This window comes from Onychostruthus taczanowskii, unplaced genomic scaffold, assembly GCF_017590055.1.
Source record: "Onychostruthus taczanowskii isolate IOZ18803 unplaced genomic scaffold, ASM1759005v1 scaffold127, whole genome shotgun sequence".
Taxonomy (NCBI): domain Eukaryota; kingdom Metazoa; phylum Chordata; class Aves; order Passeriformes; family Passeridae; genus Onychostruthus; species Onychostruthus taczanowskii.
Window position 1 is genome coordinate 870,119 of NW_024498429.1, and position 65,000 is coordinate 935,118.

Genomic DNA, 65,000 nt, shown 5'->3' on the forward strand with positions numbered 1-65,000 from the left:
CGCGGGGCCGCCCGCCGGCAGCGGCGCGCTGGGCCGCGGAGCGGCCCCGCTCCCTCCGCCAAACTTCCGTGGGGACCAGCGCGGAGCGGGGGCGCGTCCCCCGCGGCGGCGCGCAGAAACACGCAGGCACTGGCAGACCCGCGCCTCTGGCTGGAAGTTGAGGGAGGGATTTGCCTTTTTAAAATTTTTTTCCCTCATTCACGGGCGGGGGGGCTTCCCTGCCGGTCCCCCCCGGTACGTGGGCCGGGCGCGCTGCGCGCCCGCGGAGCCGCCCGCGGAGCCCCGCGCCATCGCGCCGCGCGCTCTAATTGAAATGGCGCTTTTGGCCGGGGGCGGGCTGCCAGGGCGCTCCGCAATAGCACAATGCATGTCGATAGACGTCATTTGGTTTTAATGGCCTACAGGAAATTTGGCGTTTACAATGCGAGACATTAGCAAAGGGTGAAAGGGAGGGGGAGGCAGGCAGGATGGATGGCTGGGAATAATTGCAGCCCCCCCCGCCCCCGAGGCCCCCCGTCCGCACCTCGGCGGCGCTGGGTGCTGCAGGGAAGGGGGGGTCGGCGCTATTTTTTTATTATTTATTTTTTAACTTCATCTAGTTTATCAACAAGTGCAGAGTGGGTGCTACCCTAATTGTAACAGAGGAGTCAAGAGATGTGAGAAACGTGCCCTGTGTTACTTATTTGGGAGCTGAAAATTTATGCCTAGTTGAAAATGCCTGGGGAAATATTACATCAGACCAAATGACAATGATTAAAATCAGCTTTTTTCCCCCCTTCCCCCCCCCCCTCTTTTCCTCCTTCTTCTTTTCAGTAAGTCTGTTGAAGGACGTGACAGTGGCCTGATCCTCCCCAACACCGAACCGTTATCCCCCGGCAGGGCCGGGCCGGGCCGGGCCGCGCGGAACTCCGCGGGGCAGCCCTTCACCAAAAGGAGGGAAAAATATCCAATTTTCATCGCAAAATTAGCTAGGGCGAGAGCAAAGGGCTGAGCTAATTGTAGCCTAATCCTCTGCCCTGCAGGCGTTTGCAAAGCCCTGAGCAAGAATTCGCTTTTTTTCCTCCTCTTCTCCCTTCCCTCTGTTATTTAGAGACGGGATTATTGCCTTTCTTCTCATAACAGCCTCGGCAGTTTCATTTAAAGGCTTTTTTCCCCCCCTCTCACACACACACATACACACACACGCACAAAATAAATAGAAAAAGAAGCAGCAAAAACAGGGGAAGAGCGAGGAGACAGAGAAGCTTTAAAAATAATAATAATCACAGCAGGATCTGCGGAGCAAAGATAGTAATAAAAGCAAAAAGCTGAGCCCATCCACACACAGCCCCGGCAGAGCCCAAAGCCAAAGGGGGGCTCGCAGATCTCTTCTGTGCTCAAGGTAAGGACCTCGGCAGCGGCTCCCGCAGCTGCCCGTGCGCCCGCCCGTGCGGGGCCGGAGCGCGCCGTGCCGTGCGCGCCGTGCCTCGCATCGCGCCGCACCGCGCGGTTCGCGCCTGCTCGCGCTCCTTTTTTTTTTTTTTTTTTTTTTTTTCTTTTTTTTTGGAAAGTGCCTCTTCAAACTCACTCGGCTGCCGGCTCCGGGGAGCAGCGGCGGAGGGGTGTTTTTTTAAAGCTACAGGACCCGTTTGCAGCCGCCCCGCTTTGGTAGCGCCGCGCGTGTGTGTGTGTCTGTGTGTGTGTGTGTGCGTGTGTGTGTGTATGTTTTGTTTTGCTCCGCTCCAGCATGGGCAGCGCCGGCGGAGCCCCGCGGCCCGGGGTGCCCGCGCTCCCGCTGCCCCCCCGGCCCCGGCTCTGAAGACGGCCAAGCCCCAGCGCGGCGGAGGCAGCGCGGCTCGCTCTGCGCTTTCGCATGGTACACGCGGAGCGCGGCCGCGGGCTCGGGCGGGCGGGAGCGCGGGGGTGCGCGGGCCGGGGCGCGGGGGCTGGCGGCGGGGCGGCTCGGCACAAAGGGAAGGCGGGCGACAATGGGGAGCGCCGCGTATGGAAAACACGGGCGGGCTGTGAATGAAACTCTGGCGCCAGTGAGAGTGGAAGGCTTGGTTTGGGGTAGACTTCAAACCACTCTAGGCTATAGTTTGCATTCCTGCTCCTGCATGCGATGTGGCACACTTCTGCAAAATTAATACATTAGCCTGGCTAATGCTCACCACCATTGGCTGCGCGGAAAATGTGCAGGATCGGGGATTCGGGCTTGACTTTTTTTTCTTGCATTCATCTAAGACATCTCCTTTCTTGTTATGTGGGAATAAGTAAAGGACGCCATGTTGTGCCTTCTTTTTTTTTTTTTTTTTTTTTTTTTTTTTTTTTTTTTTTGGGTTGAATTTTTCCTTCGGGTATACAGTGTGTTCAAAAGAAAAAGGCAGAAGTTGAGTGACCGGGTGCGTTGCTCGCTGGTGATTTCCCTGACCATCAGTAGGGAAAAGCATTTGGGTGACGTGAAACTTGCACTAAATAGACTGGAGTCTGCCAGAGAGGCGGGTTGCTGGGTGGGGGGGGAAGAGGGGGAGGAAGGAGAAAGCCTTCCTTTTTTTTTTTTTTTTTTTTTTTCCTTTTTTTTTTTTTTTTTTTTTTTTTTTTTTTTTTTTTTTTTTTTGGTGGGGAGCTCCAGAGGGAGTTCCCCTTTGCTTCCCCCCCGCCTCCCCCCCCAAAAGTTTTGGGCACGATCTCCTCTGTGTCTCGGTGCAGTGTTCAGTAAAGCAACGTGGAGATGTGTGCAAATGTTTATGGAGTTTTAATTTTGGAGCCACCGAGCCCAAGGCTTGTAGCCCCCCGCCCCGCTTTGTCTTTGGGCTGGGAGCACGGCGGAGGCAAGTTGTCTCGGGGTGGCTCCGGAGGCAGAGGCGGTCGCCGTCCCTGCGCAGCCAGACAAAGGTAATTGCCCGGTCTGGCTGTGCCCCTCCGGCAGCGCCGGGCGCAGCCCGGGCACGCAGACTGCCCCGCAGCCACGGCAGCGCCCGGGGAACTTGTGGCCCGCAGTGCCGAGGATGGGGCGGTCGGGGGGATGCAGTGGGTGGGTTTACCCTCGGTGGGTCTGCCGGTACAGAAATGAAGGTCCCCGGGGAGGAGGAGCGGCTTCCCCGAGGCTCCGGCAGCCCGGGAGCAGCGGCGCTGCCGGGGGTGCAGCCGGGCCCGGGTGCTGCGGCCCGCGCCGCCCCCAGCCCGGCTCCCCGGGAGAGCAGCTCCATGGCAGGTCCGTAAACCTGCCGTTTTCATTTCACGTCTTAAATGTGCATGAAGGAATTAAACTGCACGAGTGAATAACAGCATTAGTTTCAATTAATTTTTATCCTGGCAACAATAAACTTTAGAAACAAAGCGCTTTTACATCCTTAATTAGTCTTGCTTCCCATCTGTAGTCTTTTAAGTGCCTGCTCCTTGATTTAACTTTGTCCCTCCTTCAGAGCCGCCTCCTTTTTTATTATTTTCCTTTTTTTTTTTTCGTTCCCCCTTCCAGACTGCTGCCTGTTTCTTTCCTGCAACCTTTCACCTCCCTTGTCCCTATCTGTCTGCTCTGCTCTGTGCAGTTTATTTCTCCTGTATTTTCCCAACATCAACAGCAGTATTGGTTACCATGGCCCCAAGCTATGTGCAGAGGTGGGAAAGCTTCATCCGCCCAAAACTTCTTACACTTTTGAAGTCTTTCTTTTAGTAGGATCTGAAATGTATCATCTAGAGTGTGTATTAAATGAACAGTATTCCTGAAGGCTTTAGAGCAAGAAAGGCAACACCCTGGAAAATTCTGCAGTCTTTCAGCATTCTCTGCCCTAGGGTTATAGCCCTGGGCACGGAGCTGAATGGAGCTCTTACAACTGCCTTCTGTTTACCTTTTATGGTTAAAATAACAGCTTAGCAAAGAAGCAACTTCATGGAGAAACGATTCAGTGAAATCATCTCAAGCTGTAGCAGCATAGCTAGTTTAATCACCCCTAGAGAGCTGAACAACTGTGAGCACAATGGGACACAAAATCATTTTGTGTGTAAATGAGCATGGCATTGTGATTATTTCACTTTGCATGGGCAAATAGTTTTTACAAGCAGTTAGCTTAGGAAGGCAGAAAAAGATAAGCTGGCTCTGAAAGATCTTGGTGTGTAATGTTTGAAAAACTAAATATTCACATAATTTGGGAATCAGGCTCTATTGATTTTGCCTTCAGCAGGTTCCTGTGCTACTTATTAGAGCAGGGTTATTGCCTGTGCCACTAGTTGGGATGCTGTATCCTGTTGTAGGCAACTAAAGAGCAAGGATTATTTTACATGGTTTAATAAATGAAGTTTGTTAGTGTTTCTGCGATATTTACCCTTAAGGTTTTAATTTTCTCATCCATATTAGAAAATATGTGCATAAAGACTTCCACTGGATAAATACATTTAGGATTTTGCTTTGTGCATAAAATAAGTACATTACTCAGTGTGATGAATTTTTGCTGTGTGTTACATTGAGAAGAGGAAGGAGTCATTAGAAATAGGGTTATGGTACCTTAAGAAACGGGGTATTTTTTTTTGGAGCAGTAGTGCTTAGCCATCGTGCCTCTTGATAATTAGCTCATACAAAAAGGATTGAATTCCACAATTTTAATAAAAATCTGGGATTCCTTTTTTAATATGAATCCTCTTCAGCCAGTGTTTTAATTCCCCTTCTCCTCCTCTCCCCCCAAAAGCCAGTGGCACCCTCAATAAGTATGAAAAGCCATAAAAGTTTGAGAACTATTTTAGCTTTCCAGTGATTTTCTATAATTAAGTGTTTTTTCAACACATGCTCTAGCTGAGAAATGCCAAAAGCAGAGGATTGTTCAAAAGGTCCCTCCAGTGAATAGTATAAATTAAATATCTACTGTGTGAGTATGGCCTCACTGAGAATCTCAGTCTTTACAGATCAAGGAATTTACTGGTATACTAACATTAAACAAAATCCTAAGATAGCAGCAGTGCTTAAATATGCACAAATAGATTCATATCACTTGATCTTTAGCTATCTGTGCATATTTTAAAATTGATGTCTGTATTTCAAGACAAATGGTTAAATGTAAGACACATTTACAGAAGACTGGAAGTCCTTTGATTTCATTTGGAAATTGTAACAAGGGGTGCAGATGAGCCCTAATTAGACTCTTGTTTTGTGAAACTGCATGAGATTTATTTCTGAGGCAGCCCTGTACCGTGCAAGGTCTGTACCTTTATCATTAGTGAACATGGTTGGGGTCTGAACAAAGACAGGGTTGACATTCAGCCTGGATCTTCTGACCCTTTCATTTAAGTGAAAGAGTAGAGACTGAACATGAGTTTACAGTGCTCTTTGGTAAGGAAAAAGCCAGCAACCTTTGTCTGTGTTGGCAGACAGATTAGTAAACACGTTGCTAAAATACTGCAGGTACTTACATACTAAGTTGTTTTTTAAGTTAGTTGTTTTATTTATGCTGTATGACATATTTACTGAAGGTTGGCCACAACCAGCTCTTGTGGGAAACAAGAAAGCAACATCTTCAGTCATGAAAGGATTCAGTCACTTTCCTTGAAGGTGGTGCTGTAGTGAAAATGTTAATGCCCAATTTTGCATCGGCTGACACAGGAGTCCTAGGACAGAGTTGGCATTTGCTGCTTGCTCAGTGCAGCTGTCCATCCAGCCTCTGAAGAGACGAGGATGTGGATTCATAATGGGGTGATGTATTCCTGTGCTGTAGATGCAAGAAATTCTTAGGAGCTAACCGAGATGAAATACAGTAAATGGAGATGTTGTGATGACTTTGTGAAGCTGTTCAGATATGTTAAGATTTTCAGTCACTTTCTCTATAGCTTGGGAATTATTTTACAAAGAATGTTGCTGATTTATGTTCATCAAGTGGTGTGGTCGGGCATCTTGAGCAAAATACTGCTAAGGGAAAGGCAAGACATGCTTTAGATTTTTCAGAAACATTGTCAAAGTAATGTGGGAGAAATAGAAATTCACTTTGCAATGCTGCATGTGAAGTGCTTGTCAGATGTAAGGAAGAGTCTGGGTGCTTGGTAGCATGCTTGAATTACAGAATACCAGGAAAATTAGATTATATTCAGAAATGTCTTCAGCTATAATGTTTTGCATATGTTGCTTTCCTCATAAGGGGGGGAATGGATGTACATTTTCTTAAACTTTTCTAGAAGGGTTTTTTTTCTGTTTGACCTGTGTGCCGTCTGCACCGACTGAACTGAAATCAGCTTTGAGACACGTTTCGTGGAGAATAAACTGCTTTTCTTAAGAAAAGAATTGAGGAATTTGCTTTTGCTAGGTTGTCCTGTTCCTTTTTAAGACATTTCAGTATTTTTAGCTTTGATTTTGCTGAAAATCTTTTGATTCAATTCAGTAATTTCACTAATTTTCCAATATTTTTAGGGCAGGAGACATTAGGTGGATTGTGGCATTTATAATTTCATGTGCTAGATTATTCGGTACTTTCTTGTCCTAAAAGCATGAGTCAGTTTATTTATCTTTCTGTTTTCACTGCTTCCAGGTATTAATTGCTTTCAGTTTGAAATCTTATTAGTTGTTTAGGTCTAATATTAAGGCTTAACTGAAAATTATCCATTTATTTCACAATTATTGAAAATAAGCCAGAAAACTGATCTTAGTTGGGAGTGAAATTTACTAGAGGTATAAACTAAATGCCTTAGGTACTGAGGAAGTCACTAATTTAGAGGTGTCTTGTTACTGAGACAAACTTGCAAAAACCCCCTGAATCCCAATTCACAAATTGGTTATTCGTTTGTCAGGGGATATTTCACATCTAACACATAAGCCCACGACCTTTAATTAGAATTTTGCAGTTTGTTTTATGCCCCTTGAGGCTGACACCTTGAAAATTTTTTTTCTTGATTTCTTATTGCTAATAAGCATCTTTCTCTTCCCCTCTGGTACTCAGAAGAAAATGATGCAAATACACTTAATTACAGTGGTGGCAATAATTTGTTAGCTGAATATGCGATCAGGCAGATGCAAAAGCGATCTGATTAGATCTGTGATCACGCTGGAAAGAAAGGTAACACACTGCTACATTTAAGAGAAACTGTTCTTTTTGCCTCCCCGCTGCAGGAGGGAAGAAGCATGTCCCGTCTGTCTCTGACACGCTCCCCGGTTTCTCCTCTGGCTGCTCAAGGAATTCCTCTCCCAGCTCAACTCACCAAGTCCAACGCTCCCGTGCACATCGATGTAGGAGGACACATGTACACCAGCAGCCTGGCTACCCTGACCAAGTACCCAGACTCCAGGTGAGACCTTGGCGTTGGCAGCTCGCTGCCTGCCGCTGCTCCCCGCGTGCACCTGTGAGGAGCATTGCAGTGCCAAGTACCATTTGTTATATATTCACTGCTTATGAATAATTCACTTTCTGATTTATACAGTAACTTCACTGGGGTTCTGCAGAAAAAAAGGCCTGTACAATTTATATATTATTTAGAGAGTCTATTCATTTTCTCTCTCAACATCTTCCGTGCTCTGCTGATACGTTTGAAGCACCTGTTGGTGTGCTGCCCTAGATTATTTCCAGCTGTACCAGGAAACTTGTTTCTTTCAGGTTTGGGGGGAAAATTGGTTTTTTCTTCCTCGAGGAGGAAGAATGGTTCTGCTACTGTGGGACTAACAGATGCTTCTGTTGGCCAGCCAGAATCCTGACCTCAGTGGTAGCTGTGTGCCCCAGCAGTCGGGTCCTCTGGGCAGTGCCTGGCTGACCCACTCCGGCTGCTGCAGCCACAGGCTGGACAAAATTCCTGTGAGTTTCAATGTAGTGCCTTGTGCTGGATAGGTTGGTGACATGTCTGGCAAGATTTATGTAGATCTGGCCAGCATTATCTCAGGATAGACTCCAGATATGCCTAATTAGGAATAGCTGTGGCATGAGGTTATTGGTGTGTGACATGGGGTCTCTGTTGTCTGCCTGGCCGCCAGTCCTGCAGGGTTCTGGGAGGGTGGGGGATCCTGGGCAGCGTGCAAGGCACTGCTCCGTGAGGGGTGAAACCCACACTGAGAGGTGCCTGATGTGGATTTAGAGTCATGGCCACTCAACCAGTGCTGCTTTTTACCCCTGAGGCTGCTCAGGGTGAGCTCCAGAGGCTGAGTGCAGGGCCAGCGTGCCCGCTGCACTCTTGGCTCCAAAGCAAGCCAAAGCCCAGATTCTGTTGCCACAGGTTTTGCTACCTGCATGGCCAGTATTCCATGAGAGATATTTTTTTTCTTTTTTGGTATGACAACCGGTGTGAAGTGCTAGTTTCATCTGAACATTTTTCTTTTAAAAGAACTAAGGGGTTTTGCAGGTTTGGCAGGTTCCCAAGCAATAAATGACATTTATGGAGACACCTTGAAATGCCTCTAATATCATAAAGCATATGGCTGGGATTTCATTCCAAGGAAAGGGAGCTGCTGAAATTCTCTATGGAAAAAAGCCCAATTATTAAAATACCTATATTTTGTGGTCGGACCAAAGCAATATGATTTTTTTGGACAGTGTCTGTTTAATAATGTTTTTGTAGTACTACTTTAATCATAGAGAAGAAATCTGTTTAGTGAAGAGAGATTTATAACGGAGAAGCATACAAATGCTTCATGGTATTAAAAAATACAGTGAAGATTCAGCAGTTGTAATAGAGTGACACATCTGTTTCCACCTTTTAAAATATTGCTGCTATTTTTAAAATATGCCCCACATCAAGCTTACTTAATAAAAGCTTCAGTTAGAGAAGCTTTGGGAGAATATACATAAATTCAGATTTTATTTCAAGAGAATACTGTACTGAACCAAAATTCTCTTTTTTTTCTGGATGATAAGTAACAAAAGCATATTTCTTCAGATTTTGAAAGCACAAAACTGACCAGAGCTTTCTTGCTGCTTGATGTTTTGCTGTGTACTGTCTTTTGTTTATATTGCTGTGTTAATTCATAAGGTTTGAATGCTTTTTCAGCTGCTCAAACTTCAGTTCTCACTGAAGTGAGAGCTTCCAGCATGAAACCTATAGATGACATCATTTTTGTAGCAAAAGATAAACCTTCACCAGCAGCCCAAGTAAGACATACTGCTTGATACATTATGAAACTGGGTGAAGGCTGTATCTTAATTTATTATCTTTCTTTTTTCCAATATTGTTGGTTTTTTCTGAAGTGCTGTGTAGTAGACTTGGTTGTAAGCCCCTCAATGAGTCTGGCCTGCTGGCATTCCTGGCTGAGGCAAAATACTTGCAGTTATTCCCATGGGGATGGTTGGAGCTCCTGGTGCTGCTTCCCTGCCCTGGTGTGGATCTTGCATATGGCACAGGCTGGCTTTGCTGTGCTGGGGCTGGGAGAGGATTCCCAGGTCTCTCAGGGGGCAGGAGGAGGGAGAAAGCTCTCCTGAGCAAAATATCCAGAAATGATGCCAGGGCGCTGCTGGCTTCTGCCGGAGGTGTAACACGTGTGGCCGCACGGAGAGGCACGGGCACACTGCTCCAGCAGAGCTTTCTGGGATGCTTTGGACAGCGTGTTAAACTCTTGGCTCGAGTGTGAGTTTAAAAGCTTCAAATCCAAGAAATCACACAAATCTGTAGATTGTATTTCAGCAAAAGATATAAGCATACGCTGAAATGCTTTGCTAAATCTTAGCTGCAGTCACGTAAAATAGTGCTTGCTGAAATTGAAAACTGTGAGAATAAACTTCCTTTTTGTTTGTTTTACAATTTCTGTTGCTTTCTCTGTGCTCCCAGATCCCAAAGAGCTTCCAGCTTGTAGGCTTTTTAGCATGTACAGTACTTGGGTTTTTAAGGACACGTGGATTGTGAGCGTGTGTATAAACGGGTGTGCGTACACAGAAACATCACATACTGCTGGGAAAAATAAATCACCCGGTCGCGTTTGAACTTCCTCAGTATTTTGAGGAGGTCCTGAGCAAACTCAGTCCGTGCTGCCTTCAGTGAGAGGGAGGAGCTGCCAGCAGCCGGCCGGGTCAGCAGCGCGGGGAGCTGTGCCCCGGTCCTGCCGGGCCACCTGTGCTGTGACAGCGGTGACAGCTGACAGCGAGCTGCGGCTCTGACGGCAGGGACTGGGCCCTGCCCGGCCCCGGGTGCTCGGCTCTGCTCGGGCAGGGAAGGACATGCTGGGGAAGTCTCACTCGGGTTAGTGAATGCTGTTAATGTGAAGCCAGAGGCCAAATCGTGCATTTCAGAGATCCCCGAGTTGTTCCAGAGCAACTTTGACCAAGTCTTTGATGTTGTTTGTATTAGTGCAGCCCTGTGATCAGGGCGTTTGTCCACTGATGAAATTTGCATAAGTAAAGGGTGCCAGATTAGGCATTAAAGGGGGTAGATGCTCTCTTTCCTGGAAATTTTTATGGCCCACATAAATTCTCTTAAGAGGAGAAGACTTGAGCAGGCACAAGTGGTGTGACAAAGGAGGAGAGGGCTCAACAGCCACTGTCAAAGGTGGTTCTGGACCACTCGCTCACCCACTGCTCTTGCACACCTTTCCAGTCGGCTTTTTGAATTAAACCACACGCAAGAGAAAAAAGCTGGCCTTTCAGAGGGTGAAAGGCAAGGGAAATGAGAAACATAAAAAGAAACTGTGATCAACAACAGCATAATGGTGGTGGTCTCAGAAATTAGCTCACAAATAATATTATTATTCCCACATCCGGTACCTACTTGGGGCCACTTGCCATGCATACCCAAAATTGTCATTAAAGTTGAAAAGCTTTGAAGGTACAAGGAGGTTGATGTTGTCTTACCTGGATCTGAGGCTCAATTTCAGTAGTTTGTTTTCAGCAAATTATCCTACTTAAACTGTCAATTCTTGTAGTACTGAATTGCAGGTAAAAAAAAATCCAAAACAAAAACAACCTAAAAAACTGTTGAATTCTAGTCACCCTTACCATCAGCATCTTTTTTCTGTAATAATTGGCTTGGTAAAGAAATTATTCATCTTTGTAGCATTTGCTCTGGAAATTTCATTCCTGTTTTCACCCAGAGGACCTCTAAAGCAGCCCCTTCACACGTTGACACTTGAATGTGGATTTATATGACAGATTGTAAAGGCTGCAAAATCTCTAGCACATCCATAAAGTGAGTTGCAAATTGTATTTATCCAGTGGAGTGAGACAGTTTTTCCATTTAGAAAACAAACCTGCACCAAAAGTCCAAGCTCCTTAGGTGCAGCCAGGAGCACCCAAAGGCATTGCCAGATCCCCCAGTCTCATTCCCACTGAGCTCTGGCAGACATCTCATTGACTTCCAGCAGAAAAGAGGTGGAAGCTCCAAATCCCTGCAGGCTTCTTGATTTCCCTGGAAATTTTGATACCACTTTGAATTTAGAAAGCAGAAGAATATTTTTTTTTGTCAGAAGCCTGTCCTTTTCACAGTCCTGAGCAGTGTTTTTATCTCAGGGAATTGCTGTGAGCTCTCTCTGAGCTGTGCTGCTGTACGAGGCAAATCTATTTACCTTCCATTCTTGGCTAGTTTGTGTATAACCCTCTGTTCAGGACACTTCCATGTGCTATAAAAGCTTATGTTTTCTGTGGCATTACTTATGGCAAAGGGGAGAGGAATGATTTCTGTGGCAGTGCCGCTGTCCAGGTGGGAGCAGTGAGGGTGCAGAGAGCCCAGAGAGCCTCCCCTGGGGGTTTGGGAGCTCTGCTCTGCTCCCAGCCTTTCCCCCTGCCAGGATGGAGCTCCTAAAACCAGAATACACTTTTTATACCCTTTCTAGTTTCTCAGTAAATTTACCATTTATTTATTTATTTATTTTATGGGCCACATAATTTATTTAAATTTAAACTTCATTTAAACTTTCTTTAAATTGAACTTAGATTAACATATTTAAACATCAAGGATATACTTGTTAAAATACATGTACAAATATAGAGTGTATATTATATATATTACCAAAATATGCTTAAGAAAACTTAAAGATAACATTACTGACACTGAATAAAAAATTTATCTTGACAAAAATGCAATAAAACACAAAATCTTAAAATGAATAAGAATTAGACCTGACCCTAAATAAACTTAAGAACAATCCAACTTAAGAGAAAATTGCTCTTAATTAACTCAGTGGAATAAGAAAACATAACATTACAATGAAAATAGCAACATGATAAATTTCAATGGCCAGGGCAGCTGAGCAGTGCAGCCCCTCCTGGTCTCAGCTCTGGGCACTGGGCTCTGCCACCCCATCTCTGGAGCTGTGCTCTCCAAGGACAGCCAGCACAGGTTTTATTATTTGGTTCAGGAGCTAATGACCTCTCTACAAGACAGTAGTTTTCCAGGCATATCCCTTCCTCACTTTCCTCTAAACCCATGGAATTTTTTGGTGATTTACAAAGGAGTCCCCTAAAGCATGTGTCTGCTCTGAATGTTTCTTGTCAAACACACTGTCATTCTTCTGATCCCCCTCAGAAAAGCTCTCCTACCAAGTGACCTGACTCCAGCTGCTCTCTAGGTGTCTTTGGGGTTTAATCCTTTTCCTCCAGCACCTCCATCTCTCTGCTTGCTGGAGCTCAGCACTGACACCTGGGAGCTGCTTCTCCCCCCTCCTCTGCAGCCTGGACTGAGTTCAGGGGAATTCTCTGCTCCAGGTTTGAGGACCCCTCTGTTTTCCCTGATGGAACACGGTTACTGACCCTGTTCAGCTGGATGCAGTGCTTTCACTGCTCAGACACACCTCCTGAGATCTGCTAGGCAGATTTCCCACATCATCCTTTACATGAAGGGCTCTGTACTGGGCCCCATTCTGCACTTCTTGGGAGGGAGCAGGGCAATTCTTAATTTGGATATATTTAGGATATATAATTCTCTGGATTTAGCAGAGCTGAGTGCATCTCATATATCTTGCTCATGTATTCACTGTCAGTCTTACAATAATTTATTTGCTAATTTTCCATCAAATCTGTGTATTATTGAGGTTATTGCCTGAAGACAACGTCCAATTAGCAAATTTTGTCACTTACCCCATGCTGGCAGTTAGGGTGTAAATCAGTGATTAAACAAGGCCTCTGCTCAAGACAGGTTAAGTGGGGTGAAGGCCAGATGTGTTCCTGAGCAGGGAGTGTTGGTGGCTGTGAGAGCACAGCACAGCTGGGGGAGGATCCCCACTGGAGCAGTGTTGGCTCTCTAGGACAGCCCCGTGCTGCTGCAGCCCTGCAGAACCTTCCATCCTCCCTCAGGTGTCCCCAGGTCTCTCTGTGCCCTGCAGTCCCTTCCATGCTCCCTCAGGTGTCCCCAGGTCTCTGTGCCACTGTCACTCTGTGCTGCTCACCCACGCGGCAGCTGTGTGTGTCCGGTCCCTCTCCAGTCCCTCCTCACCCCCACGGCCTTTCCGGGCACAGTGAAGGGCACAGGGGCACATTTCAGCCTCTGGGAGGCCCCCCTGTCCCCCCAGGCCAGCAGTGCAGTGTCCTGCTTTGTGGAGTGACCCTGGCAGTCCCAGCCTGGGAGGCAAAGGCAGCTCCAGAGGCAGCTCCAGCACTCCACGTTCAGCAGAGCTGCAGCACGTGCCTGCATGTCAGCTGCAGCACAGAGCTCATTAATTTTAATAGCTATTGTCAACTTAACCCATGCACAGACTTTTAGGCAAAGCACCTGAAGAGGCAGGAGCAAGTATTTGCCCTGCACTTTGGGGATGCTCTGAGGGGCAGGTTCTGCCGTGCCAGCCCAGCGTGGCAGCTCTGCAGCGAGGGGTGAGCCTGCCAGGCTCCCGGGGCTCTGCCCTCTGTCAGGCAGCTGTGTGGATGCTGCAGATGAGAACAAGCAAAGGAGCCAAAACCCAGAGGTTTTGGTTATGTGCAGTGCTTTTTCTGAATTAACATATGAATTCTTACAGAGATTAACATAGCTTTTGGATTCATATCATCCACTTGAGATTCAGAGATAAATCTTTGGAGTTTTTCTTATCTGGTCATCTCTGGTTTCAGCAGAACCCGTAAGATAAAAACCCAGAAGAGGGCCTTTCCCCCTTCTCATCCTCTGTTTCCCCCCACTCTGCCTGTGGATGTTGTACTTATTAAAGCAGGAGCTGGAGCAAGCAAAGGGTCTCCCTTTGCCAGTCTGCTTTATCAGGGGTGTAAGCTGAACCTGTGTGTCCCCATCTGCAGAGCCAGCTCATTACAGGCGCTACATGGCCAAGGTCACACAAGTCCTGGCAGCTCTGGGAAAGGTGTGAAGTGTTAGTTCCTGCAGGTGTTGTGTCCTACAGCACTGTGTGTTGCTGCCTGGACACATCCAGCACAGCTCCTGAGCAGAGGGAGCACTGACCAGAGCTGCTACAGCTTGAGCTGCACTGGTCCTAGGTGCCAGAGGAGGAGTACATGGCTTGGTCTCTATGGAAAATAAAAATACTCTGTAATAGGGATGTATTTACAGCTGGGAGTGGTGATGTTAAGGGCCCTGTCTGTGTCAGTCACTAGCTGGACAAAGCCCTGGATGCAGTGTCTGTCAGAGCCATGGAGGAAGCACACTGGCAGAAGATTTCCACACGTTCCCTCTGCTGTTGCACAGCTGGAGCAGTAGCTTTGGTGGTAAAGGAGAATAATCCCTGTAATCCTAATCCTGCATCCGTTGATTTAGGGAGGTGGGAAGGAAGGAATTGATATGAAAACTGATTCTTCAATCCTGTTTGTGTCCAGCTGTCCAGGATGTCCTACGAGCTGGCCTGTGGGGAGCCAGAGCAGAGCTGAGTTGCCTGCTGTCACAAAGGTGTTTGCTCCTTCCTGGCCTTGGTAGCCACTGCCCTGCCCAGCACAGCCACAGGCTGGGAGCTGCCCAGAGGCTCTGGAGAGGAACGCAGAGTTTAGCCTTTGGCAGTGCAAACCTCACTGCAGTTGGGTGCTGAGATTGGGTCCTGTTGGTGAACAAATTATTTGTGTGTTTACTTGGAAAAGTTGAAATGTTCAAGAAGACACTGCCTGGCTGGTCTCTGATGAACATTTTTCCAGGAATTATTTTTTCTCTCTACATTTGCAGCCTGGTTTGTGTGGAGGCATAAGTGGGTATTACAGTGACTTGGAAGGGGCAGACTGAGCTCCTTCTGTGGAGGAGCAGATAGCAAATCAACACTTGCATGACTTAGAGAAATACCATGTTGTGGTGCTGTGCCTGGCCCAGGTTGTTCAAAACCCCTGAATCTGAGAGAATTGCACAGTCCTACCCAGATAGCAGCTTCCTTGCCTCAGCCAGTGCAAAGGGAGGGCAGGCTGTCATGCAGCTGGTGCAGCCAGGCTGTGGGCAGGAGGGATGGCACTTGTGGCTGCTGAGGGCAGTCCAAAAGATGAACATGTAAATGTGTGTCCAGAGCCCTTGGTGCAAACCCCAGCTGACCTTGCCTTGTTTTCTGCTCTTCCCTCTCATGGTCTGCAATAACAACATGGCTGTAGCTGAGTTACACTTAGCCACATCAGTAATTTATACCCTTCCTGCTTACAACAGGTTGAAAGCTACTCTGGTTTACTAAAAAAAAAAAAAAAACAAAAACAAAAACAAAGAGAAGCCAGCAGACAAGGATACCAAAATTTCAACTTTTTTTTTTTTTTTCATTTAGCACTCTGTATTTATCTCAGTTTCTTGTTGGTCAACTTTGGTTTGTCATTTCTTTTGTTGCTACTTCTGCTTACCCTGACAGGGCACTTTGGTACCAGCAGCATAATTTAAGTATTCTTCAGCAGTCAGTTTCAGGATGGTAAGAGGGAAAGCACTAGCATTGCAGTGTATTTTGAGAGATCACTTCCACAGGATGCTGTGGAAGTAATTGTCTCTTCCTTTTGGTTGCTGCAAGTGGGGGCTCTTTCCTGCTCAGCAGCGTGGTGTTAAGTACGGTAAAGATGCTGTACCATGAAATGCAGCATCTTTACACTTAAAACAAAGGGGGATCTCCTTTATTGATTGCTGCTTGGTGTGCTGTGCGTGCAGCTCCCTCGTGGCAGCAGAGGAGCTGTGTGAAGAGGCAGGTTCAGCAGCTTTGCACTGGAAATCGTGTCCCCAGGTCAGAGCTCTCCACGGCACCGCTGGAGCTGCCAAGGCGTCACCCCTTCCCAGCTGGCTTTGAACACACTTCACTGCTGTTTGTCTTTTGATTCATAAACTTCTGATTTATAGAGACCCTGCAATGGCAAGTAGACCTAGTCTGCTTAGGGGGATATTTCATGAACTACTTAGGAAGTTTATAAAACAGACTCCCTAGATTATGAAGCAAGGGGGTATCTGTTTTGTAAGGAACATGTTACGAAATGAATTTGTCTCTAGGCCTAACTTAATTATTTTAATGATCCCACTGGTGGTTGTCGTAGGTGTCTTTCTGTGTGCATTTTGTGACCTACATGCTTGTGATCATTTGTGAAATCTAAAGATTTAAAAATATATTGGACCTTTTTACTTCCTTGCCTCCTTCCACTGAAGTAAGTGGAGGTGGTTTGGATATTGGTGTGTTGGGCCAGATCTCTTTTCCAGTGAAGTCAATGAGAGTTTTACTGTAAGCTTAAATGAAAACAAGCCCTATTGTTGTAGAAAATGAGCCTAATCATAGGCCTGGCCAGAATAATCCTTGTCCTCTGTGGAGTGACACCATGGCTGGAGCTGGTGTGCTGAGGAGTTCCCAGAACCTGAGCACTGCAGTGCTGCTTCTGCTGCTGCCCACAGTGCTCGGTCTCAAAGACTTGCGAGGGTGTAAAACTAAAAGTCAGGTGAGCACAAGGTGTCCTGCCCTTACAGGTGCATGCACAAACCTCTCCTGGCCTTCCTGAAGATGTGATTCTGCTGGTTTTGAAGGAGTTCCTTTATATTCTTATCTGTATAACTGAAATCCTAATTAATCTCTTCACGGGTTAATGAAATCCTGAAGAACAAAGTGCATATTTAAATAGAAGAAATATGCAGGCATGCAAACACAGGATTCAAATGTGAAAGCAGAAGGGAAGCTGGATCTCTGGAGCACAGAGTAACAAGCTGGAGTGGAGGATGCCAGGCAGGAGCTGATGTGGGCTGTGCCCTGTGCTGCTGTTTCCCCCATGAACTTTGTTAAGTTTTTGTTTTGTGAAATGTAATAAATTAATGAGCATAGCTAGGCCTTGCAGCCTCAGCTTGTTCTCTTGTGCTGTCCTGACATTGAATGCACGATCTGATGGCAGGGACAGGTATTGTCAGTCACTCTCATGGCTGCTGTAACTCCACTGATGCAAAATTACACCAGGTTGGTGGCTTTCCTAATCTGAACTAACAGCTGGGAGAAGCTGCAGAGCTGGAATTAAACTCCAGAGTTATAAACTCACTTCTCCATGCTCTGTCCACCAAACTGCCTACTCCTTCATCTCAGCTGCTGTGGTTGGCATCTACTTCATTCTTTTGGTGCTTGAAAATGAAATGACATCTGTAAAAACTTTACAGGGGTTTGTTTTTACCTGGCTTGCTCTCACTTGAAACTCAGCCAGGCAGGCCAGCTCTTAGCTTCACCATGGTGCTTGATTGTGTTCCTTCCTGGTGCAGGCATCACGACTGCCTGTCTGTCAGAGCTGGGCACCAGCACACAGAGGCACAGCAGAGGAATGTGCTGTTCATGTGTTCTGTGTTGAATTGGCTCTGCTGCAGTATGGTATGTGTTCAAAGGCCAAAATTGCTGCTTTTTACCTGCTGAGGGTCACATAAAGCAAAACCTGGGAGAGTTCTGCACGTGGCTGCTGGGAAGCTACTGTGCAGCATTTGCACCTTTCCTCATGGTCAGACTCCAAAGGGTCTCAGAAGGGTCTCAGAAGAGCTGGTGAGCTCTGGAAGCTGGGGTTTGCACCATGAGGCTGAAGCACTGAGGGAAGCCCAGAGCACAGCCCCTGTGTCCCCTCCCTCCTGATGGAGTGCAGCTGCTGCCACTGCTGCAGGTAATCCATTTAGGTCTGGAGACGCTTTGGCAGCAGCAAATCTCTCTTGAGAAAGTGGACAATGAAAACCAGGGACTCTCTTTAACCTCTTTGGTGTCATACTGTGTTAGGCCAGTGATTTATACCAGTGCAGTCTACACCAAAAGCTGCAGCTTTGGCATTTGGGGGACGCAGCCTGAGCTCTGCCCTTGCAAAACACACCTGCAGATCCATGGGCAGATTTGGGTAGTGGAGCTCAATGGGAACCAGTACATGCAGTGGAGAAACTGGGTCCTCTGCTTGTGCCAGGGCTGTCTTGGAGGGAATGAGGGCTGAATTTTGGCCAGTAGTACTTAAGATTGCTGCTGAATGAGGAAAAAAATTCAATTACTGCTTTTTAGTCTTATGGAGGGGGGATAATAGAGCTTAGAGTTAATACCAGTTTCAAACATATTTCTTCTTTGTTTCACATCCAGTTGTATTCTGTTTGCAGGCATGAGGGTTAAAATGGGGGCCTGCTTCTGCTTCCAATTAAATCAGGGGATGGTTTGGCCTTGACTTCACTGGAACCAGAGTCCAACCCATGACCAGAGTATTGTATTTAGGAATGAACCTCTTACAGTCACATAGGACAGTCAGGTTCAGCTTTCAGTAGCTCATCAGAACTCAACAGTGAACAGTTTACTTACTATTTTAAAGTTTTTGGTAAGCTTAATTTTGTAGGGGAGATGTCCTCTGTGCAGCAGGTGTCTCCTTCCTGGGTGGGGGTTCCTTCTCTAGAGCCCCTGACAGGGGCTCCTTTTTTTGGGAACGTGGCTGTAGGGGTGGGCTCTTCCCAGCAGACATGGTGGTGTGTTGCTTCCTGTCTGTCCCTGCTCTCCAGCTGCAGGAGTGAAAAACCTGCTGGAAATTCCTCTTTGTTTCTGCTCATCTGCCAATGGCTCAGGCTCACCAGCAAAAAACTACACAAATCTTCCTGGCTGGTGTGGCTCTGTGGGCCTTGGGGATTGTTTTCCCTTTAAAATAGCTTTTCAGCAAGTTGTTCTTGATGTCTTCAGTTTCTTTAAATGAACAGCCAGGAAAAATACATTGGTTACATCTCAATCAAAAGTTAGAATAAACAAGAAAATAAACATTATTTGAAGTGTGATAACAAAGTCTAGATAGAGAGAGCTGGATGCAACTTCCCAAGCACACACATGCCTGGAGAGAAAGGAGCAGTGCCAGTGTCCTGTGAGTTCCTGCAGTGTCTGCTCAGGGCAGGGCTGCTGTGAGCTGTGCTGGAGCTGAGCAGCACTGTACTGCAGCAGCTTTACATTCTGGGACTGGCCAAAATCGCCGTAGTTTTTTGTCCTCCGCTCAGTGGAGTTTACAAGGATGGGCTGCAGGAAAAGCAGATGGAGCAAGAATGTGAGACGGGCTGGGTTATGTCCAAATTATTGTCAACAGCAGGAGAGCTGTACCAGTTTGGTGGAACAAGGAAATGTCCGAGCACAGGGGCAGCTGCTTGTCAGCAGAAAGCTGATTTATCTATCAGTGCCCAGAGAGACTGGGGTGCTTGCTGTTCCCAGCACTGGGGATGTCCCAGTGCAGCACAGGCCAGTGTGGGCACCCACGGTCACTGGCTGTCCCTGCTCAGCCCAGGGGATGCAGAGCTGCAGGGTTCTGGGCATCCTGGCTCTCGGAGCTGTTTCCTGTGAATCTGGAAATAAAGGAGATAATCATAGAAAAACACTGCTCAGCTTTTTGTCTGGGATTAGAAGTGAAGGTCTGAGACTCCAGTGGATTGGACATGGCAGCTGTGCGTGTGAGCAGTGTGTGCCAAAGCCAGTGTGGTGGGTGTCCCCGTTTGTGCTCTCTCAGGGCTTGTGAAGCCCTTGAGTCAGTGGCATCCCTCTTTCTCCTGCTGAAACGTCCTGGTTTCACAGCACCCACACATGCAAAAGATGTGGAGGGCCAGACTCACACCCTGAAAGGGAAATGAGTTCCATTTGAAATTTTCCCTGCCTTCACTGAGTCTCAGTGGGAGTTTCACTCTTGACTTCAACAAGCAGGATTTAGCCCATTTATATTATAATATAACCAGTGTCTGCATGTCCTCAGCCTCCCAGCCTGCCCAGCTGTACTGGGCTGCTGGTAATGGAAGTAAGTCCAGATTTAGTCAGATTGAAAATCTGAGTGAAATACTGAGTTATCCTCCACTGGAAGTTACAGAAGGAAGGAGAGCAGTGAGAGAGTTGGTGTTTGATGTAGCCCTGCTCTCACCAGGGCACTGTGATAGGGGAAAGGGATGGGTAAAGGAATAGCAAGAGAAGACTGGTACAGGCAGGAATGTTTTATTTGAAATTTGTATCTTCTCATGTATTAACAACTTAATTTTCTTGAGTGCCTGCAACTCCCAGTGAGTTTGAGCTGCAATGCAGTTCTTGCAGAATTGGGGCCTTTGGAAAACCTTTGCAAAACTAAGATGCTAGTTTTGAATTTTGGTTTAAATCAAAGAATTTTTGTTCTGAGTCTATTTTCTTGACCAATATTTAGTGTAAATTATGCATTGAGAAAACATGAGAGGCCCAGAATCCTCACAGACTTCAAATCAGAGCAGCAGGAACAGTGGCATAAGAGAGGATACCATATAAATTTATATTAATGTTTTTAATATTCCCCAATTATTTAGGCAAAAGTTCAATTAGAATGAAGTAAAAGGCACAAGGAGAGAAAAAATAGCCAATATATAGCATGTAACAGAATGTTATACTGGAAAAAATCAGTAGCACCAGGAATCCAGTTTACATGCTTCTTTAACTTCAAGTGTAAGTACACCATTTAAAATAGAGAGGAATTCCCAGGTAGGTGAATATTACCTGCAGTGTAGCAGCTTCTGTGTAGGTGCTGGATCTCAGAGTATTTCATTGAAAGAATAACATTCATCTCCTACCCTGAACACATCCCGTGTTTCGAAGGCTCACATTATTTGGTGACTTTTATTAAAAATATGCACGTCAGCCAGGCTGCTATTGTCACTCTCCCCAGAGTCAGTGCTTGTTGGGAGCAGGGGTGGCAGAGCTGGCCTGTCCTGCACTGCAGTGGCAGCCCCTGCTGGGGCTGGGATGCCCTGGGTGCTCACACCTGACGTGCTCAGAGCCCTGTTCTGGGCATGGTTATCCAGCAGCTCAGCCAGACCAAACCATGGGAATTGGATGCTTAAACATCATAAATCATGGGAGGCTCTTTGTCCCTATCCCTGCTGCCAAAGATGAACAAGCCATGTCAGTGGCAGATAGGGAACTTGTAAGGAAGAAATGCACATTGTACCTGTATTTGAAAGTTAGGTTTTTTGCCTTGTTGAGCACATCAAATGCTTTTCATCACTGATGAGATAAACAGGTGTGGTGGGATGCTGATGTGTGTGTAGCAAAAGGTCTCTGTCCTCTGTGTGTCTGCTTCCCTTACCTGTGGATGGAGGCATGTGCCAAATTAAATTCAAGGATTCGTGTTGCAGCAATTAACGTACTAGAAATGTTTGTTTAGTGAAGTATTTTAATAGCTGTTAACACACTAAAATAGACAAACTCTTTAACAAGGCAAGTTGGAGTCCTCAGCCTGAGGAAGGGCTGTGTCCTGCCCCATTGCTCGTGCTGCAGCACTCTGCTCCTGCTGGTCACCCACAGGGCACGTGGGACACCGGGGATGAGTGACCAGTGCTGATGGGCCCAATCCCACCAGCAGGTGAAGGGCTTGGGGTAATACCCCTGTAAACCTGGTGAGAATGAAGAGTTTGTGGCAATCTCAATTCCCTTGTATTTGGTCTGCTCGTGGTGATTGTCTGAGCACTCCTCCTCCTCCTCCTCCTCCCTGTTGGGGTGTGTGGCTGAAGGCTCCAGGGCCAGAGTGGCTCTTCACTACCAAGAGAATTTTTCCATTCAGGAAAAGACACAAACCTCTCTGCCTGGGATTAATGTTTCCACTCCCTTGTCTCACCTGCTAATTTATGTTGAGTTGATACTGTTTCTACAAGTTATGAGATTAGTGTAGTGCATCAAACTATGAGTACACACACATTTCCAGGAAGTTATATATCAAAGTCATCTGCTAAAGTGTCTTAAATGTGTAGATAGGCTATAAACAAAAAGCATCTCTCACCCTTACCATGAATTCTTTGTGGTATTTCAAAAATAATAGGTAATTTCCACTTCAGTGGATTTTATTACCTGTTGCTCCAGCAGCCTTTAATTGATAGTAACAGTGAACAGAAAACAGAATTGTCCATGGCTTTGTTTTAACTACAAAATCCATTACATACCTAATTTTACTGTTTTAGTGGTGGCATAGAAAGAAGAAAGAAAATCCTTCCAGAGCTTCCTAAGAATGATTCTGCATGGTAGATTATAGTGTTCTTTATGGATTATTGACTTTTAAAAATACATGTTGATATTATATAGACTAGCTCTGATCTGTAACAAAAATAGATATTGTAGCCTGAACAGCAAAATATGAAGTATTAAATGCAGGTAATAGATCCTGCAGTTCCTTCAGGTGCTCAATAGTTAATGAGTGTAATATCCTTCTGAAGCATGGCAAAGTGAGCATATGGCTCAAAAACTCCTGTGGCATTCCAGGATCAGCACTGGGAGGCAGGAACTGGAAGTTACAGGAATTGGAGATGGATAAACATGTTACCTTGTGAGTTACCTCCTGGTAGTGAGTTGACCCTGGCTGGTCACCCAGGCACCACCAAAGCTGCTCTCTCCCCCCTCCGCAGCTGGACAGGGGACAGAAAATATAGTGAAGGTTCATGAGTTAAAGACCAGGAGAGATCACTCAGGAAATACCATCAAAGGCAAAACAGGCTGGAATTAGAGGTATTAATTTGATTTATTTCTAACAAAATCAGAGCAGGATAATGAGAAGTAAAATAAACCCTTCCCCCCCAGCCCCCCTCCTTCCTAGTTCTGTCCCCTCCCCTGGTGGCACAGGGAGACAGGGAATGGGGCTTTTGGTCAGTTCATCCCCCAGAGCTTCCCCTGCTGCCCAGGGAGAGGGGTTCTTCCCCTGCAGTACCGTGGGGTCCCTCCCACAGGGGAGTTCTGCAGGAACTTGTGACCTGCTGCAGCCTGAGTGTCTCCCGGGCACGCAGCCCTCCCAGACCTCCTGTGCTTGGGGCTCTCCTTCCAGGGGTGCAGTGCTCCAAGGACAGGCTGCTCCAGCTGGCAGCAGGGCCCTCTCTGTCCCCTGGGTCTCCCACTGGGTCACAGCCCCTCCAGGGATGCACTGCTCTGGGGTGGGCACCTCCCCAGGGGCTGGATCTCTGCATCCCCCATGGATATCCCCAGGGGCTGGGGCTGGATCTGTGCACCCCCCATGGCACTGCCTTGCTGAAGGGCAGGGGCTTCCCCAGCCGTGGGGGAGTGTGAGGAGGAGGAGGAGGAGCTGGGGTCAGGGTGGCTCGATGTGGAGTGCTGGGGGACCTGTGTGACACTGGGCTTGATGCCTGCGCTGCACTTGGGGCTGGAAGCTGGTACCTGATGTGGTACTGCCAGAAGCTCCTTTTGGGGCACCTCTCTGTGCCTTCAGGCCCACGTGGCTCCCTGCACGTGGAGCAAACTCCTCACAGTTTGCAGAGTGGCAGTTCATACCCAAAGTGTAAGACTCAAGCTCTCACACACACAGTTTTTCCTCATCACTGTCCAAACAAAAGATGCTTAAAATCCTCCCCAGCCAAAACACCCTGCAAGCCAAGCGCACCACCTGCAGCAGCCCAGGGGGTGAAGATGTCTGGGATTGAAGTGGAAGCTGCAGGGGTGAAGCCTCACAGGGTTTCTGCAGCACGGGGCAGCCAGGTTGGGTGGGCACTGACCGTGCTGTAGCCCCTGCCTCTCCTCAGTGCTTCTTCCATCAGCTGCAGAAGGGCTGAAAATCACTGCTGAGAGAGCAGGGAGGGAAGGTGTGCTACAACCATACAACTGGCACACTTAACTGTAGCTGAAGTTTTAAACTGAGGTGGATCAGAAGCCCTCCTGCAGCCAGATGTAACTTTCAGCCACGTTCTCACTGCACAAGGCATGAGGGAGCTTGTGTCCTGGCAGTGCCTTCCACCTCTCTCTTAACTAATGCCAGGCCAGAAGGCAGAAGACATCCATCTGCTGGGTTATCCCTGTCCTCCTCTGGCCAGCCCAGCCTGCTTTTCACACAGCCTGGCTGGTTTAAGGCGTTTCCTGGGGAAAGCAGCTGCAGGTGCTTTCCCCATTCTGGTTTGCTTTGCTGGGAAGTTGTGCACAAACCCAAACCGTTGTATAGAAATAATGGAAATAGGAAAAACGCTGCTGGGAAGGTCTGACAGCAGTGCCCACTGCCCACTCAGGCTGTGCTGCTTCAGCTGGGCTGTGCAGTGCCAGCAGAGAGCTGGCACAGCCCTTGGGAGGCTTTCCACAGTGCTTTCCCAGCAGTTCCTGCCTTGTGACGGGACCAGGAGCAGGCTCCTGACAGACACAGCTATGTGAGCAGCAGTGCCAGACACAGGGTAAGGCCTGTCAAGCACCTCTGCTCCAATTCATAGCATTTTTTCTCTTCCAGGCAGATAACAGTATCTATCCTACCCACCTTGAGCAAATATTTGGGAGATAAGCAGCACTGTTTGTGCTCAGCAGCAGTGACTGGACTCTGCTCACCACCGGGGACACTTGGCTGCTGTGTTCTGCAGGGCAGTTTCAGGTCATGCTCTGTGTCCCACCTCTAAACAGCCCTCTTCTCCCTCTCTGTGGCATTTCCCACAGCCACCTCCTCCTCCTCCAGCTCCACAGCCCGGCCCAGAAGCCAAGTAGAGCTGAGAGCCCCTGAAGCACAGGGAGCCCTGCAGAGATTGCTGTGTGCGCTGGGGGCACACGGGGCAGGTTCAGCAGGGAGGACAGCGGGTGCAGCACAGACCCACCACGTCTGCAGGACCCACAGACAGGCATTTCTCTCCTCTTCCCCTGTCCTCCCACAGAATGAGGAGAGAGACACGTTTTAATGACAGTTTGCTGAAATGTGTGTTCCCTGCTGATTTGACATTGGGCAGAAAAAGTGTCTACAAAATCAATTTTTAATAAATGTAAACAACTAAATTATGAATGACAAGAATATCACTGAACAGTTAAATATTAATCATGTAATTACTTAAATTAATACTTTTAGTGCAATATTGTGATAGAGAGTTCTGCTTATGCAGTGTCACTGTGCTGACCAGAGCAGGGCACAGGGGACCACAGGACCACAGTGGCCCCCAGAGCACAGGGACCTGGGGGCCTTAGGGCTCATTGTGCCACAGCCCCAGCTCCTGCTTGTCTCACAGGTCCCACAATACTGGGTGCTCTTCTTAACACCTCTGGAACCAGATTTATTAGGAAAGAACTTGTATTTTCTGTTCAAAATAAAACCGTCAAGAAAATGGCTAAACTGGCCCAAACAAGACAGCAAAGTGCCCCACCCCGAAAATTTTTCTGTCCCCAAGTGCCGTGAAACTCCCCAGCAGCTGTGTGTGATATGCAGACCCACAGGTGTGCTCACTGATGGTCTTGGGAAGACCAGAGGCGCTCTGGGGGGAGCTGGGGGTGCCAAAAGCCCTGTCTGCTTCTGAAAGGGAGCTGGGAGAGTGCATGAAGGAGGTGGTGTGTCCTGAGCTCTGCTGTGGGGGCTGGACTCACTGCCCTGCAGGGCCCTCTGTGCTCCTGCCTGCCCAGGTGCTGCAGGGAGCCTGCAGGCTGGAGAATCCCTCACCAGGATTGAGGGGGGAGCCGCCTTCTGTGGGTACTTGCAGGCAGCACGGGGCTTCTTCCCTTGCCCAAGAAACTAAGAAAAGAATTTACTGGCACTCTTGTCCTTGTGGGTTGGCTGTCTTTGTTGTTTGTTTTTAATCTAATAAAAGAAGATCTTAATATCGTGGTAAAATCGGTACAAAGCTAGAAACTCGCCCCGTGGCGTTTTGGCGAAACATTCTTGAAAATGTAAAAGCCTTTAGCAGAAACAACAAAGGCACAAAGAAATAGTAGGAATGGGATCAACAGGTTCTGTTCTGGCTCTTGGGAGAGGCAGAGAAGTGCACCCAGCCAGGGCCCGAGGTGCCAGGCTGGAGGCTGGACAGCAGCCCCGCGGTGGCTCTGTGGCAGCGGTGGCCGAGGACAGGGACCCCGAGGGCTGGGGTGGGCAGCACTGCGGAGCAGGGAGCAGGCAGGAGGGAAGAGCACCTTGCTGGGAGGGCAGGAGCAAGCCAGGAGGAAGAAGAGGGGACTGGGAGGATCTGAGCTCTGGGCAGATGGTGTGAGCACGGCAGGACCCGGCCAGGGCAGTGGAGGCAGTGGGAAGACACGCTTGGCATCCTTAGGCTGGCAACTGCTGGAGCCGCTCCTGCCTCAGTCTGCTCCGTGTATGGGAATTAAATATTGGACACAGATTATACAAGTGCTTCTAAATGAGAAAGTGAAGCATCTCTTGCAGAAAGGTGGGAGTGCTGAAGAAGTGTTCATTGTTCAGACTCGCCCTTTGCTGCAGCTCTTTCTGCCCTGTCTCCCTTTCCCTGTGCCTCCTGCCCTTCACAGGCATCACTGCAAGTACCATTGCTGTGTGCCATAAGCAAGTGCCTCCTGAAAATGCTAATTTGTCCACCAGTACAGTGCTGGTTGCCATGACCACTCATAAAAACAGTAATTTTCAGGGTGACTAGTGCCCAGTCTGAGCTGCAGCAGCTCCCCATGACTTTAAACTCACAGCACACGGTGGGTCGCTCGAGGGAGCAGCTTCCTGAGGCTGCCAGCCAGGCTGGTACCTTATTTCTGACTGATCATCAGCGAGTCTGCACCGTGCAAAGCCCTTCCTGTCCCCCTGCTCTTGCTTACTTGCCAGCCCTGACACCCTGAGTGCATTTTGCTCCTGGGTGAGGCATTTCGTTCTGGCCACCAGAGACCCATCCACGGAGAGCTTCGCGTCCCGGTGCAGAGCATGGAGCTTCTCCTGGTCACTGCGCTCCTTTCCACAGCCTCACACATGGAGAGGAATCCTGTCAGGAACTGTCCATTGAAGCTGCCCTTTGAGTTCATTTTGCTCTCCCAGCATTGCATTTTCCAGAGGACTTTTCCAGGTATGGTTTGAACTGGTGAGATGGGAGAAGCTGGAGCTCTTTCCACATGCAGCATTACGACATGCTGCAGTGAAGTTGGTTCTTGGAACGTAGCAGCCCCCTAAAATGTCAAATAAATCCTTAAACTATTCATCACTCTGTTTTTGGGGTGGCAGTTAAGTCTTTCAACACTCTGTGAGTTTCTTTCCCCAGCAGTAATTTTGTTGGTGAAGAAATACAGCTCAGGGCACTCCACAAAGTGGAGCCTCAAAATTCATGTTTTGTTTTCATTACCAAAAAAATGCTTTGCTACATTAAAGACTGGCCCATTAAAGTTTTGTACCCTGTCTTCTCTGCACCCTGTCGTTGTTGGCAGACCTTCCCCTGTGCCCGTGCAGAGCAGAGCAGCTTTGCTTCTGCAGGCTCCACAGAGAAAGGGCAGCAGAGGGGAGGAGGCTTCAGCCACAGCTCAGCTTGCTCAGATGTAAGATCTCAAAACTTGAGATAGCCATGCAAATTTACTCAGTAAATGTATGTACTGAACCTTAAGCTATCAGTGCTTCCTCTGCTTTCAGTGTATCCCATCACAGCACACTGCCAAAGGAAATAAATTAACTGTCTGGTTCCTGGAATAAAGTGTAATGCTGCACAAAGCAGTGTATTTAACTGTCTTGGGCAAATGGCCTTAAAATAACAACAAAAAAGAACACAGTGAATTACAGGAGTCTTACTGAGCCTTGTGATTATATAAATTAAATGTTGCCAGGTGAACTGGATGGTATTCTCTGATACTGTAGGAACGCTGGAGGTTGGAGAAAACAGTAAATGTTATAATTAGGGTTTAGGAGAGCACTTGGTTATTCTCACAAGTAATTCAGACTAGCTGTGTGCTGGCATGGGCATGAGAGCAGGCAGTAAAACCTGGAGCTTCCTTAATTAAGAGGGCAGAAAGGTTTTTTAGCAAAATTCAGTGGAGACTTACCATGTCCAGTTTTATTTATTATATCCACATTTTATTTAGATATAAATGGTGCATTAATAAATTTACAACCATATTAGCAAGTTAGAAGATGAGCGCAAGGTGCAGCTGTGGGCCAGGGCACAGGCAGGAGCAGCAGCAGGGCAGGGGGGCAGCAAACCTGCCCCTTGCCAGCACCTGGGTGGGCACTGGCATCACTTGCAGATGCTCCCCATGCTGCTGGGGCTGGGTGCTGGTGCTGGGAGCAGGGAGGCAGCGAGGCTGGGCAGCAGCAGTGCTGGACATGGCCTGCAGCAAGGCTTGATGAGCTGTTTTCCAGGGAAGGGGAAAGCCCTGGCCTGGACTCAGCCAGCTCACGGGGGATTTCATGGGCCATTTGAAGGGCTGGCTCGATAGTGAAATGCAGCCAGCTGTGGGATGGGCTCTCTGGGAAATGGAGGAGTCCTCATGGCAGGATTATTTAAGACTCGACTTTGAAAGATGAGACAACTGCAGTTGGGAACAATGCTGCACTGTCACAGAGATGGACTCAATTACTTAATAGGTCGCTGCTGTCTGTCTCCTGCGTTTTCCCTTTCAAGAACATATATTCAGCTGGGTTATTTCTCATGGGAAGACAAAGCCTTGTGAGAGGAGGCAGGCATTTGGAGGGGAGAGGCTGGAGGAGCAGCAGCTAGGCAGATGCCTGGTTTGCTCTCCTTGGGACTGGAAAAACCTGGAGTGGTGTAGCTGATGTGGTCCTTTGGTCCCATAATCAGCTGATGCCCCGGTCACACAGGTCTTGATCCCATTTTTTTTCTTCACAAAAGATTTGCCAGGGTGCTCTCCCCCTGCCAGGCTCATCCCCAGTGCTGCTGGTGGTGACACTGTCGGGCTGCATGGGCCATTGCTTTCTGCTTTTCTGCATTGGATGGACACTGAGAGGTCCATGCAGCCCATCTCAGTGCCTGGGCAGCCTCTCCTTCAGCACAGGAAGGCTTGGATGGTGTTTGGTCAAATGCCAGCTGAGCTGGAGGCCAGCTCATGGCCAGGAGCCCAGCCCTGGAGTAGCCACTTGGTTCCCTGTTAGCAGGACAGGGAGGACAGGGACGTGTCACAGCCAGGGGCTCGTGTTCTCCCCAGGATCCCTCTGCCAGCCGTGGGGTGAGGGTTCCAGGGCCTTTCCTGGTGGGGCAGGGGCGTGCCAGGCTGAGGGCAGCGTGGGACCCTCACTGCCCTCACCCAGGGCACCTGCCCCAGTGCCCGTGTTTGTCACCAAATTAACATCCTGCATCACCTTATGCACGCTGAATTGATGCACCTAAATTGGTTGTTCTTAAGCCCCAAGGCTGTAATGAGATTTTGTCTCTTTTGCCCATTTCTTTTTCTCTTCTCTTTTTTTCAGAATAAGTCGTCTGTTTAATGGCACAGAGCCTATTGTCTTGGACAGTTTAAAACAACATTATTTCATTGATCGAGATGGGGAAATTTTCAGATATATATTAAGCTTCCTAAGGACATCTAAGCTACTGCTCCCAGATGACTTTAAGGTAAGGAAAGCTAGAGTCTGCAATGTGTTTTTTGCTCCGTTCTGTCATTTGTTTTGGGGCAGGTTGGTTTCTATGCTTGACCTAAACACACTTAACTAAATGTTGCTGTTTATTTGTTAGGATTTTTAGTACTTGTGTATTACACCAGGGATGCTATTATTTAATAAATGAGCCAGTGGTTGTCATGGATACCAAGAAAAGTTAAACGATGAGGCTTATAGCTAAATCAGTTTTTCTAAACTAATTGTATTTTCTCACATTTTTAGCTTATTTATCAGGGTATAACAACAATTAAGAAGCAACATCAGCAACTTGCACTTAGCAGGGTTTAATGCTCAGACTCTGAAAGAAATGTTTCAAGTTTGATACATAGAGGACTTGAACTGTGTAAATCTTTTTGCTATAAAAAAGAAACCTTTAAACAAGCCCATGAGGATTTGTGTTAGACATAACCAATGCAGATAGTTTGATTTCAGGAAGTAATCTGCTCACAGTTAATGTCAAAATATTCGTGGGAGATGGAATTGACTGAGGGCTTTCTAAGGAGCAGGACATGTTTTGTATGAAGTCATGGTTGTTTCTCTGAGGCCCTGATTGTTTAAAGGCTCTGCTTTTGGCCTTGTTTGTTTGGCTTTGCGCTTAGGAAACTTCCAGCATTGTCACCCTGATGTATGAAAATTAGAAGACAAAAGTGTCCAAACTGTAGATGACAAGATTCAACAAAAGCACTTATTCCAGGATGAAATGATGAATAAATTGGGATGGCAGATGGGGCTCTGCCAGTCAGAGGATGCAGAGCTTTGCTATGAAGGAAAACTTCTGCTTTCTCTGAAAGAGTGCCATTTCACTTTGTTGTACTGTCTGGGCACAGGACCACTTGGGTTGGGACTGAGTGAGTCCAGAGTGGTGGTGGTGGCTCTTGCTTTGGAGCAGGGCTGGTCCTGGTGCCCAGCTCAGCCACTCTCACCTGAGCTAGCAGGACAGTCATGTCTGACCCACCGTGGGAGGGTCTGCAGCTCACACCTGGCAGGGGCAGGTTTTGGCAGTCCTGGTTTGAGCTCAGCCCAGAAGGGCTGTCCTGAGCACTGGCGTTCCTGGTGAGTGGCAGATGGGCTGGAGAAGTGCCCTGTGGAATGGGGGGAAATGAGAAATGAGGGCTGGGTGGGAGAAAACTCTGCAGAGAAATGAAATTACCTGTGTGTAAATTCTGGTCTTTAGTGGAGCTAAAGACCAGAGCAGTCCTGGAGTTGTAGGATGGATCAAGGGAAGGGGTGGATGGAGAGGTGGGAGAGGCACAGGAGAGATGCTTTAGCAGCTGTGTTTTGTTCAGTCCAGTGGGGCAGTGTGAGAAGAGGCCACACCTCGAGTGCTGTGCCCAGTTCTGGGCCCTCACTTTGGGAAGGACCTTGGGAGCCTTGGACACGCCCAGGGGAGGCAACGAGGCTGGAGAGGGGCTGGGAACACAAACCCTGTGAGGAACCCCTGAGGGAGCTGGGGGTGCTCAGCCTGGAGAAAAGGAGACTCAGAGGTGACCTTATCACGCTGCACAGCTCCTGAAAGGTGCCTGTGCTCAGGTGGGGTTGGTCTCTTTCTCCAGACAGCACTGACACAACCAGAGCACACAGTCTCAAGCTGCACCAAGGGGAATACAGGTTGGATATCAGGAAAAAGTTTTTCACAGAAAGAGTGATAAAGTTCTGGAATGGCTGCCTGGGGAGGTGGTGCAGTCACCATCACTGGGTGTGTTTAACAAAGCCTGGATGTGGCACTGGGGGCCAGGGTTTAGTTGGGGTGTTGGGGCTGGGTTGGACTCGATGACCTTGAAGGTCTCTTCCAACCTCGGAATTCTGGGAATTCTGTGAAGAGAGGGGTAGAGAGAAGAGAGAGGTGGTTTGAGTTGATTATGGCCTCCACCAGCATCCAGATTTCAGAGATGCTCAGTCACAGAAGCAGCAGGATTTGGCTGGATTCTGCAGGGGAGAGGATGCCCAGGGCTTGTCTGCAGAGTGAGCCTGGCAGGGCTGGGGGCTCGGGGAGGGCTCTGTGCCCGCTCAGGGCCTGCCCCCCACCACCCCTCTGCACTGGGGGAGCTGCATTTCAGTGAGCTCCTCCCTGGGAGAGCTTTAGAGCAAACCCCAGGCTAATGAGGGCTCAAGAACAAAGCAAAGCATTGCTAGGTAGGGAGTAACTAAATCAAAATGCATAGAAGAATGAGCTGTAAAGCTGTATTAAAACTGCACTGTAAACGGATTTAACTTCACAGAAATCGTGTAATTTTGCCAGCATGATTAAAGTGACAGAAGACAATAATCAAAGGCAGCAAATGGAATCACTCGGTGTTTCTAAATGCAAAACTCTATTTAAGGTATAAAACCTGACAGCTTTTCCAGTGAGACTTGCATTAAATGTTCTTTATGTCAAACAAAGCACTATCAAGTGTTTTGAATATTTATTAGTTTTTACCCCTTAATTTAATCAAGCAGTTTATTAGCCTCAAGGTTTAGCCAAGTTGCTTTTCAACTTGAATTGCTGCTCAGATGGTTATTTTGGAAAGTTTGGAATGCTAGTACCACACCAGCATTACTGTGTTTGCTATTTCAGTGGTGTTTTCAGACGAAGTTAACACTGAAATGCAGAGAAAGTGGGGTGTGTGTTCTGAGGCTAGTGGTTCTTTATTATCAAGTCTGAGTCGTGTGTTTACAGTGAATATTAATTACACTTGCAACTGCTACTAAGCCAGAACTTGAAAGTGTCTCCCAGGTCTTGCTGCTGAAAGCAGCACTCCTGTGGTTCCTGTAGCTTTCCTGGGTTTGGGGGATTTTGAGCCCCGTGCTGAGGGCAGTGTGCCTGGCTGTGCCCTGCAGCCAGCCCGTCCCAGCTGCTGCTGGTGCCCGGCTTGGGGCCAGCTCAGCTCTGCCACTGCTCTCAGGGCTGGCTGCCACAGGAGCTGCTCCTCCCCTGGTGCCCAAAGTCCCCTCCTTGGTGTCCCCTGCCAGCAGAGGGGCTGCCCCAGGAGCAGCACGTGTCCCCTTCACTGTCCCTGCCCAGCTGCACACAGGAGCTGCTGTGGGTCTTGTTCGGGACTCACTCCCTGCTCAGAGAGCATCAGACAGGAACAGACACAGGCAATGTGAGTATTGTTGTTCCCTGTCAAAGAGGAGCACAAAGGAAAACAAAGAGTTTAATGTGGATTGCAGAGACCACATGTGGCACCAAAATTACAGGGCCACCACTCTAATTTATTAACACAGTTACAAAATTTGTGTGCTTGCATCTAAAGTCTCTCAAACTGACCTCAGGAAACAGTGCAGTTGTCATTGTAGAAGTGAGCAACTTTCTTTCATAGCCAGGAGTCAGATCTTCACAGCACTAAAAATATAAAAGAAACATTGACTTAGGATGACAGTTTGTTGTTTCATGTAATAAAGAATAACAAGTGAAAAATGGACAGAAGAGCCATTTCAGCCTGTTCAGGAGTCACCATTAGGGGCAAAAATAAAGGATGCCTTTGGTACTGAGAGAACAGCACCAGCTCTGTGGGACACATGGGCTCAGTGTGTGCCTGCCCTGGGTGGCAGATCTGAACCAGCCTGCTGGCCCTGGCATGGGAGCAGCAGCACTGCTGGCCTGGAGGTCACACCTCCTCCCCAGAAAGGTGTCACCCTTGTCACAGGTGACTGCTAGAATTTAGCCCACTTGAAATCCACCACAGAAAAAGCTTTTTTACTGAACAAAAAGCAGAAAATTATTTTCTGAAAGGTAAAAGGCTGCGTCTTTGAAAGATCTGTTAATGTTGCCAGTGAGATCTACATGTAGGCCAGAAGCTGTGGCTGGAGAAAGGCTGTGTGCATCCCTGCCTGTCTGCTCCCTTCCACAAGTGACCTGGCAGAACTTCCCACTGGTTCCTGCAACAGCCACAGGAGGTTGAAGGCTCATGGTAGCTGTAAAGGCTTTTTTTAATAAAAAAAAAATTGAGGGCTGTACTATCTCCCCTTTCAGTCTATCAAAGAGCACCCTGCTTGTGACTGCCACTGGTGGTGGGAATCACCTCCAGAGGAAAATGTGTCCCTGGGCTAAAGAGAAGCAGTTCCACTATCTGTCATAGTGCTTGGCTCTGGTGCTGCTGGCAGGGAGCTGGGAACACAGGGAAATAATGCTTGTAAGAAATGGGAGATGCTTGAGTCCTGCAGGACAAGGAAGTCCTGGGTATTGCACAAAATCTGCTGTGGAATGGTGCCAGCAGCACTGCCCCACCGGGCTGGAGCCGCTGTGGGAGGGAGCTGCAGGTGTCCCTGTGCAGGGATCAGGGCTGGCGTGGCACAGAGCTGTGCCCTGGGCTGTGACCCTCTGTGCCCGTGGCCACTGGGCTGCTCCTGCCTGTACCAGTGGGATGTGCCTCTCCTGGATGGGGCCAGGAGCAGTCATGGCTGCATCTGCCTTTGGTAACTTACCACAACCAGCAGCATGGAAATGTTCTCCTGCAGTTCCTGTGGCACCTCCCTGGCGAGGGCTCTTGTGGGTTTCATTCTTCTGCTTTACATTTCATGTTAATGGTAAATAAATCATCAGGGTAGGGTTTGATATCTGCAGTGCAAGGGTAGGAGTGTACCTATGCCAGTGTCACCTGGGCATCCCAGGCATTCAGTGCAGATAGTCCAGAGCTGGGCTCTCCTGATCTGGTCACAGAACTCTGAACAATGTGTAAAACCTGGAGGGAAAGTTTGTGGGCTTGGTGTGCAGAGCCCATGACCCTGTCCAAGTACAGGATCTAGAGAACCTGGCCCCCACGCTGTGAGCCACTCGTTCTGTGTTCCTGGCTCTGTGAAACACTCTTCCCTCCCTAAACACAGTGTCAGATTCCCTCAGGATGCCCCAGTCCCTCCCTGCAGAAAGGCCAAAAGTCCCATAAGAGGAGCAGGGACAGTGTTTGCTGCTGGTGGCTGTGGGCAGCAGTGCAGTGGGGTCACACAAGGTGTCCCTTCCCAGCACTGTCACTGGTGGACTGCAGTGAAATCCTCTTGCTACAGAAGACTCTTTTTTATCCCCTCTTACTACAGCACAAGGAATTCCCCTTACTGGCACTGCCTGACAGTGGTGCCCCGATTCCCTGACATCACCTCCTGGCACCAGCACACCTCAGTTCCCTGTTACAGGGCCCTTCTTCAGGTGCACAACCCTTCCCACATTTGTGCTGAACCAGAGTGTGGAATGGGCACAGGCAGGAGAGCCTGACTTTGGAGAGTAACCCAAACAACTTGGCCCAGCACCTGATGCTCCAGCTCAGCCCTGATTTCCACACAGCCCCCTGAAGCGTGGCTCTCTCGTTTTGGGAGCAGTAGTGGAAGAGCTGTTCCATTTGAAAGCAGGTTTTCTTCTCACAAAATGGTATCAGGATGTAAAATTTATCCTGTTCGTTTTCGGGCAAATGACAGCCAGCAGAGTCACTGGAAAGCTGCAGTTGGTGGGGTGGGCTGAGTGGGCTGTGGGAGAAGCAGGGCTGGTGTGATCTGGGCTTTGCTTGGTTTATGGCACTGCTGTTCTGGCCCGAGGGTGCAGGGCCACTGAGGTTCAGGATACGGCCGGGCCAGTGCAGAGGCAGGGGCCACTCACAGATCTGTACTGCAGTGGGTTTGCATCCAGCCTCAGGAGCCCTGTGCACTCTCTGCTCGCAGCCATGAAGGGCTGTTCTTTCTTTCACTGTACCATCTCTTCCAGGTTTTACTGTTGAGTTTTCTTAGCACATATTCACTTGATTGATTTTACAAATAATACCTTATTTTATAGTGTCCATGAACCCAGATACTCCAAAACTGGTTTTTCAGGACCTATTGAAAACAGCAGATGACTTTCCATTGCCTTCAGAAAGTACTGGGTGCTCCTGATCACTCTACACCATTACATTTTTCCTTAGCATTGCATGTTTCCTTGCTTGGAAGAGCAATCCATGGCACCAGCAGATGCCAAGTGAACATTTGGCAGGCCACTCCACACACCTCTGTACCTAACACAGCTGGTAGACTGTGCTGGTTCAGTGTCCTGCACAGAGATTTCAGATATTTTTTTTTTTTTATTAGGCCACTAATCCCTGTAGGTTTAAACTGAACCCCTATTCAGTACTGAGGGAGCATCACTGGTGGACAGAGGAAAGCAGGAATGGTTCAGCAGAGAGTGCTGGTTTTGGGAAGGGTGAGAACACCTTCCAGCAGAGGACGAGGCTTTGGGGCTGGTGCTGTCTTACCTGAGCCCAGGTAGTGCAGGCAGCCTCCACAGCTCTTTGCCTGGCCTGTTCCCAGCACTGGCTGTTGGTTGTTTGCAGCATGCTCTCTGCATGATTTCTTCTTTAATCTTCTGTGTTTTCCATCTTCAAGCTGTCCCGTGAGAGTGTTTGTTGCCCTCATTTCTTCCCACTCGCTCTTATCCCTCTTCCTCTCTGCTCCTCTTATCCTCCAGTCCTTTTTTCTGCCTTAGCTGTGTGCACATTGTCCCCACCTCAGCAGACATCAAAGAGATGTAAAGGATTGGATGTCCCTTTTGTAAGTCGCTCACCTTGCCCTGTCACTGTGAATATTCATATGTCTCCAGGCTGCAGGCAGCCCTGGGGTGAAGGAGCACCTCCACTACCAGTGGGTCTGTGGTGCCAAATTTGAGCAGAGATAACTGCTTTGGTTCAGTAATACCCTGCAGCAGGAGATTTTACAGGTTAATTCCACACCTGTATGTAGAGTTGCACCTTTTTTTGCTGCATCTTCATTGGCCTTTGATTCCCCTCCTCCCTGAGTCCTGGGGCAGCAGCACACCCGTTATTTTTCATGTGCTTTTGGTGCCCATTACTTGATTGCTTCTTGTCGTATCATTCTTTCCAGTCCAAATGATTCCAGCCATTTCAGTCTTGATTTTTCTTTTCATTTTATTTTTCATGTCACTGGTGTAGAACTGGCCTCTGTCAGTGTTGACCTCCAGCACACCCCACAGGAGCAGCCGTGGGGCAGCATTTGTGTATGTCAAGAGGTGCAGGAGCTGGGAGAGCAAAGCCAGGTGTCTGCAGGGAGCAGCTGAGCTCCTGTGAGGCTGGGGGAGCAGAGTGCCCCCAGGACCTCTCCCTCTCCCCCTGCTCTGGCTGGGCCTGGGGGGCTCAGCTGCCTCCTGGGGCCTGGGGGGCTCACACCCTTTGCCTCTCTGTACTCCCACATGTTTCAGCTGGGCTGGGAAGATCTGTCAGAGTCTGATGAAACAATCACTGAACTGGGAATTGGATCAAACTGGGAATTTGAATTGCCCAAAGCCCAAGTGAAGTGATGGACGAATGGCAGGGAAGAAGTGCTTCTCTGCAGCCCTTGGAGCACATGGCTGAGCTCCCAGCCAGCAGCATGGTCACCACCTCCGTGTCATTTACCGGAGTAAAAGTGAGACAAAGTAGGCTTGAAACACATGAATAGTCATCAACAGCAGACAGCAGCTCAGCTGCTGTGGATGAATTCAGCCTCAGCAAAGGCAGGTGAGAAGTGAAGCTGAACTGACATCTCCATCTCCTGTCGGGCGAGCGGCGGCAGCGGAGCCTGAGATCTGCTGTGGGATCAGAAGTGTCCGAGCCACCATGGAGAGCAGGGCTTGGAACATCTTCTCTTACATCAGTGAGCTTTGTTTACTGCAACCAGCTATTTTGATTTCTTAACCCAAGAGTGAAGCCTTCTGGCATGGAGCTTGTGGGATAATAAATGAAAGGATAATTCAGTGCAATGGGAACTTCTCAGTCAGCCCAAACAATTCCACACCAGCACCGTGTGGTTTCTGTGGAGGTGTAAGTACGTGGGTACCTGTTGCCTTTGCTCTCTTGCTGACAATACATAAGCCTAAGTAGGTCAAAGAGGAACAATACTCATTTTTAAAAGAGAACTATAAGCATTTCTAGTTTCTCTCTCTCCCTCTCTTTTTTTTTTTCTTTCCCAGGACTTTAATCTTTTATATGAAGAAGCAAAGTATTACCAGCTGCAGCCAATGATTAAGGAACTTGAGCGATGGAAACAAGAGAAAGAACAAAGGAAACATTTCCAGCCTTGTGACTGCTTGGTTGTAAGAGTGACTCCAGATCTGGGGGAAAGAATTGCATTGAGTGGGGAGAAGGCTTTGATAGAAGAGATCTTCCCGGAGACGGGGGATGTCATGTGCAACTCGGTGAACGCGGGCTGGAACCAGGACCCCACCCACGTTATCAGGTTTCCCTTGAATGGATACTGCCGGCTGAACTCCGTGCAGGTAATGAACGGCCTGTCCTGCTGCCTCCTCGGGGCTGGGCTGCTGTTTTACTGTGGCTTCTTCAATTATATGCAAATTATTTGCTTCTGCCCAATTACTTTCGGTGCTTATACTGCAAGGAAACATTTTTCTGCCTGGTGAGATCACAGTCTTTCAGGTTTTCCTAAGTCTAAGCAGAAAAATACATTTAGATTTTGTGTATGTTAGTGCCATGCTGGCCTCATAATGGTGTTATACTGATAAATGCTAATTTTTTTCATCAATGTATAGCCTTCGGCAGTTTTTTTTTTCCTCCAAAGTGCCTCTAGGAAGAAAGAGAGAGTTCCAAAAACTACAAAAAAAATCTCCACACCATTTTATAGAAAATGCAACAATGTGTAAATGCATAATTTATGTCTCACTCATAATTAAATGATGGTGCCTGCGGGATGGACTTAAAAAAATTGATCTCTGCACTTTTTTTTTTTTTCAAAAGGATGTTCTATAAAAATTGCCCAGAGTATTTTAAACAAAAATGTATTTCATTTTATACTCAGAGTTTTGACATTCGGTTTAAAATTAAACATATGAAACAAAAGAAGATAACTGGACAGATAGGTGGATGGCAGCAGGAATGAATACGTGGCCTGTGTGTAGGCAGCAGCCCGGTGCCATCGGCCAGGGATCACCGGGGCTCTGCTGCTGTGCCTGTCCGGGCAGGAACCAGTGCCCTTAACTGGGCAGGGCAGAGCTCTTGGATCCCTGCGTATTCCTTTGGAATAGGCTGCAGATGCTCGTGTTACGGGCAGGGACATCAACCCAGAGGGGAGCATTTCCCAAATGACCGTCCTCTGCTGTGGCTGTGATCTGGGCTCTGGGAATGCCGTGGCCGCCTGGATAAACTCCCTGTGGGCAAAATCCCAGGGAGAAGCTGGTCTGGCTGGGCAGGGAGGGCGGCAGCAGGGAGGACAAGACCCCGGAGATGCCGTGGGTGCTGCACGTCAGGCTCGGGCACCGTGCGCCTGCCAGGCTGCCGGGGACATCCTCAGCAGGGTCCCCTGCCCTGCAGAGGCGGCGGGAGGCGGCGGTGACCCCTGCGAGGGCAGTGCCCCCGTGGGCAGTGACCCCTGCGTGGGCAGTGCCCCCTGAGTGGGCAGGGACCCCTGGGAGGGCAGTGCCCCCGTGGGCAGTGCCCCCTGCGAGGGCAGTGACCCCTGCGAGGGCAGTGCCCCCTGCGTGGGCAGGGACCCCTGCGAGGGCAGTGCCCCCTGAGTGGGCAGTGACCCCTGGGAGGGCAGTGACCCCTGAGTGGGCAGTGACCCCTGCGTGGGCAGTGCCCCCGTGGGCAGTGACCCCTGCGTGGGCAGTGACCCCTGGGCTGGAACATCCCAGCCCCGGGCTTGGGTGGCCTTTGGCCCCCACAGGTGAATCTGGCTCAGCAGGCTGTGGTGAATTCTGCCCGGCCCCGAGCAGTTCCACGGCTGGCAAGGTTTGGGGCTCAGAGGCAGCTCTGTCCTGCACGGGGACAGGGAGGGTCCCCACTGCTGTGCTGGGAGCACGGGAGGAGCTCTTGTGTGCCAGCCCTGCTGTCCCGGCAGCCTGTGAGATGGCACCAGGAATGAGAGGAGCTGAAAGCACGGAGGGTCCCAGCAGCTCAGCCCTGCCTGGCACAGCTCTGGGTGCCCACACGGCCGGGCACTCCGCTCTTTTATCCAGTGCTGCGACTCCTGGGATGCATGTGCTACATGTGGAGCAAAAGCTGAGCACTAATTACTGTTATTATTTGAATGTGTTTTGAATTCAGTCAGAATTCAGACAGAATCAAAGGGTCTCTTTGCAAGTTCATGTTGTGGAAAAAATTTCTGTCAAAGAGTCTACAGTATAAGTAATCCTGTTAAATTACATCATTTTACTAAATTACATCATTTTACTATATAATTAATAGAAAGTGTTTTCAAACACTTTCTGGAAAATGATGCATTTCTGAGACCAAAGGCTGATGAAACCAGCAGCTAATTAGCATTGGCTCTGATGAACTCTGGTCAGCACACAGGCACTGCTCTTCCCCCTCCAAGGATTTTTTTGGCAAAACAATATTAAGTCAAAAGTTGGAAGTACAGTGAGGCAAATGCACAGATTTAAGATGGGTAGTGCTTGGAAGAGCAGAATTGCTTGCAAAGAGTCCCACAGAGCAACACAGAAAGCCTGTCTGCTGTTTGCTCAGGTGATACATTACTTCTGCCTCCCCCCAGGGGTCGGCAGTGCCCCCGTGGGCAGTGACCCCTGCGTGGGCAGGGACCCCTGAGTGGGCAGTGACCCCTGCGTGGGCAGTGCCCCCGTGGGCAGTGCCCCCTGCGAGGGCAGTGCCCCCTGGGCTGGAACATCCCAGCCCCGGGCTCGGGTGGCCTTTGGCTGCCCACAGGTGAATCTGGCTCAGCAGGCTGTGGTGAATTCTGCCCGGCCCCGAGCAGTTCCACAGCTGGCAAGGTTTGGGGCTCAGAGGCAGCTCTGTCCTGCACGGGGACAGGGAGGGTCCCCACTGCTGTGCTGGGAGCACGGGAGGAGCTCTTGTGTGCCAGCCCTGCTGTCCCGGCAGCCTGTGAGATGGCACCAGGAATGAGAGGAGCTGAAAGCACGGAGGGTCCCAGCAGCTCAGCCCTGCCTGGCACAGCTCTGGGTGCCCACACGGCCGGGCACTCCGCTCTTTTATCCAGTGCTGCGACTCCTGGGATGCATGTGCTACATGTGGAGCAAAAGCTGAGCACTAATTACTGTTATTATTTGAATGTGTTTTGAATTCAGTCAGAATTCAGACAGAATCAAAGGGTCTCTTTGCAAGTTCATGTTGTGGAAAAAATTTCTGTCAAAGAGTCTACAGTATAAGTAATCCTGTTAAATTACATCATTTTACTAAATTACATCATTTTACTATATAATTAATAGAAAGTGTTTTCAAACACTTTCTGGAAAATGATGCATTTCTGAGACCAAAGGCTGATGAAACCAGCAGCTAATTAGCATTGGCTCTGATGAACTCTGGTCAGCACACAGGCACTGCTCTTCCCCCTCCAAGGATTTTTTTGGCAAAACAATATTAAGTCAAAAGTTGGAAGTACAGTGAGGCAAATGCACAGATTTAAGATGGGTAGTGCTTGGAAGAGCAGAATTGCTTGCAAAGAGTCCCACAGAGCAACACAGAAAGCCTGTCTGCTGTTTGCTCAGGTGATACATTACTTCTGCCTCCCTATGCTCTGCTCAATGTATTTGGTAGCACAAAATTGCAATATTTATACATTTTTTCTATATTAGAAAAATATTTTCATTACATGCTTTACATCAAGAACTGTGGGTGTAAAATAAAGAACATCAACACCTAATAGGCAGAAAAAGAATACAGTAATTCTTAATTGTACACCCATTTGTAATTTTATATAGTTACAGGTTTTTTCAATTCCTTGCAATAGGTTCTGGTGGGAGTCACAAATTTACCTTAGAGAAAATTCTGTGATGCTTGTGAATGTTGAACATTAAGTCTTCATAATTAAGAATGTATTTGTTAATATTCTGCACAATTTAAATGAAAGGATCAGGTTTCCATTTGGAAAACCTCCCAACAAAATCAGATGTGCTTGCAATACTGGAAGACAGCACATATTAAATGTGAGCACAAATCCCCTATTTAATAATGTGCATGTGTCCCTGTACATGGGGAGTTGCAGCTGATACTCAGTTTTTGGCATATTCTCTTTGGAGATTTTCAGCAGAGTAGCAGAGATGGTCACTGCTTTCCCCCTGTCCATATCTTACCTTCAGAAGAAATAAAATGTATAGAATCAAATTCTCTAAATGGGATGCAGACCTGTCCATGTTCAGGTGCTGTTCAGCACTGAAAGGAGCCTTTCTCCCTAGACCCGAGCTCAGCCTCATCCCAGTGACACCCAAAACTGCAGTATTTAAACATCCTCAGCATTGTTTACAGCAAATCAATGATCCCAGGGTTTTTAACACCAGACTGTGGCCTGCAGTCTGTCCTTGCACCATGGAGTGGGTGAGCAGGAGTCGCTTTGGTGGCCCGTGCTGCTCTGAGGTGCAGTGTCTGTCTGGGCTGGGTGTTTGCAGAGAGAGGCTCTGTGATAAAGAATCCTGTGTTAACATCCAGCTTTCCATAGCTTTGGTCTGAGGCAAGCCAAAGGCACCCCCCTGCTTGTTTTGTCTTACAAGCAAATTGATTTTAAAAACTTTTTTAGCAAGGATTTTGAAGTCCCGTCTCTCTCAGAAATCTTACCTGTCAATCCTCTGTTCCACTGTCCAGTTCAGTGGGAGAAGCCTCCTTTCCCATGGCTGGATTGTCTCTCATCTTCATCCTGTCAGGGCTGGGAGCAGTGATCACAACACAGGCAGAACATACTCCAGCCTGTGACACAGCAGCCTGCTGATGTCTTATTCCTCCTTCCTGCCCTCCCCCCTGAGGAGGAACAGTGCTGCTGTCTGCACCCCATTTCTGTCCTACAGGCCCCAGTCAGCCCGGCTGAATAAGAGGGGTGAAAGCTTTCTTTCTCTGTCTTAAATGTATTTTATTAACCCACTCTCCTGCCTCTTCTTTGTAGCCATGTCTTACAAAAAGATAGAAGTGTTTTATTTATTACTTTCATACCTTTAAGTCCAAAGTATCCCTCAGTAGTCCATTCAGGTTCTTGTTTTTATCCTGTATCCACTCCTGCCCTGCCCTCTGGCATGGGGTGAGCTGAGCACTCCTGGCAGCACACCCTGTCCAGTTCTTACCTCTCAGCCAGGGAATAAAGGTGATATTCCATCCCAAGGGCTGCTCCTGGCCCTGGTGCTCTCCCCAGGCAGTCTGGGCAGCGCAGACTGGGATGGTGCTTTTACACATCTGTGGAACGTTGGAAGTATTTGTGGTTGGTTGGTTGGTTGGTTGGTTTTTCCTCAGTTTGGTGTTTACTGTATTTTTTTATGGCTCAATAAAGCAGCTCCCGTCGTTGGGGCAGCTTTGCTGAGGTGGCATTGGAAAGGGTTCCAGGCTGCGCCAGCCGAGTTAAATGTGAGCTTGAGATGGAAAGTTTAAACCATGACATCACAGCATTGACTGCAGAACAGCACAAAGGCTAGGAAGACATGTGGAAACAATCACTTTCTTAGAAGAAATATGCCTTTAAAAAAAAAAAGTTAAGCTAGGACATGTTCTTTTAGTTAGTAACTTCAGGTCACTTATTTAAAGATTATTACAGTTTCATTTATATATTTTTTACTTATTTCCCTATATTTTTAGGCATCAATATCAGCAAAAAAAACTGATTTGAATATCTACTTCTGGCCTTAAACCACAGCAACAAAACTTAATGAAGAAAATTGCTCAGCATCTCTAGGATGTTCTAAAGCACCCAGAGCATGGTGCCGCTGTGGTGTGCAGCCAGCACGTCTGCGTGGCGAAGGCCAAGAAGCAAAGCCCAGCCTGGTTCTTCACCTGATCCCATGGAGCAAATCTGTTCTGACTCGCTGTTGCTGAGCACTGGCCGCGTGCCCGAGGAGCACGAGGCCTCACGAGCACTTTGTGTCCAGGCTGTCGCAGCTCCAGTGGCAGCCAGAAAGGGCCAGAGAATGTTCTGCTGTGCTTGCTGGGCTCCTCGCTGGAGAGAGCCACTGCTGAGCGCATCCATTCTCTGCGCTGATGGCACCGAGGTTTGTTGACAATTTTATTAGATGTTTCACAAAGGATAAGAATCAGCACAACAAAACATTGAAGTATTTGGTTTTAATATTTGTTTGTGGGTATTCTGTTAATATTTTAATGCAAAATGTTTCTGACCAGTGCTTAAGAACTACAAGACAATGTGAAATTCATGTTTGATAAATTAATACTGTATGTCACTCAATGTGTTACTTTAGTAAATTGTTTTATTTCTTTACAAAATAAGTACAAATAAGGGAGTATGTTTTCACACAAATTGGGGGTATTTACCAGTATGTACAGAAATCATCAAAATAACGTAACTCTAATAAACACAAGGCCTTTATAAACAATATGTACAAATTATCAATACATTTAAAACATAACTTTACACTTCCTGGCCTTAAATACCTTATGAATAATCTTTTGGCTAAATAGCAGCAGTATAAATTTTCTTCTGCTTTTCATAAACCTTAAAAAATAATTAAAACCTTTGTTTTTAAAACTATTGGACAAATAGTTCTATTTGTGCTTTCGCTATGGTTTCCCATCAAAAAAAATATTGCCTCAAAAAAGTGGCAAGCATAACATAGTAAAAACAGAGAAGATAAATAAGCAAATGTCTCCCTTCTGTGGTACTGTAACACTGTTCACTCTGCAGCACAGCTCGTGCCCCTGCTGTTCGTGCCCCACTCGATCCCCATTTCTCAGACTCACACCGGCTTCCGTGTGAGCCCAAATTCTGCTTCAGCAAAGCAGTCACAAGGCATTCACCCCACCTTCAGGTACTTACAGCTGCTCCATGCTCAAAGCCACATGCCTGCTCAGGAGCCCGTCTGGCCGGGCCGTGGCGCGGTGTCCAAGGCAGAGGTGTCCTCGCTCCAGGTGCCGCTGGGCTCACCGCTCTCCCCACTCCGGGAGTGGACGCGGCCCCCAAAAACCTTTAGCGACTTTAAAAATCCATATAGAATACTCTAAAATCTTTACCCAACAATATTCTCTTTTAAAACCACCATTAAACCATACTATTTGCAATAAATAAATTAACATTTTTTAGAAAATAAAACCCAACTTTGAATCTTGTTACTAACCAGCTGCTACAAATGCGCAAAAGGTTGATGAGATTTAGAAAACAACTGGAAGCAAGTCAAGGGAACTCAGCTGAGAGCCTGCACACAGATTTCATACACCTAAGATTTGGTTCAGCAAAAGGCTCAGGAAATGAGCTGTGCAGTAAAAGCAAAAATCCTAAATATATCAAATTTGTGGGAGTGTGCAGTGGCTAGTCTCTTGGCTGTGCAAAAAATTGCCATTACAACTAAGTTAAATAGCGACAGGTATCACCATGGTTAGTGAGACAGTGCTAGTAAACTGAAAACAAAACAAGCCCAGCACCAGGAGTGAACACTCAGGTGAACACCGAGGCTGGGACCCACTCCTGTGAACCTGTCCCAGGCCTGGCCAGGAGATGGTTTAGGTCAGCCATTGCATTTGTGTAACTTCAACACCAGCTACTTCAGCCTTACCTAAAATGGCCAGATGGAGCAAGACCTTGATGTTGATTTCATTTGTGGAGTTAACATTTTAAAACCTTTTGCACATTTTTTTTTGTGGTTTATATATATATATATATATATATATTTATATATATATATATGTTTTTACATAAAGGGAATTTATTGCATGTGTCTGACAAGTTTACAAAACCAAATTACTGGAACATTGACTTCTGAAAAAAATAGAAGGCACATTAAAATGACAGCTTTCAAAGCAAGTTGAGCTTCTGTGGAGCACTCGGTAGGACTGTTGGCTTTATTTAAGCAGAGCTCGGTAGAGCAGGAGAGAATGGCTCATGTCCCGCTCCTGTTCCATGAAGAAGATGAAGTCCCTGAGGTTGACTCGTGTGATTTTCTGCCGGGGGTACTGCCGGGGGGAGGCCGTGCCCAGCCCGGCCTGGCTGCCCCCGCACACCCCCACGCCCTGCAAGAGAACACAGCACAGCTGAGTCCTGCAGCAGCCCGGCTTCCTCCTCTCAGGGCTGCAGCATCCTGCCAAACAGCTCCAGTGCATCCCTCCAGCCTCCTCCTAACACATCACATCAGGGGTTTTTTACTAGTACTATTTTTTCTGTTCTTCTGAGTCTCAGCGAGTTAACCTGAGTACAGGCCTCAAGTGCAAACACGTGGGGCTAAACCTTGTTCACTTACAACTCAGGACAAATCCACCCCGCTACACTTCACTGGAGGGGGTATCTGACCAGTTTAAATTCAGGAACAAAATGATTTTTAGCAGATAAGGTCATTAATAAATCAAATGTGTGCAGGATCCTGCTGCTCATCCAAGGACTGGGAACAGGTGAGTGGAATATGGGAGTCCCCACAGGGACCCCAGTTCTCTCCTCTGGGTCTGCTGAAGAGAAGGGCTCAGTGTGGGGAGATGCTCAGCAAACAGTCAAAAAATTAAATGGAAAAATCACAAAGACTTAGACATTGTGTGATGATAAACACAAACATTAGTATACTTGTTTCAACAGCTATGTTAAATAATCATATATTTTTTAATTGGTTCATTGGTACTGAATTGCTGAATACCTCATCCTGGCTTTATATATAGAGAGAAAACTCTTAAACTAGGACTGAGAACACTGTGATCTGAATATTTAGAAAAGGAAAGGACATAATTACAGCCCCTACAGTCTCATGGAGTTTAAACTGAAACCTGATGCACACATGTTCAGTTGTTTTTTCATCCATAGGAGTCCATTGTTTTTGTTAATTCCAATTGGTTTTTAGCAAAATAAAGTGTTCTAACTTAGAAAAATAGGTTTTAATATCTGAAAAGATTTAAGCTATTTTTGAAACCTCTAAGAAATCTGGTAAAATTTTCTATACTTTTAATATCCCATATTTACTTACTGCTGCTCAAACCTACCTTTCTTTCCCCAGGAAATACTTATTCTAGGATCTTGACTCCAGACATTAAGAATACAGTTAAGGGTCATTTTACTACTGGAAGGTTGTAGGGGAAACACACACACTCTGCTGAGAGCAAGGCATGGATGGCACTGTTTCCCTCTTCCCCCACAGTCCAATTCCTTGCAGAACTGCACCATTCATATTATTTCTCCCATTCCTGCTTATTCCATTACAGCAGTGGGGCAAATCCTCTTCTGTAACCACAAACACCAAGGGCTCAATGGAGTGCAATGGATGTGGCTCAGCTTGCAGGGAGGAGACAGAAGCCCACAAGCTTTGGGCACCTGGAGCACTTGAGCCAAGGGATTCTGCTCTCCAGTGTGGAGCAGTTTTTGTTAATTAACTGATGGAGCACTGAACCTCACTGCTCACAGGAAATGCAGCTGCAAGGGCTGCTCATCCATGCTGGAGCCAGACACATGCCCAGTGCATAATCCATGGATTCAGCAGTACTGTGAGTTCAGACCTTAACCCAAGAAACACTCTGCATTCCTAAAAGAAACAAAATAATTTAAACTCTTCCTCTCTGTCTTCTGCCTTGTGCTGCCTCTCACTGCACTCTGACCATGCACCCTGTGCCAGGGCTGTGCCCACTGCTTCTAAGTCCTTAAGAAACCACTGTGTGTGTATTTACTTTAAATCAAGCTGACTGAAATAATACTTCTTCTTCTCTGTCGCCCCATGCTGCATGTCTCCCCTGCCCAGAGAACTGATTTCAGATTCATCCTGACCACAGGACCTGTGACAAATACAGGTAATGTAAAGCAATGTGACCACCTTAAACTCATTGTAAACCATTGTCCATAGCACTCTGGACTGGGAGCATCCCACACACAATTACCAAACAGAGAAAAGCTGCATTTTTTTTTTTTAAATTCTCTATATAAAACTATTTCTTTAGTCAGTTGAGTTACATTTACAGCAAGGAGCTGCTCTCTATTTGGACAGAGTAGCTGGAATTAAGATGTGCCAAGTCTTATTCATGGCACTTGTCACTAGAGATACTGAACTTCAACACAGCAAGAGCATCATATCCTTAACCAGTACCAGAACATGGCACCAAGCTGTGCACAGTCGTAACCACACTCGTGAGCCATCAGTTACCTGATCGTATTGTGGAGTTGTTTTACAAGGTGAAAAATAATCATAAAAATTGTTTTAGAAATACAGAAGTTCTGTAAGCTGACAGAACACTAATTATATGTGTCAATATGATCAGTAATTTAAATTAGAACCCAGCTCGTTTGGTCCTCCACTGTACTCAAAATTATTCTGCAGATGCTGTATAAAAAACCAGATTCCCAAATGCCACAATTTTTTAATTGCATACATGAATTGAAGTATAGTTAAAAATAATGGTCAAGAAGAGTGGAATTGAAGTAATTCAAAATTTTCTCAAGAAAAATCACATGCTTTATCATCATGACAGATTTTTCATCAACCCAAACAAGCCCCTGTGTTGTCTGTATCTATGGCAACTAATCAGAGTTACACAGCTAAAAGCTCTAATAAAAGAATAAAAGGTTGTAAATTGTTTACCTCCTTTATTTCCTGGCCTGCCACATGCAAGCTATTCCCAAATCCCACACACTCAAATACACATCAATGCTAGTTTCAGTATCAGTGAACTTCTAGTTACAATTTCAGGAAAACTTGAGACATTCCAGACCAGAAAAAAACCCATGACATTTATATATGAACTCTCTGCCTCTTCATTTTGAGTCAGCTTCCAAACCTGAGTGACAGTGACTTCCCATGCCCTGCCCTCCCAGCCCCTCCTTTCCCCGCTGCCTCTCTTCCCTCCTGAAGGCTCCTTCAGTCCTTTCCTGGGGCACACCTGGGACTGCACAGCCTCAGCCCAGAGCAGAGAGCAAACAGATTCTCCTGTGCCCTCCTTGCAGGGCTCCAGGGGCTGCCCAGCACCTGAGGCTGCCCCCAGCTCCCGCTCCAGGCCAGGGCTGAGGAGAGAACCAGTTCATGGACAACCCCAGGCAGGAACTGGTAACCCTGCACTGGTGCTGTGCTCGGGTTTAACCTGTAAGCCCAGCCCCAGTGGCACAGCCTGCCTCAACAGCTTCACTCAGCCCCGTCAGCTCTGGGACAGAGCTCACAGCACCCCAACAACAGCGCGGGGCTGACGGGCTTCATGCTGCAAGCCACCTAGCCTGGAGTGATGGCTTCAGAAGAATCACAGTGGTTACCCATTCAGTATGCACACTTGGAAGCAATTCTGAATTTATGTCAGACGTGACACAAGATTTGGGCCAACTTTCTCAGCCTGTTTGCTATTTCCATGATTTTCCTCTATAAGAAAACTCACGCTGCTTGCAAAGGGAAATACAAACAGCTCAGAATAACATACTGACCAAAGATTTGGAAGATCAGTAGCTAAATATACAACAGCCTGCCACAGGAACAGACCTGTCTGTGATAGGGAGACTGCACCAAGCCCTGTGCACCGAGAGGCCAGCAAAGCCTCACTTGTGTCACTGTTCCCTGGCACTGCCGAGCACAGCAGAGCTCCTCTGCAGTGTGTGCACCACCTCTCCTCTCTCCAGAACAGCCTGTGCCTTCACCAGCCACAACAGGAGCAGAGTCCCCCTGCTCTCAAACCTTCACCCATCTCAAAAATGCACTGGAGCTACTCCATGGTGGGCTCCTGTCGCACCCTCAGGTGACACAGGTGGGTCCCCATGGGACCCCAGGGCTGCAGGAGCTCCTCAGCCCCCAGGTCTGTGTGGCACACCCCAGAGCTCAGGGTGCAGCCTGCTCCTCTGGAGAGCCCAGCCAGCCTCTCTTTGCTGCACCCAAGCCAACAGCTCCCAGAGAAGCTGCAGGGACTGAAAAGCTCAAGCTCCCTCCTACCTCTGTCCTCCTCCCGCTCGGCCCCCACACCCAATTTGATCCCTAAGGATCCCCCAAAGGTTTAAGGCTGCTGGGAAAGGGGACTGAGGCACACAGACACATGTCTTCCAAAATGATCTCATTCCAAAATGGGCAAACAGACACTACTGCTCACTAAGTAGTAGTGTCTACGTGCATTAAATTACAATGGTTACAGCAGCAGGTGGATGGAAATCAAAGTGTGGAAGTCCCAAAAATGTGCTGTTCCCTGCTCGAGATAGAAGTGCTTTCACAGAAGAAAGCAAATGTAATACAATGTACGTTTATTTTTATAACAATTTCTACTGTTGAACAATTAATTTTTGTTTTCCTTCACAAACCTGCATCCCTTCAACTCTGAATTACAGAACCATGGAAATACAGTACAATATTCCTGTCAGGGAACAGAAAGATAAGGGCAAGGAGAAGATTGCATTTAATATTTTATCCATCCTTCCTTCACCAGAAAACAATTCAGTGCTGACATCTCTGCTTTGAACAGAGTCTTGATCTGCGGCTATCGCGTCTCTGAGAGCCAGAGACAAGGCAATAATGATAAAAGATCTGCTGGGTTTCTTCCCAGGCTACGTGGCACATCCTTGTGGCAGACTTCACTCCAAGCCAAAGTCTGAAAGTGGGAATCATACAGCAGCAATTCAAAGCCAAGCTATGGAGTAAAATACACCAGGAATTTTGTCTCTGCAAGCTGCATGCACTGCAGAGGAGAGGGAAGATAAGGTGTCTATCAGACTGCTCTTATGAATAAGAGGTCTTGAATCACAAGAAACATTCTGGAGATATTCTGCAGCAATTATGTTTTTACTTGCATAAAATGCTATTAGATCTTTGGCTGAGAGGCACATGAAAAACAGGTATAATACTATGTATGATTAGCTGTCCCACATAAATTAGGGTTTAATTCAACACCTACTGAGGCTAATAGTAATGATTTCACTGAAACATCCTAAAATTAAGATGCCTCTAAAGTACAGAAATGTAATAACTGTTCATCAGCACCTCAAAGATTAACAATACCGTATGAAATATAATTATATCTACAAAAATACTGTGCATCTTCATATGTGCAACACGGTGGCTCTGCAAGTGTCTTTAGAAGGATTCATCACCAAAAGCTGTCATTTAGACCTTCAGATGAGCAGCATTTACAGAGAGGATTAGTCCTATGCTTTCTTCAGAAGATGGTTATTTTCATTTGCCAACATTTTTACCCTGTACTATTTTAGTGCAACTGTTCCTCTAGACTGTTTTGGCAGCCGTTCACTTGCTACACCCTCCTGGATGCAAATGCATCTCCTTTCCCCTGGGCACATAAACACACACCTCGCCCTGCAGACAAACATCAGAAAAACTGATTTGCACAAGTACTTACAAGTACTTCAAATACCAACACAATTGCAACATTTCAAAGACAGCATGCAGTAATTTTTAAATTAAGAAATAATAAGGGGAAGGTAAATCAAACTAAGTCATGGATACCGTGAAAATTTTTCCTTCAGATGTGATCACTTCAGTTTATAATTATCTGAAGTTATGTGAACCCAAAGAAATGGGCTGCCATTACAAGCAGAAGATTTTATATGTACCTCCTCCTTGCCTTTATTACATTACACCAAGTCACATATGCAAGTACTATTATAATAAAAAACCTGCTTGGTAAAGCAACATCAAACCAAAATCTTCCAGTTGAGGGAACTGGGCATCTGTTCCAATCTCACAACTTATTGCTCCCTCTAAGACAGCATTTCCCCCCAGCTGAAGGAGAGCAGGGGCAAAAAGCAGGCTATAAGGTATTTCAGGGGAAACTATCTGCAATGGAGAGGAGTCTGCCCCAATGCCAACAAATAATGAGATGAAGTGTAAGGCAGCTTTGGGCTGTGATATTTACTTGCTCAAAAGAGATGGGTGTTCAGTACCTAGCCCTCAGTAGGTAGGAACAGACTGCAACTGTTTTTTACCCCTTAATCAATGTATGCATGCAGTGTCTGAATGATCACTGCATTGACGTGAGGCAGAGAAACCCAGGTTTTTGAGATAAGCTCTGCATTCTGCAGAGACCTTTGACCTTTCCAAGGTCTTTTGGTACCCCCACTGCCCATTTGGGGTCTGACAAGAACCCAGTGCCTTGTATCCTCCAGCCCCTTGCAGCACACTCACTGCTGGTGCAAGCTCTAGCTCTTCTCATTTCCTTTGCTTGTGAACCTGCTCTTCAGAGCACCTATGGATCCTGCCAACATCTTTTTCCACAAGCATCTCATACTCAACACAACCCGCTGCCTTACTTGGACTTAAAAGCAGTGACAATTTTACCTGATTAAGAATTCTGAAGTTTGGGCTGCATTCTTGCTGTGGTAATTATAAGTGGAATATTCTATTTATCCTGTTTCCATCATACACGTATATTTTCATTTTGCTTGGAATGTTTCTCCTCGCATGCTTTCCAAATGTTTAATCAAGTGCTGCTCCCTTTGAAATACTAATCCTGCCAAAGTTTTTTATTGCTATTTTTCAAGCATTGTGGTGCTTTACCCTTCTCATCTTTCAATACTAACATAGGGTTTTTTCCTTGTTTTCTGTTGTTTTGTTGAGGTTTTTTTTAAGGATTTGCCTGTGTTACTCCAGCCTAGTCACTCTGTACATCCCTGCACTCTCTTACAGTGGGAGTCAAGAGAATCAAACCAACTTTGGGAGAAGCCCTACAGCCCAGCTTGCAGGATTCACATTTTTCTTGAGACATACTGGATTCCCATCTGATTTTTTCCTAATATCCTTGATATTAGTTTGAAGCTTTCTCAGTTTTACGTAGTGGGTGGCCCCTTCCTTTCTAACCTGTATGACTGTGGCTTTCATTAAATCAGAAACATAAAATAATTAAAATATTCTTGACATTCATCAATCTCTAGACACACATAACTGTAACATTTAATTGTTTAAATATCTAATTAAAAGACACATAATTACATACAGTAAAGGCTGCTTTTTGGTCTGTCTCTCACTGAAAACACTCTGAGCAGAACACTGTAGGGGACCAGACTCGCTCACAGCAGGTTCTGGTGAGGAGCAGTCAGCACTCCTGTGCAGCACAACACCCCACACACAGGGTCACACAGCTGCTTCCTGTCCTGCCAGCCCCCCAATGGAGGGCATGAGAAAAGTACCCAGATCTTAAACACAAAATCACTTTCTCAGCTCTGGAGAGCATGAATTGCCCTCATTCATCTCAGCTGACTTTCGGTTCTTAAGCCTAATTATGATGTATAACACCCAGACTTTATAATAATTGTGTTTCCAGCTGTTGGCCATCCTGCTCACTCCCAGCAACTGTGCAAGTGCCAATCAAGGGACTTCATGCACCAGTTGTCAAACAAAGGACAAAACCACCCGCAGATCTACCAGCTCCTTAGGACTTCATTCCTGTGTAGAATCTGCTGGTGGATTAGTCACTCTCTGAACAGTGATCTAAACCTTTCCTTGTAATTACCACAGGCTCCTCTGTGGATTGAGGGTAGTGCAGGGCCCTTACCTGTACCCAGCCCATTAAACAAACCAAAATAAAGCAGGCAATGCAGTTATCTCTGGATTGAGTGGCAATAAAATTAAGTCCTAAATGCTAATACCTTCAGCTTGCAGGATAAACACATTGCTGGAACACAGTCCAGTGTGCAGGAAAAAAGACATTAACATTTGTAAATAAAAGGTGGAAGACAGCTAACACTCTATTACTGCAAATATCATGGAATATAATTAAGGCTGGTGCATTTCAGACATTAGGACAGAGTCCAGCAGGGAGAAGTTACCAGATCACTCAGCCATTCAGGTCTTATTTCTTCACATTTCTTACAGCTAAGTCTCACTCTTGGCTCTTGTAAGCTAGTGGTTTGCTTAAAATGTTTGGAAAACATTTTAAAAACTTAGATTGGCACAAAGAACTCTCAGAAAAAAGGGTCCTAAAAGGAAACAAATTCCTACAGATCTCAATAACCTTCAAGGAGTCCCTCTCCCTGCACTGCTCCCCCTTCCCCTCTGTGAAGAGCCCCCTGCACGTCCAGGTCCCCAGTGCTGTTCCCACCATGCTCCTTCTCAGGTCCTTTCCCACCTTCCTGTCTCTCTCCCACACCAGGGGCACTTCTCCAGCACAAAGCAGATACACTTGGTGACCTGCATGTCTCCTCTCTTCTGCACCACTCCTGACTGCTCTGCATCAGAGATTAGACTGCCCAGCTAATCCACCCCCAAACATCCAAAACCAGCCCTCTGCTTCATACTGTCCTCTGATCTCTAAATGTCAATCCAGGTTTTTCTTCTCCCTCCATTATTAGACAACATGAGACAGCCAAGCCTTGAGTAACAAGCAGATAATTTTAATTTATAAACACATTACTGACAATTTCAACTTTGCTCTGCACTTTAGAAACCCTGTAATCTCCTCTTACTTCACAAATTCCCAAATCCTTATCATCCGTCAGCCCATTTCACCACAAAGCAAACAACCAATCTTTTAAGGACACTTACATTCAACACAGCCAGCAACACAGAATAAAACTTAAATTTCAAACTGAGCTATTTGAAGAAACCCCAGACATACTTGTCTTTTGCAAAGTTAACCCTTTCACACACTCACAATTGTCCCAGATCCAGCTCACTGCATAAACAGTGGGATTAAGCGCATCACAAAAACTTTCCAGAAGAGTCCTTAATCAACTAATCAACTCTGTCTTGCTGTAACAAAATGATTGAGCAATCCATATCAATATCTATAAAGAATAAATGTCTTCAGTCTATAGATGATCATGGAGGAGAAACAGTGATGCAGAAAACCATTTTTTTCAGATGTTAAAGCTCTACTCTTAGTTCTCCCTAGCTTTTCATATTTACTATTCTGATAGATTTGAACATCACCCAGACTACCTCAAGAAAAGAAGATTTAACAAGTAAATGTCACAACTATCACCACCTTTCCTTTATTAAAATCACCTCCAACATACATAGTTATTAATTATTTAGAATACATCAAAAACCAGGTAGTCAAAATCAAGTGCTCCACTTGATTAGTTGTGCACACAACTCTAATTAAAACTGACCCTAAAATATATTATAGAAATAAGTCTAAGCCAGACACAAAATCACCTAATCAACCATCTGATACATACTGAAGAGCTCTTACAGATGGGTCCTGACAATTGACAGTAATCAATGTATAAACTGACAAGTCTATCAGATCTAATTACTCCCAAACCAAAATAAACACGAATATTCGTCCTGGTTTATAATATATCTAAAAGAAGGCTGTAACTACAAAAGAAAAACCTTTACCAAAGTACTGGCAGAAGCCAGAGGCTGGTGCTGTGATATTTCTAAGTTAAACAAAAGGCAGTGGAGCTGGCACAACCCATGGCAGCAGCGTGAGAAGGGAGCAGCTGTGGGAGAGGGCAGCGGGGCGGCCAAGGAGCACAGGAGCACACGCTGAGGGGATTGCTGCAGCCATCACACAGGGCCAAGGGAGACAGCCTGGCATTCCCTGTGTGCTCCCTAGCATGCAGTGGTGCTACTGGCCTATTTTTACCACTGGCAGTAGGAGGGGAGGCACAGCAGCTCCAGCAGCACTAGTGCATTATGATACAACACAACATGAGCATTATAAAATGCGAGATGAATCTCAAGCCCAGAGGCTCTTTAGCACCACTCCAAATCACAACTCTCTGCCTTCATTTTTCTTCTTTGCTACTATTCCACTTCTTCTCTCAGTACTTCTGACTTTATTAACCCTTTTCTTGTCTTCTACCTTCCTGTTTTCATGGTATCACATCAGATTCCTTAAAAAGCATGTGATGATAGACCAGCAGGCAAGTTTTCTGACACACTCCAACCCAGTGAAGCTCCAGTTGTTTCCAGTGAAAAATTTATCACTTCATTGGTACCTCAATAAGACAGCATGCTCTTTTGACAATCTGGCCCCTGAATAAAAGTTACAAAAATCATAAATCAAACTGTAACCTGTTTTTAATGGTCTGAACTCAAATGCTGTGAATTTGTTTTTTTATTCCAATACTTTCCCCAGAAATTCAGGTCTAACGAGCCCGAAACAGACTTCCTGAAACACAAGCTTCATTTTTGTTTTCTGGGAATTAGAAAAGATGCAGTTATGTGTTATGCCTAATTTTTGGTATCCCTTACTGGAATGGCGAGTTCTGGTGTTTGGTTTAACAAATTACATCTTTCTCATTAACCTGGCCTGAAATTATTAAATCAATTTTTCAAGCTCTTTTTTGGTCCTTCTGCAAATCTGTGCTAAGATCCTTGGTCATTCCACACTGTACACATAGTGTGCTACCTGAACGTGTGCAGCAGCAACATATGGTACAGTAGGTTATAACTATTTTACCATCTGTTCTATCTGAACTCTAACCTCAATAATCCCATATCAGCTTTTCTTGTTAACTGCCACAGCTCTTAGATCTTGGCTTCTACTTGCTCTTTTAAAATTAAATTGCAGCAAAATGCACAGCCAGATCATAGACTGCTCTTCAGAAGCCTCCACTGCTCCCCAGGTGACTTCATTTGGCCAGGGTCTTAAACAAATGATGCCTTCAGAGCTACAGGCCTTCTTTTTGTTGTTTTTTTTTTTTTTTCAGTGAAAAAGATAAATCAGTAACTGGAACATTCTTCATTCTGAAAAATATTGCTCAAGATGCTGTCATATCCTTTACACACTCATTTCCAAAGCACTTTGTTTCTATTGTGCTCTTATTTAGAAAAGGGCATCCCCTTCCGTGGAACTGCAGGGGATTCCATACCTTACAGGAGCAAACTTCTGGGCTGTCCCTGTCCAACCACCCCCCACTATGGCCTGATTTTGTTTCTGCACAAACAGCACCATCACTATAACCCCTTATTGCCTTGCTACTCTGTGTACTCATAAAAGCCAAACAGTAGCATCATAGTGAACAAAAAAATGTTCATTTTATTGCAATATATCTAAGTTCTATCCAAACTTCAGGAAACTGGACAGATTCTGTAAACTGAGAGAAGACATTTGAAACTTTTATTACTATTAGGGTTTGTTGGTTTTGAGTTTTGTTTGGGCTGTAGGGTTTTTGTTTTGTTTTGGTGTTTTATTGTTTTATTTTGTTTTACTTTTAAGATTTGCATCTCATGTCATCAAGTTCTATTTCATACAGATGTTGGAATTTGAAAGTAAGCTCTAATTCCAGCTAGAACAGCTCATCTGGTGGACTGTCTTCAAATTTAAAGTCTGCTTCATTTACAAAAAACTTCAAAAATAGCTATGTAGTAATTAAAATACATGAAAGACTGTGGCTTTGGTATAATTTAAACATACCCATGCAAAACTACTACATACACATAGACATATGGAAAACTAAACTATATTTTTAATATATACTAATCACAGCCACAAGAATATGCCCCTCTATTTTTTACTACAGTACTTGACAATACCAGCTCTTATGAATGATGAAACTGAAGATTCAAGAATCAAATATGATTATCACTATTCATATTCAACTCAAAACAGTAAATCATAACAGCTCAGTAAATTTCTCTGACTCATTATCAAGTGAACCAGACTGTAATGCCTACACAATGAATACCACATTTGTAAAGGAGTATCTTTGTAAAATTATTCAGCTTTTACAATCAGTATAACGCCTTCTCTTTAAACGCACTTGTATCTTCTCCATTTTGAAATACCACATCTTGTGGACAAACGTTGCTTCCTTTTGGATTCCTGTTTAGAATCTGAACAAAAGGGGAATTCGATTTTTTGAATGTGTGAAGAAATCAGTTCATGAGATATAATTTTGCTTTTTCACACATGAGCAGTTTAAATATGTTATTCAGTGTTATCTTGAGGCACAAACATAAGGCATGGAGGTTAGAGAAGTCAAACCTACACACTAGTCCGTTACCTCAAATGTCTTCCCAAACACACAGCTGAATAATATCATGGAATCTATGGTTTAACTAAGGAATATTGACTTCAATTGTAATCTGGGTCCTACTACACAGATGGTATACAGTGCCATGCAAATATACAGAGTTCCTGAATATATAATTCCACACGTGTTTTCCAACCACACCAACGGATCTATATTCTATAGCTCTGCTTGGGGGAAGGGAGTAGCACTCGGTGCCTTTTGGAGTTTATGCTAAAAAAGCTTCTTCCTCCACCCCCCATGCAATGTGCTCATGTGTAGCTGTAATGGTTAACAACTGGACTTCACTTTTCTCCTCCAAATACAGGAGGACAATGGGTCTGCCCTCCCCCACCAATTCTTCTTTGCATTCAGAATATTTCCACCTCTGCATAAAAATGACTTTTTTATTATGTAGTTTCACAGACTTTCCTAGGTGGCACCCCAGGAGCATAATCCCGATTCACAGAACAAAACCACCTAATTACCCCAGCTGCATAATTCATTGGCCATGAACAGGAGCTGGCCAGCCCCTGATCTTATCTGAGAGACTCTGGGGAGCACCTGTGGGAATCTCTGCCAGGGAGAGGCACCGGCAGGGCCAAGACCTCCTCGGGTGCCCTGGGGTGGCCAAGGGGAAGGAGGACAAAGGAGAGGAGCCCTCCTGCAGCCCGGACCTTGGGCCATCCAGGCAGGCAGCCCTGCCTTTGTCTCAGGCTGGCTGCAGGTGGATCAGGGAAGGAGAGGTTTCTGGCAGCTGTGATCCTCCACAGCCGCGCTGCAGTGAGCCAACACCTAACTCAACTGCAAGGAAAACACTCGGAAAAGTACATACTACAGGTTTGCTTCAGTCCCAATCAGAGGCAAGACTGTAATTTGAAAATCAGACATTGCTCAGATGACAGAAACAAAACACAGTTATGGAGTACTCCTTACTTTGCATCTATTTTTTCTATCATGCTGATGAAAAGCTCTCAGTATTTTGGCAAACTTCCCAAGAGAAACTTTATAGAGAATTGCAGGAGGTCCTTTTATTATTGCTTGTTTGTTTTAATTTACCAGAGTTGCTTTCAAGTTCCATCTAACCTTTGAAAATCGGCATGCTGTTTGTTTTAGCGATCAGGTATTTGCCATTCACTGAATTACAAATGAAGATGAGCCCTGGACCGCTCTTGGTGCCAGCTGGCAAAACACCTTCTGGTCTCAGGTGAATTTCAAATGTAAACTACTGATATTTAAAAGAACTATGAATTGGGTTCTAGTGTGTAACATTTTACCTTCTAATAAAGACTAAGCTGGAAAACATTTCAAATCTCAACAACGTTTTCATCCTGCATTATAACACACATGAGTGGCAGAGAGACTTGTCAGCCCAGTGGTTAAGGCACTATTCATCTTTCATCTCCGGATCTGGGCTGCAGCCACTCGGCAATAGACTCACTTTCTCACTGGAAATGTCATCTCGCAGCTGAGAAACCTTCTTGACAAATATGTTTTTGAAACAGATGTATTTTTGCTAAACATTTTATCTTTGACAAAAATATATTTTGACAGAGGAAGTTTCATAGAAAATATTTTTTTTTCACCAGCTCCAATAACAACCTAGACTTTCAGGACCTAAATGGGGGAAGCTGCTCAGACTCTGCCTTGCTGATGGAGGTAAGGTCTCACCGGCTGGAGCAATGACCACTGCTGTAACCACGCCGACGGAAATCCACGGGATTATCCATGGGATTATCTAGGTGATTATCCAGTGCTCTGCCCCGACTGACCACTGTTCACCCACAAACACCGAGCTGCAGGCTGCTGCTGTGGCGTTCAGAGCAGGGCTAGGAATGGGACAGAACCCCTCTCTTCCTCCTCAGCTGCTCTTACAGCTTTGTCCGAGCTACTTCATACTTAGGTAGTAATTAACAACATAAATGTTTAGAATAAACAGTAAGGACAGGGCATTTGAAAAAAGAGTTAACAGATGTCCTTAGCTTTGCTGCTGGCCTAATAACGTTTCTTCAGTCATTTATTTGATGTGGAGTTTATTTAGCTGTTGCAAACACGCAGGGTTATAATAATCATAAGCAGGTTGCATTAAGCACAATACGACTTGGGTGTGTAACACAGTGTTAAAAATAATCCCAGAAACTGTATGCCTCGAAGATATTAGATGTGCAGTATCTTCTGCAACCTGATTGTGAAAAGCCAGCCAGAAAGCACCTTTCAGACTTAAAAAAAAAATATTAAAAGAAATATAAACCCCAAGACTTCTTTTACAGATAATTTTGCCTGTAGTTTGGGATAGTCTGCATTAAATTCAAACATCAAATCCTGGCATACTTCAGTAAGCTATGAGCACAGCAGTGCTGCCTTTTTTCCTTTGAAAAATGAAAGAATTAAATTCAAAACAAACAACTTCAATTTAACACCAAACTACAGGATAACCAATCTTAAAAATGTCAAATTGTAATGGATCTTAATACCCATATAAAACACAAAAATAGTGGCATTGTTCCTTGGTAATGCATAGCAACCTTACAGAATTTCAGTGAAGGAGAAAGAAGGGAAAAACACCTTATTACTTCTAACTCCTGCGAGCCATTTTGGTCTCCAAAGGTTTTAGAGCGCCTGGGGCCATGTGTCTGCAGTGTTTCGGGAAATGACTTGCCTTCGCACGAACACTGCTATGTTCTGCAGCACTGCTGCCCCCCAGCATCCCCGCTCCATTCCTAGTTAACTCTTCCTTACCTGTAGCAGCCTTCCCCCCCCCCTTTTTTTTTTTTTTTCAGCAAGATTCCAGAAAGGTTCTGCTAAAAAAAAAAATATTCCCGCCCCCCAAAAACCCCTCTGCTTTTTCTGACAAGTTTTCTCAAAAGAAACAGGGCCAGAATTTAACTCCATAAACCTTTGAGAGAAAAAGGAAATCAATCTGAAAGTAAAATATTTGGCAACACAACTAGTTTAGCTAACAATCGCCATGGAGCTTTGAAGGTTGATACTGCTCTAATGTTTGTGTTTCGCCTCAGTTAACAAACAACAGTTAGAAAACAAAAAAATCATCAACATCCCCCAAGAATACAACAGCTCTACTAAAATCCTTCACTTATCACTGTATTTAGGTTTTTAATTACACTCCCAGCACCACATTACAGGCTGCGATTAAGTCCCTGGATAAGGCCTCATAACTATTCACCAATTTGTCTTAGCAGCGGTGTATTAAAAGTACAGGAAATAACCCATCCAGCATAGAGGGGAAGAGAAAGATTTAATCCTCCACATAATGTACTGAACTCACTTAGCACAGGCGTTTTGTGTTTCCCTGTTTTCTGCAAAGATACATGGCTGCACACAAAGCTATTCTGTTTGATGGCTTTTTTAAAAATCTCCAGAAAATTCTTTGCCAAGGTCACTGCTGATTGACTCAAAATATGACAGTGTATGAGGCTACTAAAATATTCTGTTCTTCTCAGAGGTTGAGTAAGCAGCTCTAACTAAGAGGAAAATCAATATAATACTTCACAGTGAGGAAGAAAATGGAAAATAGTTTAGCAGTTAAGTGGTTAATGCAATTCCTAAGTGTTCAGCAATCATTGCAATTTAGTGCCATTTCGATTATTACACAATAAACAGACCATGTTGTCTGGAAGCAAATTTTTATGAGTATAGCTGAAGGGGTTGCAACTTATTTAGCTGCTGAAACTCTAAGGGAAAGAACATTTCTGAATGCTAACACTACAGATCAGAAATATACAGGTACACTGGAAAGGTTATTTTTAGGTCACTACTATGGTAACTAACCACACTGACCTTTAAAATTAGTATGCAGTTCAAGAAAAATGAAGTTCAGTAAAATGTTCTTTAAACAGCGTAATTTTAATAAACAATATTGTACATCCTTACAGCAGAATTCTGTCACTTTTTACAGCCATTAATTTTACTTTTATATCATAATATAATGTACAAAAATATCATGATTCAGAACCGACTAGGAAAAAAATGTAAACAGCCAGAAAACTGATTAAACTATCATTAATTTATGTTTAAAGAAAAAAAAAAATAAGACCAGCTATATTTATTTCTGTAGAATAAAATAAAACTGCTAGCTGGAGAAGAGCTATTTTTCATATCATGTAATGTCTTTGAAATAGCCAGAATAGGCATAGTTAAAATCATCTTACTTCATCTCCTTTTGAAATACAAAATTTTAAGTGGATTTCAAAAGCAAACCCAGTTCTGTAATTTATAAATTCAAAGAAACACACAAGAATTATATTTGGGGCAGATGAGATAAATAGCATGAGACTGAGGGTGTATGGTTGATGGCAGCAGGGACTCAATAAAGGAAACAGTATTTTGAACAAAAAGTGCTCTCTGAATCCAGTGTACTGAGACAAAACATCAATTAGAGTCATGGCTTTAATAAATAATACATAATGTAGCAGTCCTTTAGGTAGGAAATGGAAATCAAACTTTGGTTGGTCACAAAGGTGTGCTGGCTGTCCCAGAAACCACCAGCAGCACCATCCAGAACACACGAACAAGTTAATGCTGGCACTTGGAAAGAGCCAGTTCAGCCCAGCAAGCCATGATCATCAAACACAGAACACAACTCTTCTGAGTTCATTTTCTCAGCCATGTTGGGGACAGCTTATAATGTTAAGCTTATCAAATGGCTGATAATAAAACAGATACATAATCAAAAGTTATTTTATAAGCACACATATACATCTATATGAGCATGAGTACAGGGAGAGATATACACAAACATTTTAGTCTAGGCCATGTTGTAGACCTTTTTCAAAATTTGGCTCTTCCAGAAGAATATGTATGAATTAATTTTAAAGAGGGAAAATTATATCTGCATTTTTCAAGCCTCGATATGAGAGTAACATTGCTCTTGAAGTGCCTTTTAAATTCCTGGATCACAACTGCTATGAAAAAGGAAAAAAAATCTCAACAACTAGTGGGATTCTAGGTGTCCTGTACAGTGTTCCCATGTTTCCTGAATTTTGTATCATACCTACACCTCTGTTGGTGCCAGGCAGGAGATGGATGCTGGTCAGTTGGTGACTGTGTTCACATTTAACCCCTCCTGGAAATGAGCCCTCCTACCATATTCACTGTAGGAAGAGGCAGCAAGGGACAGGCACAACTTCCAATCTAACAGCACCAGCAACAACACAGAAACAGTCAAGACAACCCCAAAACATGGGTGATAAACTGTGCTATGCCCTCCTGGTCCTCCCTGGGCAGCCAGTGCACCATGGCAGTGAGCTGGTCCTCTTGGCAAGGGGAGGGACATGTGCTGGGGACAGTGGCACAGCCAGGGACAGCCAGGGACCGTGCTCTAACACCCCGTGCTGGGGACAGTGGCACAGCCAGGGACCCTGCTCCAACACCCCGTGCTGGGGACAGTGGCACAGCCAGGGACCCTGCTGTGACACCCAGTGCTGGGGACAGTGGCACAGCCAGGGACCCTGCTCTAACACCCAGTGCTGGGGACAGTGGCACAGCCAGGGACCATGCTCTAACACCCCGTGCTGGGGACAGTGGCACAGCCAGGGACCCTGCTGTGACACCCAGTGCTGGGGGTTCAGGGACACGTTTGCCAGGCTGGAAATTCCAGGAGCCAGCTCGGAGGCAGAGATCCATCTGTCTATGCCTAGAACTGGGCTCTAGGGCAGATTTCTCTCCAGTGGTGCTCAAGGAGCTACACTGGCAGCCACACTCTCTTTTTCTTTTCCTCCCATCACATTAACACTTATAATAGTTTTTATGTTTGCAGAAAACAACTTAGGTGTACTAAAAAATGGATATGGCAACAGGAGCTTGTTTCCAAAATGTAAAGCAAAATCTTGAGCTTTGCTTTTCTGGAAATTTTAAGACCTACTGATTAGCCTCCCCTGCCTTTCTATGGGGTAATTTTGCTGATAGTAAATTATGAAAATTGTCATTTTTTGAAAGCTAACCAAGACTCTGAGCATTCTTCTTGACATCTTTTCAGCCAAGCCTGCTTCCAGCTGTTGGGCAAAGAGCTCACTGAAGGAAGGGAAGGCTGCAATGTGCCAGCCAGATGAGTCCTGAGCAGGAAGGGAAGGAGCAATCACAACAGGTAGAGTGCCCGGATGGAAAAAATCTCCCCATGGTATTCACTCATCAGCAGACATTCATTCTGCTGTAATGAATGTTACAATCTCCTCATTTGTATTAAAACAGATACAGGTTCTGAAAGGTTATTTTTCATTTTGCTTGACTGGTGTTTACACAAACAAATCCAAATTTCAGTTCAAACAAACAAACAAAAATGCTCATGTAAGTACTAATTCAGAACTAAGATTCCACCCAGATTAGATTTTCCAGCCTGACATAAGAGAAACATGAAGCAGAAATAATTACTGTCTGACACTAGGAAAAATGATGCTGATTAACTACACAGATTTAGTTTTAAAATACAGATTTCACCACAGTACTATGGCCACATGCACATATCTAGCTTTAAAAATAAACTGCTAATTCAAAGGAGAACAAGGAAGGATTTTTTTAGTGTATAAATACATATTCTTTTTATCTATTTAGCGTGGAAATTTATTTAAAACACAATAAAATGACAGGCAGGTCTAAAAACTAAATATAAGAATATAAAAATGTAAAATGAACAAACTTTTTCACTCTGCAGATTTTATTTTATTATTAGATGCTATTCCTAACTTGTTAAAATTGATCAAATAGAAAGCTGTGAATAGAGAAAAAATTAAGCCAACTAGAAAAGTGTGACTTGGATTTAATATTTTATAATTGCCAAGGGACATACTGAGATCAATGAATTTTTGCCCGAGATGAACGTCAGAAAGAGATGTACTTCAGTCTTTTAGGGAACATTGGTCTATTTAATTCTTGTGTCTGATGCATGTGAAATATGCCTGTCTTGGCCTTCTTGGTGCCTGGAGGCCGTGCTGGAGGCAGACATTACCACTTTTAATAGGCCGCCATCTGAGGGATGGCAAGGGATCCAATAACCCATCCACCCTAATGGATTTGCCTGTTTATTCACTTACACCTTTTTTTGCAGCTAATTTTAGTTTTGCATGCTGAGTTGTTTCACTTTAAATTAAATGAATAGAAACAAAGGGGAAAAGACTGTGCAGCTAATAAACCATGATTATTTTCCAAGTTCTTCACAACAGGATCCTCCATATACTAAGGTATATCACTTGAGAACAGATTTGCTGCTGCGTTTTTCCACTTGTTGTCACAATTAACAAAGCTTCTTTTAAATTTAGTGAGACAAAAAGTAGGTTATTATAAAGTCTTACTTATAATGCACTAATGATTTGCAGCAGTATAAGGCAACCAGCTTCAAATCATTATGAGGGTCATGAGCATCTTCAAAGAATAATACAGGTAATGTTAATGACTGTGCAGTATTATCACAAACAAAAACAGTACACAGTTTAATCTAGCCCTTCATGTGTACTTTCAAGATCACAGGTAACACTTAATGTATTACTTATAAACTTGTAGTCCCTCTAGATACAGAGGAACTCCTAGTAATAAAAATTTCCACTGCATTTGATCCTTAGGAAAAATATACATTATAGGCTAAAACTTATTAGGGGATATAATCTCTATATTTGGACTGCATTAATATTTTGTTTCTTTACAGAAAAGCTCTTCCTCCCTTTCCTCAGGAGATGCCTCTTGCATCTCACTCTCCACAACTCGTGGGTGCTCTGCCAAAGCTTGAGGTGATCTTTGAGGTCCCTTCCAACCCAAGCCATTCTGTGATTTATTCCAGAACCTTCTGCTCATCCAGCTCTTTTTAGAGACCCACAGTTCAGGTGCTTTGCTTTTCTCAGAAGAGCT

At 45.8% G+C, this 65,000-nt stretch overlaps 2 protein-coding genes across 5 annotated transcripts in view; one reads left to right on the plus strand and one right to left on the minus strand.

Moving 5' to 3' along the window:
* The first annotated feature begins 1,967 nt into the window (after positions 1–1,967).
* On the plus strand, positions 1,968–38,799 carry KCTD15 (potassium channel tetramerization domain containing 15). Its single transcript, XM_041396267.1, has 6 exons — positions 1,968–2,024; positions 2,689–2,874; positions 7,064–7,239; positions 29,274–29,418; positions 37,366–37,671; positions 38,434–38,799. The coding sequence occupies exons 1-6, from the start codon at positions 1,968–1,970 to the stop codon at positions 38,797–38,799; spliced, it is 1,236 nt and encodes a 411-aa protein (XP_041252201.1).
* A 3,459-nt stretch (positions 38,800–42,258) lies between these two features.
* Positions 42,259–65,000, minus strand: part of LOC121331644 (transcription initiation factor TFIID subunit 4-like) — a 145,417-nt gene continuing 122,675 nt past the window's right edge. For 3 of the 4 annotated variants that reach the window (XM_041396256.1, XM_041396255.1, XM_041396254.1), the window contains exon 15: positions 42,259–45,316. In XM_041396256.1, the coding sequence (XP_041252190.1) occupies positions 45,149–45,316 (168 nt within the window). In that variant the 3' untranslated portion in view covers positions 42,259–45,148. The remainder of the gene's footprint in view (positions 45,317–65,000) is intronic. The other variant, XR_005952043.1, reaches the window with a different exon arrangement.

Coding starts and splice junctions, on each gene's coding strand:
- KCTD15 (XM_041396267.1), top strand. CDS start 1,968: ATGGGGAGCGCCGCGTATGGAAAACACGGGCGGGCTGTGAATGAAACT. Junction 7,240..29,273: donor ACCAAGTACCCAGACTCCAG/GTGAGACCTTGG, acceptor TCTTTTTTTCAG/AATAAGTCGTCTGTTTAATG. Junction 37,672..38,433: donor GCCGGCTGAACTCCGTGCAG/GTAATGAACGGC, acceptor CCTTTGGAATAG/GCTGCAGATGCTCGTGTTAC.